The sequence below is a fragment of the Crocuta crocuta genome, unplaced genomic scaffold (assembly GCF_008692635.1).
Source record: "Crocuta crocuta isolate KB4526 unplaced genomic scaffold, BGI_CrCroc_1.0 scaffold24, whole genome shotgun sequence".
Taxonomy (NCBI): Eukaryota; Metazoa; Chordata; class Mammalia; order Carnivora; family Hyaenidae; genus Crocuta; species Crocuta crocuta.
Genome location: NW_027530974.1, coordinates 9987173 through 10059261, shown reverse-complemented (window position 1 = coordinate 10059261; position 72089 = coordinate 9987173). Strand labels below are relative to the sequence as shown.

General features: G+C 41.7%; 1 protein-coding gene across 1 annotated transcript; it reads right to left on the bottom strand.

Annotated features, from left to right (window-relative positions):
- Nucleotides 1–32170: 32170 nt before the first annotated feature.
- Nucleotides 32171–62791, bottom strand: TMEM170B (transmembrane protein 170B). The gene is made up of 4 exons (XM_077769979.1): nucleotides 62671–62791; nucleotides 62462–62581; nucleotides 44237–44407; nucleotides 32171–34193 (listed from the first exon to the last, which is right to left on the bottom strand). The coding sequence occupies exons 1-4, from the start codon at nucleotides 62789–62791 to the stop codon at nucleotides 34063–34065; spliced, it is 543 nt and encodes a 180-aa protein (XP_077626105.1). The 3' UTR covers nucleotides 32171–34062.
- Nucleotides 62792–72089: the final 9298 nt, after the last annotated feature.

Here is a 72089-nt window from a genome sequence, read left to right as displayed (position 1 = left end):
GGTGCTTTCAAGGATCATCTTCCAAATACATCACTTCCACTCAAATCTTTATCTCAGAGTGTCCTTCTGGGGGAATCTAAACAAAGACAACCCCTGAAATGAAATCCTAACTAAATGTGATATGAACACTATGATCAGGGTTGGGTCTAACAACCACATTAGGCGTTTCTGCAGACTTTTATATTTATCGCCAGCTACCTCCTTGGTGGGGTCCAGGGCAAAATGAAAAAAAAAATCAATCTTTATTTATTTATTTTAAGAAAGAGAGAGGGAGAGAGAGAGAGAAAGAGAGAGAGAGAGAGAGAGAGAGTCCCAAACAGGCTCGGAGCCATCAGAGGAGAGCCCAACATGGGGCTCGATCTCACAAACCATGCCTTAACTGACTGAACTACTCAGATGCCCCAAAATGAAAACTGTTTAAAAGCAAGAGGGCAAATGTGGTTAAAGGTACTATAATGCAAAGCTTTTTCCTTTCTTCTGCAATCTCTCAACTTGCCATGGCGTTTTCATTACTTGTTATTTAACATCACTCTAATAAAGAAAACTAAAAACTTTTCATTATTAGCCTGAACTTCACCATTCTTCTTTACGTGCCTGATGCCAGTTTTCAATGCAAATACAAGAGCGTATAACTCATATGCAAAATCACCAGCATGACGTAATTCATATTTTGTAGTTCATTTTATTCTTCCTCAAACAGGGGAAATGCTACAAAAAACAAACTCAACTGTTTCTATTTCTGTTCATGACATATACACATTCTACCAACAGTCCAGACCTCTGGCTTACCGGTGAGTAAGAAAGAACTGGAAAGAAAAACAAGTGTCATCTGCTCTGTCTTTCCATTTCTTTCTGTCTTCATTGTCAGCCCAAGTGTTTGGCTAATAAGGGAAGAAACAGCAATAAGAAAGGATTTGACGTAGTCCCGTGCTCATCTGTATTTCTTAGAAAACCACTGCCTTCTTCCTGCATTGAATAAGCTCTGTACCCACTTGGGACAGTCGGTGCCCCTCCTCCTTTTCTGCTCCCAACTTAGTCATAGGCGCTTACCTTGTATTTGCTTTATGTCCTCCCCGGACTCTGGCACATCTGGAATCCTGTGGAATTCCATGCTCATGGGGCATCTCCAAATAGCACAAATAAATGGCCAGTAAGAACAACAACCAATAGGCATCCATATTGCATGTAACTACTCAGCTAACGTGCGTGCTCTCCTCTCCAATTGGACATCATTTCCAAAACACAAGTTCAAAGACAACATTGTTAAGAATTTCAAGATGGTGGGGCACCTGGGTGGCTTAGTCGGTTGGGCGTCCAACTCTTGATTTCAGCTCAGGTCATGATCCCAGGGGCCCAGGATTGAGCCCTGTGTTGGGATCTGTGCTGAGCGTAGAGCCTGCTTAAGATTCTCTCTCTCTTGGGGCGCCTGGGTGGCTTAGTTGGTTAAGCGTCCGACTTTCGCTTAGGTCATGATCTCTCGGTTCGTGGGTTCGAGCCCCACGTCGGGCTCTGTGCTGACAGCCAGCTCAGAGCCTGGAGCCTGTTTCAGTCTGTGACTCCCTCTCTCTCTGACCCTCCCCTGCTCACACTCTCTCTCTATCTCTCCTATAAATAAAAATAAATAAATAAATAAATAAATAAAATGTCTTAGATCTGCATTAAAAAAAAAAGATTCTCTCTCTCTCTTTCTCTCTCTCTCTTTCTCTCTCTCTCTATCTCTCTCTCTCCTTCTGCCCCTCTCCCCAACTTGCGTGCTATCTCTTTCTCTCTCAAATAAAAAAGAAATTAACAAAAATTAAAGACTGGGGAAAAAGAAGAATTTTAAGATGGTGACAGCAGAGTGTAAAAAAGAAGGTGTGGGTCCCTTCTGAGAGTGGGGCCTGGACCCGGACACAGGTCACCCGCCAGTGACACCAGCCCTCGTCACCAGCCCAGAGAGGGGATGAGGCACATTGAACACCTGACGTGGGCATCATAGTTCTGCATGACAACTAACAGATGACCCAAAACGCAAGGCACAACCCTTTGGTCATCAGAGTCCTAACAGTTTTTTTCATGTTCTAGCAGATCTCATGTAAGACCCGGAGTGAATTTAAAGAACATACCTATGTGTTTCTTTGGGGCTCCCTTCACTCTCACTGGCCTCACTTGGAAAAGTCAAAAAAGCTTGGCAGCTTTAGAACCTATTGGGCAAGAGCAAAATTCTGCCTAGGCGTTAAAATAAATTCCATGGTTACTTTCTCTGAAATGCTTAGACATCGCAGGCTTTCGTCTGAGTCGTTTTCTAGCCTGAGTGTAGCCACCGGTACACACTCGTATGCCCTTGGCTTTGTTTACGCACCCACATCCGCATGGCGGGGTCACTAAGGCAGCTGGGCCTGGGGACACGATGCTCGTTGTGTTCCCTGATTACCAGCTGTGTTCCCTGCACCTGTCTTCACCTCTGTCCTGGATGTTGCTGGAATGTCTCCTGGTTTTCCGTATCAGCCCTGTGGAGGAACATAAACATTTTGCCTTTTCTGAACGAGACTGCGTGTGTGTGTGTGTGTGTGTGTGTGTGTGTGTGTGTAACTTCCTAGAAACCAAAACTGTTTTCTCTTGCCAGGCGCCACAGTGGGCCTTCCTGACAGGAGGTCATTTCAATAAGGACTCGGAGCTTAGTAAGTGGAGAAAAGAAGGTCATTCTCAGACAGGATGTAGGGAAGACGCCCTGAGTGAGCCTTGCTGGGCAAGAGACGCCAACAGTACCAAGAATGTGGGCCAGTCCCCCAGGAAGTTATTCATGAGCCTGCGCTGTATGATAAACAAGCCACCAAGCCTTTCTAAACAACACAAATCACAATGCTCCAAATTCCAGAAAATCCTTGAACAATGACTGGACATTCCTTACCCCTGATTTGCTTATTTGTGCACCAAATGCTTTCAAAGAAACCAGAAACTGGGGTTGTTGCTTGGGTTCAGAGCTGAATGATGTGTGCAAGATGTGCGGACGATCACCCTGCTCCCCTGCCCCATCCTCCTTTACCAGGAGCACTTTACCCGGAGTGTCTGTTGCTGGGCCAGCCTCCCCTCCACCCGCCCCGTTGCCTGGAGTTTCCTCTGCCCCCAAAAGCCATCTTGGGCCGAAGGCCAGAATGAAGTTGCTTCAAGCTCGATCAGCAGAACTGGATCAAAAAAAAGGCAGGGAGTTGTCTCTGCCGTTCGTGTTACCAAGAGATGTGAGCTGATCATGTTAGAAGCTTCTTCCTGAAGAAACAAAAAGACAATTTGGGCAGCTAGAAGTTTCATATATCTGGGAATATATATCTACCTGATTTGAAAGAGGTATCAAAGCTCCTTGATGGCACATTTTTAAATTGACTTACAGCATGTATTATTATGTGTATGCATGTGTGTATACATATATATGTGTCTATAATTATACAATGATAATCTGAATATTGTTTTCTAAATAAATATAAGTATCTGCAGAATATAAAATTTGATTCTGCAGAGAGCAATGCATGCACCACTGCCCAATACTTGTTTATTGGAAAGACTGCTTCTTCATAAGAGGAAACAGAAATGCTCATTTATCATTTTTCTCACTAGTTCAGTCAACTTGCACTTGAAACTTTATTACCATTTTCCTTTCCTGAGCCCAAATGTCCATTAACACATGAATAGATAAAGGAGATGTAGCATATATATGCATATATATATATATACACACACACAATGGAATATTGTTCAGCATTCAAAAAGAATGAAATCTTGCCATTCGCAATAATGTGGATGAAACTAGAGTGTATTACGCTAAGTGAAATAGATCAGCCAGAGACAAATATCATATGATTTCACTCATATGTGTAATTTAAGATACAAAACAGATGACCATAAGGGAAGGGAAGCAAAAATAAGATTAAAGAGAGAGAAAGGGAGAGAAGAGAGAGAGAGAGAGAGAGAGAGAGATGGAGGGAGGGAGGCAAACCATAAGAGACTCTTAAATACAGAGAACAAACTGAGGGTCGCTGGAGGAGTGTTGGGTAAGGGGATGGGCTAAATGGGGGATGGGCGTTAAGGAGGACACTTGTTAGGATGAGCACTGGGTGTTGTATGTAAGTGTTGAATCACTAAATTCTACTCCTGAGATCATTATTACACTACATAATAACTAACTTGGATTTAAATTTTAAAAATTAAAATTAAAATTAAAAATAAATTTTCCTTTCCCCACTCCCTCTGCACACCAGATTCCCCTTTATCGACTCTAGTTTTGCTTTTGTTTTGTTTCTATAACTCCTAATGCACCACCCAATTTCTTTATTGTTTATCGGTTACCACCTGTCTCCCATACTCCCCTCTCTCCCTTATAATGTGAGCTTTCAGGTTTTTTAAATTTTTTAATGTTTACTTATTTTTGAGAGTGAAAGAAAGCATGAGTCGGGGAGCGGCAGAGAGAGAGGGAGACAGATTGCAAAGCAGGTTCCAGGCTCCAAGCTGTCAGCACAGAGCCCAATGCGGGGCTCGAACCCACAGAGCGAGGAGATCATGAACTGAGCCAAAGTCAGATGCACAACAGACTGAGCCACCCAGTCTCCCCATAATAAGAGCTTTCAAGGCAACAGGTTTTTTTGTTTCTCCACATATTTCAAGTGCACAGACCAGGGACCGGCACATACTAGACACTCAAAATTAATTTATGAGTGAAGGAATACATGAGTGAATGAATGAATGCGTGAATGAAGGCAGCTGTCTCACTTCCAAAATTCAACAGCATCAGAGACTTACCCGGCACCTGTGAACACGGCTGGTCAGTGTGGAACCACATGACCACATGGAAGGCTGGGTTGGTACGGGATGTGTGTGTGTGTTTGGGGGCGGGGGAGTTACTTTCTGGAGGAAGGATGGCTCAGCCGCACAGGAACTAGTTGAGATTTGACAATAGAAGTGTCTGCAGAGCAAACAGGGCAGATTTTATTAAGAAGAGCAAGAGGAAGAGCTTAGATGACAGGTGTTTAAAATTGAAGCTATTTTCTCTGAGATGAGCACTGACCCTGGCATTCAGCCCTGGCACACTGGTGAGGAGGTACAGGGCCTGAATCTCTAGCTGAGGGTTTCTGTTTGGAAAAGCTAGGGCAAGCCCAAAGGCCCCTTAAAAGACATAATGGCTCCATTATTATATTAACCAGAAGGCTGAGGTTTTTTAAAAGGGCACCTGCCTTTCCTGGCTTTGTTTCCCCCAACTCCTGACACTCAACTGGGTGCCCGTAGGGCAGTTCTATAGGCTCTCTGTCACCGGAGGGCAAGTGACCCATGGGATCTGAAACCCCTTGTGGCCTCCAGACAAAATGTACTCTAATTAAAGGTAGGTAAAAGGATTGGGGGAGGGGGGGAAGAAAGCTGAACCTAGGTACGGAGTTGGTGGACTCAAAGGTTAACCATCCATTGAAACAGAGGAGAAATTGACCTTTGTTGAGCACGGTTTTCATTAGCTGCTGGAGCTGCAAAGGAATAGAGATTGCACAAAGTCAGGGCGAAAGACAGCCTTGATTTGGTTCACTGGATTCTAGCAGGCTTGCCAGCAACAAAGAAACAAGCAAACAAAACAGAAACTGAAGGGGCTGGGCGAGAGCATCAGCTTTTATAGTCTAAAATGTAAAATCAACCGACCATATAGTGTGTTAGAAACACCCACTCCTTGGTGGATCTGTTGCCGTCCCGGTCTGAAAGGTTAGCATGGCCGGTTTCGGAGACAGGCCCCAGTCCCCACCTGCCCCAGCTCCTCTGAGTTCAACTGAGGCAGCTTCAGGAATAAACCCTGTGCCTGGGTCCAGCGCGCCCTGCTCAGAGAGAAACTTGAAGAACTTGAAGGCAGTGGCTTCTCTCCTCTCCATCGTCTGGCATTACTCCCCATGGATTCTCAAGTGTGGCTGTCACTCAGGCTGACCAGGGATGGATTTCCTGGGACGGCCAGATGTTATTTATTTATTTTTATTTTTTGCAGGTGGTTCCCCAGGAAGGCCTCCAGTGTTTCCCCAGTCCTGATAGATTTTTATTCTATTCCAGCCTCTGCACCCGATAACCCTTTTGTTCTCTCTGGAGCCCCCATGCTGACAGGGCGTCCTTCCTCCTTTATAATCTGTCTGTCTTGCTGTATATTTATCTCTGCAGGAATGTAGCTCCAGAGAAAGACAAGTCAGCTCCAGGTTTATTCCCTGCAGCTTAGCTGGCTGTTTATGCCCCTACAAAGCATTCACCCCAGAAAGGAATGTGTGCAGCTGTAGGCATCGCAGAAAACAAAACAGCCCGATGTCAGGTAACCGAATCAGGTACGCTGGGACTCAAAACAGATCTATTTTTTCCCTTTGTATGAGAACAAATGGAACCAGAGAGTGCCCAAACTCCAGTGGGGAAAAGCGGCTGGGGCGGGTGGGGGTGGGTTGTTTGGAGAATCAAAACAAGTGGTGTTACAATCTGTTTTTTTCCGTTTCCTAAGGCTCCTGCACCCCGCCCTCAGGGCAGCTGGGCCAAGAACAGGGGTTGATCCCTGACGGGAAAGCTCTAAATGAGACCAGACCCTTGCAAGTTCTGCCCTGGGGTGCTGGGGGTGGGGGGTGGGGGGGGTGTAGGGGTGTGTGTGTGTCCAAGTCCTATCTGTGGCTTTGGATGAGTCCTTTGTAGTTCTGTTACCTATTCCAAGTTCCTAAAATAAAGGTGATTAAGAGATTATTCACAAAGGAAGCTTCTGGAAGCTNAGCTCAGAGCCTGGAGCCTGTTTTCGATTCTGTGTCTCCCTCTCTCTCTGACCCTCCCCTGTTCATGCTATCTCTCTCGCCCTCTCAGAAATAAATAAAACACATTGAAAAAAATAGGCATGATAAGATTTTATTTTTTTTAAATACTTAAAAAAATGTTTTACATTAATTTATTTATTTTTATTTTTTTTAATGTGTTTTATTTATTTCTGAGAGAGAGAGAGAGAGAAAGAGAGAGAGAGAGTGTGAGCAGGGGAGGGTCAGAAAGAGAGGGAGACACAGAATCCGAAACAGGCTCCAGGCTCTGAGCTAGCATTCAGCACAGAGCCCGACATGGGGCTCGAACCCACGAACCATGAGATCATGACCTGAGCTGAAGTCGGACACTCAACCGACTGAGCCACCCAGGCGCCCCTACATTAATTTATTTTTGAGAGACAGAGTGCAAGTGAGGGAGGAGCAGAGAGAGAGGGAGACACAGAATCCATAGCAGGCTTCAGATTCTGAGCTGTCAGCACAGAACCTGATGTGAGTCTCCAACCCCTGAACTGTGAGGTCACCATGCCCAGCTGACCGAGCCACCCAGCTGCCCCAGGAATGGCAAGATTTTAAAGGCAAGGTCTAGGGGGTGTAATATGAAAAGAGGCTCTTAGCCGCTCTCCTGCTCTGCATCATATTCTAACCTTGACAAAACTCAAATGAAGTGACGTAGCTCGGATTCTGAGCCACCTGTTTCCTCCCTTCCCATTTCCCCTTTCCCCCTCTTTCTCACTTTCCTGGCTAACCTAAGTCGTCCTGGTGTTACTGCTTTTCTCGGGGCTGAAATTTCTCACTGCGGATGGAAGCTCTCTGGAGGCTACTGTTGGGGGTCAACCTCAGCCTCTCCGTGAAAATGCTGTCAGCTAGGTGCACCCGCAGCCCTCACCGGGACCCACACTGCTGGGGCGGCCCCTGCGGACATGCCCCTGACCTGAGCCAGTGTTGTGGCTGGACTGGCTCTCAGGGTTCCTGTTTTGATGACAAGTTTTGAACAAAGTTTATTATGCACACATCCTGGAGGGTACAGAGCATGCCGAAGACCACAGAGTGAGGTCGTGGCGGGAGAGAGAGAGAGTGAAGGTCCAGAACTGCCCGATCTGGGGTTTTGCTTTATTGGGGTCAAAAGCGGGGTGCCTCGGGTTTCTCAGGTTCACCCTTTATTGGCGAGCTTAAAACAAGAGCAGAAATGAAAGCTCGGGAAGGGAAAAGCGAGGTCACTCAGTCCGTTATCTTTGGCACTCAGGGATTTCTAAAAGGGGAATTCATGGGTGGGGTGGCCTGGTTCCTTATCTAGTGGTGTGGTGGGCAGTGTGTTTCTTCCAGATGACCGCCTTTGAAATGGAGGCCTCAGCACTCAAAACTTAATGTCAGGGACTCACACTAGAGCTACGCTGTGAGAAAGTGCTGATCTCACCTCAACCCCAGTCCCCTATGACTGGGTGACGTCCTGATGTGCCATCAACTATCTAGCGCAGCCAGGCAGCATCCGCATACTTACGTGGACGATCTGCCCCAACCCCGGACGGTGTCCTACACACTCCATGGTCCTGTCCTACCGTGATACAGTACAAGTCATTTGTCTGGCCACTGCCTCCGTTCATGAGGACAAATTCCTGATTATTCTGTTCCTTTTCTTTGTCACTTCATGCTCTGCAATCTTGATTAGCTGATATGTGCTGTGGCCCAGCTCTCCAGAGTGTCCCTTATTTTGTGTCTCTTAGAAAACTCCCTGCCTCAACAGGGTAGCCAAAGTTTAAGAATTTAAGGTCTCGCCACGAACAAGCCACATGGTACTGTGGGAGAGCCATCACGCATTGCCGCCTCCAGCCTGTGGATTCCAACCAGATTCTTGTGCGCCAGCCTGGGAGAAGCCTTCAGAATGGGCCTTGATGAGAATGATCTCAGAAGAGAAACCAGATTCCCCATCGCCATGTTCTTTCTTGACATAACAGCTTCTTGCCTACCCCCATCCCTGGGGGTGCAGAAAGTCTGTCCCAGGAAGTGACTTCGGTGGCAGAGAGACCCCCAAGAAGCAACCCTAGGTGTCATTTCTAAACCACAGGCCAGACCCAGAGTCCCAGTCAGCATCTTTTGGAAGACACACCGTTAGTGGTCTGGCTATTGCTGCTAGCACTCACCCGGGCGAACCCGGAGAATTTCAATACTGCACACATGTCCAGACAAGTGCAGTGATGAAATCACCAGTGCCTTCCATAGCAATAGCCCCGGAGCAGGTGAATTGGGTAACGTTTATCTTATGCCTGTTACATGCAAGATAGTTTGGCCCTCACTGAAGGGAGTGAAAAAGCCAACAGTTCCGATGATGAGGATAGATATATACACGTAACTGTAATAAAGAGCAATATGTTTATTAACAATCATATGTAATTATAGACCCCAATAAAGTGCTGTAGGAGCACAAAAAAGAAGAAGACGTGGCTTCCATTGGGAGTGGGAAGTAGGAAGAGTGTGGGGAGAGTGACTTCATTTTACCTGGGCCTTGGGCAGGGTCCTACAGGGAGTCTTACTGAGTGAGCCAAATGAGAAGTCCTTCAGGGTAGATGCTTCCTCTGGCTCGTGGCTGCTGCCCCAGAACCTCCTCTCTCTTAATTCTATTTTGAGCTTGAGATATCCAGGAGAAAGGACTCCCAGGCAAAGACTGATATTCTAAATATCAAGTAAGCAGCAAAGTGCAGGCAATAACCAGTGGGAATGGACATACTGTGAACAACTGAGCAGGCGTGCCAACATCATTCCCTCATGCAGGGGTGCAGCTGGTGGGGAAGATAAAAGCGAAATGTCAAAGAAGTTTGGGAGTAGAGAAAGGTTTGAAGAAGAGCAGCTATAGTAGTATTATAGTGACTCCAATGCCTTGCAGGGCTTTTGGTTTGGGTTTGGGTTTGGGTTTAGGTTTCGGTTTGGGTTTGGGGTTGTGTTTTTTCTTTTAAGGGAATCTTTGTATTTGTTCTTTTTTTCTAAAGATTATTTATTTGTTTTGGGAGAGAGAGACAAGACAAGCAGGGGAGAGCCAGAGAGAGGTGGGAAGAGAGAGAGGATCCCACGTAGGCTCCGCACTGAGAGCACAGAGCCCAATGTGGGGCTCAAACCCACGAACCATAAGTTCATGACCTAAGCCAAAACCAAAAGTTAGACGCTTGACTGACTGAGCCCCCCAGGTACCCCTCTTTGAATTTGTTCTAATGGGCATGTCTTGTTTTTATCATTAAGTAATAAAGATACAAAAACAGTCTGCTAATTTTAAGAGAATATTTCAAAATAGTTCAAAAGGAGACTGTGGAACCACTTCATACCCATTAGGATGGCTACTATTTAAAAAAAGAAAAAAAGGGGCGCCTGGGTGGCTCAGTTAGTTAAGCGTCCAACTTCAGCTCAGGTCATGATCTCACAGTTCGTGAGTTCAAGCCCCGAGACAGGCTCTGTGCTGACAGCTTAGAGCCTGGAGCCTGCTTCAGATTCTGTGCCTTCCTCTCTCTCTGCCTCTCCCCCACTCGTGCTCAGTCTGTCTGTCTGTCTGTCTCTCTCTCAAAAATAAACATTAAAAATACTAAAAAAAAAAAAAAAAAAAAAAAAAAAAAAAAGGAAAGAAAATAACAAATGTTGACCAGGATGTGGAGACACTGGAATACCAGTGCACTGTTGTTAGGAATGTAAAATGCCATAGTTACTTGAAGAGCAATATGGCAGCTCCTCAAAAAAATTCAAAATAGAATTATCCTATGAGCCGGCAGCTGCACTTCCAGTTATATACCAAAACGAATTGGAAGCAAGGACAAGAACAGATGTTTACGCACCCATGTTCATGGCAGCACTATTCACAATCACCAAAAGGTGGAAACAACCCAAGTGTCTATCAACGAATGAATGGATAAACAAAACACGATCATCCAAATGATGGAATATTATTCAGTCTTAAGAAAAGGAGGAAAATTCTGACACATCTATGACATAGATGAGCTTTGAGGACATTATGCTAAGTGAAATCAACCAGTCACCAAAGGACAAATACTGTATAATTACGCTTACAAGAGGTCTCCAGTGTGGAAAAATTCATGAAGACCGAAAGTAGAAGGTGGCTTCTGGTGGCTGGGGGAGGGAGAATGGGGAGTTAGCGTTCAATGGCTGTGGAGTTCTAGTTGCAGAAGATAAAAGAATTCTGGGGGCAGACAGTGGTGATGGTCGCACAACAGTGTGGATGTACCAAATGCCACTGAACTGTCACTGTTATATGCTTAAAATAGTAAGTTTTAAAATAATGTATATTTGTAATATATGTGTTTTTAAAAAGTTCTTGGAAAAGGAGGGTATCACAGATGGGGGACTGTTTGTGCAGATCCTGGAGGGGTAAAGCAGAGTGCATGCCTAGTCCATGTGGTGTTGCCTGGACCCCACACTGGACGTGAACAGTGAGAGACAGAGCTGAAATGTTCCATGGAGTCAGATGATGAAAGTGCATGACATCAGAGTTGGGGAACTTATTTTACAATGATTTGTTGGTTTTTGAGGAAGAGGGTGATATGATTAACAACGCATTTCAGAGAAATATCTATAAACAGAAGTATGTGGGCTCACTGAGTGAGGAGGAGACTGGAGGCCTCAGTGCAGGAGAAAGGGCTAGAAGAACAGGGGGGACTCTTCCATGGGAATGGCAGATGGGGAAGGACAGGACAGATGTTATAGAATGGGAGCCCATGTGACGGGTGAGCAAACAAGGGGAGTCAGATAGGACTTGCAACCTCTCAAAGAAGGAGGGGACCTAGGTTTTTCCCACTCGAAAAGGCTACAAATATGTGAGACTATTCATAATCATCTGTAAGGAGAGCATCACAAGACAAAAAAAAAAAAAGGCACAGATAATAGAATCAAGTCATTGGGGTTTGTAGGAGGACTCAGTCAAGGTCAGAGACTTTGGCTGGTCAAGGTCAGAAGCACTGGCCTTCAAGAGGCAGAGGAAAAAGTGGTTCCTTAAAGAGGGGAGAAGAAGGAGGAAAGGACAAGTAGAGAAAGCAGGCAGGTGAGGGAGGCTGAGGGGGCCCCCTTGGATGGGCCAAGATCAAGGCTGAGTGAGAGGGTCAGATACAAGGGCTACTAGAGGTGTGGCTGGGTCTTGGCAGGTTTGGAAAACAAAGGTTTGGAAATCCCTACCTACCTCAAGAGGAAAGAATGTTAATAACACAGAAGACCTAGACCCCACAGAGTCCTTGAACTCCCAGCACGCAAGCCCTGGAGGCTCACTCCTTTCCAACAGCTCTGGTGAGTTCAACAAGACTTTCCGAGAAAAGGAAAGGACTTTGTATCCATTCCAAGAATTGTTCCCAGCAGCGAAGGCATGCTAATAAAACACCCGGTACAACCAGATCGCCGTCTCAGGATGGCCTGTCCACGCACCCACCTCTGCTTTGTGACCTGTCTAGCTCTCAGCCCTGCAACCCTTTATCTGGCTGTGCGTCTCTTGAGAGCCATGACCCTGGTGTGGCTGGAGCCAACCTAACTACAAGGAAGAAAGGAATTCCTATATGATTGGTACCACTGGGAGTGTGCTGGAAATGTGTTCCTCCTAGTTCCCTGGAAGAGATGTGCCTTCCTCATCAAAATGAGAAGAGAGGCCCAGGAAAAGAAGGAAGGCGTTCATATGGTCACCTGTGAATTTCCTGTCCCAGGAAATGAGAGCAGGGGTGGGCCGCCTGGAAAAGCCATCCTGGAAAATGAAGAAGATAGGACTGGACAGGCTGCTTCAGTAAAGACATCCAGACAGCAAGACCCCTGGGTAGTGGGGACATTAGGGGGGCAGGGAAGCCATGGGGATGAGAAATCTACAGAAAGAGGAGGTAGAGAGGAACCAAGTCAACACAAGAGCAAAGCCAAGCCCTACACGCATCATAATTTTACTTGGAGTTGTGTTTGTTCTAGGGACAGTGGAGGATTTTGAGAACGAACCTGTTAGAGAATCCTGCCGAACCCAGAGAGGGATGAGGGCGGAGTTTATTCCGTCAAAGCAATCCACTCAGGTACAACAGAGTAAAGCCAGGGTGTGCTGGCATGAAGCCAGAAAAGTATGAGAGGCAAATGAGCCGCGTGGGGCGTCCCCAGCAGCTGGCTTATCACCTACTCATCCCCCCTCGAGCAGATAGTAGGTAGGTTTCTACTGAGCTCCTCTCTCTGTCCTGAGAATTCCCTTGCACCATTCTCTCCTTTAACCATCCCAGCCCTCCTGTGAGGTGGGTGCTACTATCCTTCCCAGCCTGCAGATGAGGAAACAGAAGCCCAGAGAACTTGAGTAACTTGCCCAAGGTCACTCACAGAGTAGGTAGCAGAGCCTAGACTCAAATTCAGGCCATTGTGACTCTCAAGATGGCGCTCGTAACCAGAAGCCCGCCCCATCACCTCCCAGGTGCTGCTCTTTCCTGAACGCAGTAGAGAAAAATGGGTAGAGGTAGGGAGGGAGAGAGGCAGGGAGCTATATGGGAACATTTGAGAAGAGAGTCATGGCTCTGAGACACATTCCAGCAGGGCCGGAGAGGCAGTGATACCAGACGCAGAGCAGAGCCCCTGTTGAGAAAGATGAGGTGCTGTGCTCGCAGGCCCCACACATGCGTCCCACAAACTTGGCTATTTTTTACCTCTGGCTTATGACCCCCGCTCTCACCTCCCTTCCGACTCTTAGTCCCATAACATTCTTCTGATAATTTTTCCTTTTAAAGGAGATACTACTCTCACAAAAAGGTCACTAGCTAAAAATATTTTGCTTGCATTTTCCATGTGCTTTTCGGCACGATTTCTTTGCCCCGGAGAAACTACTAAAACATTTTCCACAGGCAGGGAGTCATTTTCCAAGCACTGGTGCCAGCTTTCTCTTCTCCTTCTTCCTTCCCTGCTTTTCACCCTCCTCAGTCTTCTCCGTAACTTTCAGAAGAACTGAAAGACAGATTTTATTTGTAAAGAAAGAGAGAAACATTTCTTTTACCTTTAAAGCCACAGGGCACCCCCGTTCCTTTTTAGTAAATCCCTTTATAATAGCCAAGGCAGGGCACTGGTGCATGTGGGCCATGGAGGTGGGCATTTCCCTTGGGGCAGGGTCTTGGGCCAGTGCACTTGACCAGCTGACGGTAGACACAGCAGCTGTGCACCCCATGGAGTGATTTGAGGGGGACCCCAAAACAGTACCTGGAATCCCTACCAAATGGAATCGCTTGTTTGAGCCACGACATGGAAGACGCCCATTCCTGGAATATTCTCGCCTCTGTTTCTCTCCCTGGCAAAGTTCTGCCCATTCTTCAGGCAGACTTTCTCAGGGTACATGTTCCCGCCCTCTGGATTCCCACACAGCTGATTCCTACCAGTGTTACAGCTCTTAACGTGTCACTTATTCATCTGCACGACTGTCTTTCTGTGGAAGCCTCCCTCTCCCTGTTAGATCCGTAAGCACTTCCATCTAAGCCGGGAGCTGTCTCAGCATTTCCACAAAAGCAAGACCTGGGACCTAATATGTGCTGTTCAGGAGAAAATTATTCTGACATTTGTTAAAATGGTACGACAGCTTTTTCTTTTTTTTTTTTCAAGACTATTGCAGAAGTGGGGGAGAGACTTAGCTCACCTCTGAATAAGGCAAGGACACATGAGAATTTATACGCAAGGAATGAGGTTGGAGGGGAGGGGTGGTTGGCTATTACGCAGAGGACACGTGAAGATTAGGGCACTCTTCTAGATGACCTGGCAGGATTCTTTGCTAAGTCTGGGCTGGGAAGGCCGAACCCAAGAAGGGGGCCAACTTTGAGGCCCCATCGTAAAGAGGGCTCAGGGGCACTTGGGTGGTTCAGACCATTGAGCGTCCGACTTCAGCTCAGGTCATGAACTCACGGTTGATGGGTTCGAGCCCCACATCGGGCTCTGTGTTGACAGCTAGCTCAGAGCCTGGTGCCTGCTTCGGATTCTGTGTCTCCCTCACTCTCTGCCCCTCCCCTGCTCACGCTGTCTCTCTCTCTCTCTCTCTCTCTCTCAGAAATAAATTTTTAAAAAAAGTTTAAAAAAAAAGAATTCGGTTTAAAAAAAAAAAAGAGGGCTCAGAGGAGCCTAACTACAGTGGTCAAGGTCAGCCTTGGTAGCGAAGGGTGTGTAGAATAAAAGGATCTAATTGCAGAAAGTAAGTCTTTCTTGTTATTCGGCTCAATTCACATTATTTCTTTCTGCAAACCACTGCTGGCCATCTGACATAAATTCTCTTGGACCAAACTCAAGTCCAGGCTCTCCTGAACTCTCTTCTCGCCTAGGCCTTGACGTTTGGGCTTCTGTTTGTCTCTGTGTTGCCCAAGATCAGCAAGAATCCTGCAAAGTCCATTTAGCCAGGCACCCCCATCCTCATATATTTTCCCTGAAACTATTTGAGAGTAGATTGCATGCATTACGTCCCTTTACCCCCGAGGACATGACTGTTTGCCCAAGAACGAAGCTACTCTCTTACAGAACCACGGTGTGGTTGTCAAATTCAAGAAACTTTCCTTTGATAGGATACTGTTATCTAATCCACAGCTCATAAAATATATCTCTAATGTATCCCCAAAGTCCTAGTGCGGCTTTAAGCTGCTTAATGTTTGTAATAAAACAGAGAAAAATGTTCAGTGTGCTACTGCAGAGACCACTACTGAGCAACTCCCCACCAATTCATATAAAAACAAGTGATTTGCTCTGTAAACTATTTATTGATCAAGCTCTAGTGTAGTCTGCTTATTGCCTAGCGTTGGAAGGCCTCTAAATACCTATTTATAAATCCAGGAAGATATTCTGACAATCCTGCTGGTATTGCATTCATTTGAAAGACCTGATATTTCATTATAAATGCAATTAATCAGTAGGGAAGTTGATGAGGCAGAATACAGCCTTTAAATTTTGAGCAGGATTCGGGCTTCTGGGACACACAAGAATGAGAATGTCGACTTGAAATGTTCTGTATAAAAATCACCCCCAGGGGGCTCCTGGGTGGCTCAGTCAGTTAAGCGTCCGACTTTGGCTCAGGTCATGATCTCAGTTTGTGGGTTCGAGCCCCGTGTCAGGCTCTGTGCTGACAGTCAGCTCAGAGCCTGAAGCCTGTTTCGGATTCTTTGTCTCCCTCTCTGACCCTCCCACGCTCGTGCGCTCTCTCTCTCTCAGAAATAAATTAAAAAACATTAAAATTAAAAAAAAAAATCACCCCCGGCCCCCAGAAGACCAGAAAAAGCACAGTCAACAGGCACATGAGGAGGCACCAGCGAGATCACTGAACTAAGCTCAGACTCAATCCGTGCTCCAGGCTCTTCTCCACTGGGAGGGTGTGTCCGGTGGTTTCCTAATAATGTGATACAGATATTGTATCTATAGTACCTCCTCTCCTGCAGACACACACAGTCTTCTATCCCCTTCTTCCACGTCTTTGCAAGAGACGCCCTATCAGGTCAATGCTTTCGCCTCACCGTACCCCACCGTGTGTGACCTTCAGAAGGCTATTTCCTCTCCTTCCTACCCCCCTCTGAGACTGCCCCAACAGTGTCTCTCTCTCCCTCCCTCCTTTTCTCTCTCTCTCTCTCTCTCATTCTTTCTCTCTCTCTCTCCCTCCTTTTCCTTCCCTTCTTTCCTCTCTCTCTCTCCTTCTCTCTCCCTCCCTCTCCCTCCTTCTCTCTCCCTCTCTTCCTCTCTCCCTTCCTCTCTTTCCTTCTCTTCATCTCCTTTCTCTCTCCCTCTCCATTTCTCTCTCTCCCTCCCTTCCTCTCCCTCTTTCCTTCTCTCTCCCTCTTTCTCTCTCTCTCTCTCCCTCCCTCTCCCTCCTTCTCTACCCCTCTCTTTCTCTCTCCCTCCCTCTCCCCTCTCTCCATTTCTCTCTCTTTCCCTCCTGCTCTCTCTCCATTTCTCTCTCCCCCTTCCTCTCACTCCCCTCCCTCCACCCCCTCTCAGTCTCTGTCTCTCTCACCTGTCCCTCCTCCTCCATGGGCTTTTCCCCTGCAGCTCAGAGCCCACTCAAGTTCTTCCCTAGAAACCAAGTCCGGGCCCAGTCCCCCACCCCCACCCCATAGGCTACGGTGTTGGGTGGCGTGCTAGGAGGGTGTCAGACATGCAGGGCCCGGGACAAGAGGCCGAATGGACACTTGATGAAGAAGCCCCACGCGAGGAGAGAGTAAGATGAGGCCTTCAGTTCCAGAAAGTGAGAGTCTGGGCTGAGGGGTTAAAATCAATTTCATAAGATCCCAACAGCTAGAGACAAAACCGGAAGGAACGTAAAATGATGGCCGCTAGTAACTACTTACTAAGTGTCTTTCGTTTACAATAAACCCTCCCAGAGGAGACCTTCTTTTAGTTACTGGCAACACCTTGGGCCCCGAGTCGTGTCCAGGTGAGAGGCGTTACAGACCACTCCCATCGGGCATTCCCTCCCCCTGTGAACGAACTTCAGAAAGAAGGAAGGGGGAAGCCACGAGGGGATCTCAGTTTTCCAGTTCTTGGCAAAAACTGCCAGGTCAGGGTCAATTGGTTTCACCTCCCTCTGACTGTGTCCTGTGCACGGGAGGTAATTGGGCAGATTGGGTTTCAAGAAGTCATGCCCCAGAGCCAGGCCAGCTGGCCGCTTTCCTCGTAAGGAGGGCTCAGGCTAAGGCTCACGGTCATGAAGAAAGCAGAGGGTGGAGGGGTCACGGCGACCGCACTGACACAGCAACTGGGGAAGAAAAACTACACGAGCAGCAGGATTCTCTCTGCTGTGGGCTCCTAGGGCTGTGCGGGCTCAGGGATCGTGCGGGGCAAACAGGACCATCGAGGTTTCTGGAAACTGGAGCCGTGGAAGCTGTAGATGGTGGCCAAGCGCACAGCTTCCTTAGCCACACCTTTAGCCGTGTTTTATTCCCACAGCACAGTCTCTTTTTGAGGACTGAACTTGTCTCTGGACAAGAACTAGTCTCCGAAGAGGCAGCTTTTGAAATCATTTCATACATGTGGAAACTGAGGTTTAGAGACATTAAGCCTTTCCCAAGATCATAAGCTAAGCGGCAAAACTAGGTGGGACTGGTTGGAGGGTTCGGACTGAAAGCCCTGCTCTTGCCTTCCAGTGGCTGGAAGCAGACTCCAGAAGGATGGGAAGGTACCAGAATCCCAGCCCTGTCCTTCCCTCTCATTGCAGACGGGACAGTGCTTTTCTCAGAAAGTTTCAGTGGTCCCCTCTGCCTAGAAGATAAATTTCAAGTTCATGAGCCCAGTTCAGGGCTCTTACACGTGGTGTCCGGTCGCCTCCCAGCCCTACCTTCTGCATCCTTTTCCTCCTTGTGAAGTCGCCCCTGACCTTCCCACCCCTGGAAACGCTGTGACACTTAGCCTGCACCTCTCACTTGACATTTGCCAGACACAACCTTGAATTTTACATGAAGATCCCATTGAATACAAGTAGCGCACGGAGAGCAGATGCCAGCCAAGGAGCTGGGGACCAGGAAGGACATACAAGTTAGGAAGTGCCTGACACACATCAGTCAAACATGACGTCGTAAGGCCCAGAAGGTACCCACGGCCAGAGACCAGGCAGAGGATAAGGAATCAGAAGGTCGGCATATATTGGAAGCCAGCAATGAGCAACACTGGGCGGTGCGGATTAAGAGTTTAGGTTAAAACTTAGATATTAACACGCTACTTCAGGGGCGCCTGGGCTTCAGTTAGGCGTCGGACCTTGGCTCAGGTCATGGTCTCTAGGTCTGGGAGTTCGAGCCCCACGTCAGGTGCTGACAGCTCAGAGCCTGGAGCCTGCTTCAGATTCTCTCTCTCTCTCTCTCTCTCTCTCTCTCTCTCTGCCCCTCCCCTGCACGCTCTCTCTCTCAAAATAATAAATAAATATTAAATTTTCTTAAACTCTACTTCATATTTAGTGGGATTGAGGCAGAGATCTTTGGGATAAACACACCAGGTAGAATTTTTTAATTTAAGTTTTATTTTTATTTTTGAGAGAGGAGTGTGAGTGAGCGAGGGGCAGAGAGAGGGGGAGACTCCTATGCAGGTTCTGCACTGTCAGCATGGAGCCCCGAACCAGGGCTTGAGCTCATAAACTTCGAGATCATGACCTGAGCCAAAGTAGGATGCTTAACTTACAGGGCCAACCCGGCCCCCCCCCCCACCAGGTAAAAATTTAAATATATGTTTGGAAATGCTTTCCAGAAGACCACAAAATCAGCTAGTGAGATTCCTCTTACTGCTCTAGACACTGTCAGAAAATTCACGGCGATGAAGCAAAGCCAAATAGGGTTCTTAAAGCTTTTCCAAGTCCTTACTATGCTTGTGTGAGTTGTGACTCTCCACATCAGGAATATGGAAGGCAAGTTTGTATCACTTACTTGTCCAGAGAATTGTTTCTCAAGAGCCCCTCCCAGTTAGTGATCTTTGGAATACACTTAATAAATGCTATTTATGTTTACATGAAACCCATGTTTCTTTGTGGCTCAAAAAAAACTGTAAGACTGGGAAATTTTAGAGAGATTGGCCCTTATTTTACCAAAGTTTTACTCTATGAAAAGCCCAAGTTAATGGTAGCTTTGGACAAAACAAGTCCAGACTGGATTAATAAGAGCCAAGATAACTATAGAAACTCTCTGAGGTGCCTATCAAAGAACTGGAACCTTACAAAATGATTTGATATACTTCTGAAGTTGACATCGGATATCTTCTAATAATAAAGACACTAAATGGATATTTTTTGAAAAAAACAATTCTTAGTTATTTTTAGCTTTATTGTTCTCATTTCAGCATATGAGAAAAGCCCTGCTCTTGTGACAGAACCTGTTTCTTTCTCTTCTTTAAAGTTTATTTTATTTATTTTGAGAGAGAGAGAGAGAGAGGGCAAGAATGCGTGTGCATGAGAGCAGGGGAGGAGCAGAGAGAGGAGAGAATCCCAAGCAGGTACCACACGTCAGCACAGAGCCCGACACAGGGCTCCTTGAACTCATGAACCTCGGACTCATGAACTCATCTGAAATCAAGAGTTAGATGCTTGACGGACCAAGCCATCCAGGTGCCCCAGTGACAGAACCTATTTCAAGGGCTTATTTTGTACACTTTTGGGACTATTCTTTTGACAAAAATTCTTATCTTCTTGAGCCATCTTAATTCCATATTCTGCGTGTAAAGAAATCCTTTGACACTTGACCACCCCTGCCCCCTTCCAGAGACAATGAGTGAAGACAAAGTTTATATACATTGAGGAAGAAACACTTTAAGATATAAAATGATAGGGGTACCTGGGTGGCTCAATCAGTTCAGCATCCGACTTTGGCTCGGGTTGTGATCTCACAGTTCGTGGGTTCAAGCCCCACGTCGGGCTCTGTGCTGACAGCTCAGAGCCTGGAGCCTGCTTCAGATTCTGTGTCTCCCTTTCTTTCTGCCCCTCCCTTGTTCGTACTTGGTCTCCTCTCTCTCTCAAAAATAAACATTAAAAAAATTTTTTAAAAGATATAAAATGATATTTGTAAAGTGGTGCAAATTTCAACATCAGGCAAAAATTCTTTGGGGGTTATTCACCGATTTATTTTTACCTCTGCCTCTTCTTTCTTCCAATGTGAAGGAGTTGACCTAATGTTGAGTCTATCTTTATATATGGGCACTGCTGTCATATAAACTTTGGTTCAAGCTTTTAATATTTTCCCAGTACAGTTTCAAATATCACGAATGGATTCCTGATGTCATGGGTGGAGAGGTTTTCACTTAATCCGGATCCATGCTGTCCACTCTTCCTATCACAGCCAACGAGTCCTCTGCTGACGCACCGCAGGCCCAAATCTACAGATGTACCTGGCACACTGCTCCCCATCTCGAGGATACCAAAATTACACCTTTTTCTTTGGTCTCTTCTGAACGCAAAATGTCTAGGAAGAATTAATGTTTTGCTTTGACTTGGCAACTTTTCCAGTCCAGGTAATCTGTGGTGTGCATTGAACCAGTTAGGGGAAGCAAGATTCTCTGATAATCATGCTGCTTTATTTAGGAAAGTAATAGTCTTAGTTAAGCTAACTCTTGGGGAAACCTTAGTTAAACATGGTGGCACTTCTACTGACATGAGCATTCGATCAACACTGGTGAGTGAGTAAGCTTTATGACTAAAAACGTTCATCACAAGGAAAATAATTCTGATGGAAGAAAACAGGTTAACTCCCTAATAAGATCTCCAGTGAACACATATGGGCCTTCTGCATCCTTTCATAAAATGTCTTAAGCCAAAGCATTGTGGAAGAAGAATGAGCTAGTCGTGGATTATCCAAGAACCAATCAGTTTTCAAGGGGATCTCTTTGGGCCTCTGAGGATTAGCTGAGTTCAGGTAGTCAGGATGCTGTGGCCATTTCCAGTCTGCTCTTATTAGCATTTGTCCAAACAGCTGCCCATAAAATACTTATGTTTATCCAGGTAAATGACTTTAATTAAAAAATAATGATAATGAAGCATTTTTAAAAAATTAAAGCATTTTATCTTTTTCCTCAAATAAGAGCAAATTATGAGAACAAAATGAGATTATAGATCCGAAAAATGGTTTGAGAGTAAAAGTTGAATATCAACATTATTATAAAGATTACCCTAGGGGCACCGGGGTGGCTCGGTCCGTTGAGCACCCGACTTCGACTCAGGTCGTGATCTCAAGGTTCATGAGTTCGGGCCCCACATCGGGCTCTGTGCTAAAAGCTCAAAGCCTGGAGCCTGCTTCAGATTCTGTATCTCCCCATCCCTGTCCCTACCCTGCTTGTGCTCTTTCTCTCTCTCAAAATTAAATAAATAAACATCAAAAAAATTTTTTAAAGGATTATCCTATCAATAACAAGGCTTTACATATTTCCTCCAAATACTTGTAAAAAAAAAAAGTTATACTTTAGATTTGAAAAAAAAAATTAATGTTTATTTATTTTGAGAGAGAGTGCACATGCTTGAGCAGGGGAGGGGCAGAGAGAGAGAGAGAATCCCAAGCAGGCTCCCCACTGTCAACACAAAGGCCAATGCAGGGTTTGATCCCATGAACTGGGAGATCATGAACTGAGCTAAAATCAAGAGCCAGATGCCTAACTGACTGAACCACCCAGACACCCCTAGATTTGAAAATTTCAGCCCTTCTCATTCACCTTGCAAAAAGTCTCCAAGTTAAACAAGCATCAATTAAGAAAGCTAAAGACAGACTAAAACTTGGAACTATAACAGATATGGCACATGTCAAATTCATGATTCCAAAGTCGTCTGGGTCTGAGAAAGTCCATGAATGATGGATCTATACTGATGTTGTCCCACTGAAAGTTTCAACCTGCATTTAAGAGAAGACAAAAGGAGATCTGTTTTGGGGCGCCTGGGTGGCTTAGTCGGTTAAGCGTCCGACTTTCGCTTAGGTCATGATCTCGCGGTTCGTGGGTTCGAGCCCCGCGTCGGGCTCTGTGCTGACTGCCAGCTCAGAGCCCGGGGCCTGCTTCAGTCTGTGACTCCCTCTCTCTCTGACTCTCCCCTGCTCACGCTGTCTCTCTCTCTCTCCTAGAAATAAATAAAAAAACATTAAAAAAAAATTTAAAAAAAAAAAAAAAGGAGATCTGTTTTCAGAAGAAATTGGCACAGAGAGAAGAGGCCTCGTGTGCACAAGGGGTCAGAACCAGGGACAAGACCCAGATCGGATTCCTTCCCAATCAGTCAACATGCGCAGAACTTTCCAAAGTCCTAAGTCCCTCAAGAATGTCCTTCCCTCAGCCCTTCGTCTCCCACCATCTCTGTCCCTCCTCCCGTTTTCCTCATCAACGATGACACAAGTGCCTTGTATCACAAGTTGGGCTCGCCCACCAACACCAGTTTCCACATACAAATTAGCAAAGTGAATGGCAGGTGTCGTTTTATGACAGCCTGGTTGGTACCTTCCCTGGTCGCGTAAGTTCGGTCTTGATTTCTCGAAGACCTTGAGCACAGGAGCCTGTTTGTCTCGGTGGCTGCTGTGTAAGGAGGCCTGTGCCTTTTAATTTTTTTAAATATAATTTATTGTCAAATTGGCTAACATACAGTGCAGTGTGCTCTTGGTTTTGGGGGTAGATTTGTGTGATTCATCGCTTCCATACAACACCCCATGCTCATCCCAACAAGCGCCCTCCTCAGTGCCCATCACCCATGTTCCCCTCTCCGCCAGGTTCCCATCCACCCTCAGTTTGTCCTTTGTATTTAAGAGTCTCTTATGGTCTGCCTCCCTCCCTCTGTGCTTTTAAGGTCAGAAACTCCAGAGCTGAAAAGACTGACACTTCCTTGAGTTTGAACTGCAGGCTGTGTCTGCAGATTGATAAACAAAGCCAAGAAGTCCACTCACAACAGGATCTGAGGACCATGCACAGCGGACAGGCGAGTCACAGTCATCGTCAGGGGATTTAATTTATGTTGGCGGCTTTGGCTTCCTCGTCTTATACGTATTTGGTTTGCAGAATGCAAGGAATTTGCTTGCTGGGCAAGTTTAGCCGTTCTTTTTTTTTCCTAACCAGGCTCTTTTCTACTGAGGTATGTTTCTGAAAAACTCCCTCAGCAGATTGCTGCCAAAAGCACACGGTTCAGTGGGACAGTTTAAACCTGAAACACACCCTCTCGGGAAATGCACTGCATGTTGTAAGGAAACCGAATCTGAACTTACTAGCAAAACTCAGCGCAAAGTCTAGGTCATCGTTCCTTGTGCACACAGTACACAAGGCCAATGGGATTGAGTATCGAGTATCTTTAGAGCACCACCCCGTGCAACAGGAGAAAACTGAAGGTCACAGAAGTGAAATAACTTGGCCAAGTTCAAATACGAAATGGCAGAGCAGGAATTTTAAACCAAGTCTCGTGATATAACAAGGCCCGTCTTATTACGTTGGTGTATTCACTTTTTTCCAGCAAGTTGACCAACTCTATAATTGTTACTAAAGTATTGGCTCTTAGATTTTAAAAAACATTTTGTATTAAGAGTTAGAATAACAAATTTGAGAAAACTACATAATTCAAGGTCCAGAATGATGACTTACCAAAATCATACACTTAATGTGGTTTTCTGATTTGCAAATAACCCCTGAACACTATCTTAACATTCTTTGGAAAGTTAAATGTGTTAGTGGTAACACGTAGCTCTTGATTTTTCTCATATTTAATTTCCTCACGTGTATTTTTTTCAGGAACAATGAACATCAGATGTATCCTATGGAAAGGAGTCCCAAAGCACCCCTGGAGTTTGCAGGTAATGAAGACAAAAGCGGGGGGAAATAGACTAGAACCACTGCGCCATCTAGTGGTGAAACTCATGCTTTACAAGAAAACCACCTGATGCAATTCCGTTTTGCAAAATCCATCCCCAGAATTCTCTGAGCCTGAAGAATATTCATAAAACTGGCCAAAAGAAAGATGTCTGATAATAGCAAATAATGGAAAATGAATGACAGATCAGCAAGAACATTGGAATAGGAAAGATTCTTCTGTTAAGATTCCCTTAGAAGCTGGAGGTGAACCCAAATTCTACGCCTCAAAGATCTGTCAACAGGTCCTTTATACCTTTCTCCCTGTAACCGATTAACAAGGGTTCGACTTTAAAACATAGGAGGCATAAGTACCTATTCAGTAAGTCTGGGCTAGTCTTCCTCTGCAAGTCCGACCAGGACCCATTTCCTATCATGGAGCTGGGTATAATTCCCTTTCCTCTTGCTCTGCATTGATGGCACTAAATCTGAAACTGACATTTTCTCTTCAATGCTCAGTAAATATCAAGATACTCAAAGGCAGCTTTGCCCATTTATAAAAATACTTCAAGAGCCAAAGATAATAGAATCAAAATTAGTAGGTCTTTTATTTTTATAGAAAGAGCACAGGTGGGGGAGAGTGGATAAGGATTGGGGAAGAGATAGAAAGGGAGAGAGAGAATTCCAAGCAGGCTCCATGCTCAGCTCAGAGCCCAACACGGGGCTCGATCCCAGGACACCTGAGCCGAAATCAAGAGTCAGCTGCCCAAGCGCCCTGAAAAGGTCTTTTTAATCTCAAGATTTATATTTTGCTCAAGAACTTTTGAAGACGTAAGGAAATAGTAATTTTATAATTCTTACGGTTGAATGAAAAAGTTATCTAGAAAAAATAAATTACATCTCAATTCAGTAATTACATGAATATGTCCGTGTATGTGAAAAAAAAAAGTTCACTTCCATTTTGCTGGCACAGATTTTAAAGTTAGCTCGCTGTTACTGTCGCGGGCTTTGTAACAATTACAGTGCCTGGCTCTGTGGGTCCCAATCTTTTCTCAGGGAGGGGAATAGATGAGCCTAATAGGGTACCCAGCACTAGTCCCTAGAAATCCCTAACAAAAATTCAAAATATTCATAATTGTGACAATACAAATCCTGAGCTGATAAGTCTTCAAATCCCCATGATGCCATCTAGTCTCGGTCAAGAATGCGATTTTATCTTACTACACGCAGGAGCTCCCAGAATGCTCTGTAGAGACCAATACAGCACAGTGCAGAAACAACAGGTAATAGAGGCGCCTGGGTGGCTTAGTCGGTTAAGCGTCGGACTTTCACTTAGGTCATGATCTCGCAGTTCGTGGGTTCAAGCCCCGTGTCGGGCTCTGTGCTGACAGCCAGCTCAGAGCCTGGAGCCTGTTTCGGAGTCTGTATCTCCCTCTCTCTCCAACCCTCCCCTGCTCACGCTGTCTCTCTCTCTCTCTCCTAGAAATAAGTAAAAATATTTTTTTAAAAATATTAAAAAAAAAAAAACAGGTAATAGATTAAGAAAACCCCGGCATGGCATGATTAGCTGTGCCACCTTCAGAAGCTTCTCAAATGCTTTATCTGTAAAGGATGACCTTGGCAAGCCTTAGTAATCCACTGAACTTAAAGGATCACCAAAAGTGTTAAAGAGTGAATGTGAAGTATCTAAACAGATAATAAGCACTCGATAAGCGGTAGTCACTTATTAATAAAAGCGATAGTGTGCCTTTAAAGACAATCATTCTTAGAAGAAGCTGTTTATGCGGCCTATGACTGGTCCTAGGCAAAACTCTAAACTCAGCCAGGTTTGCCTTTTGGAGCTCTCTCTTACTTTTCACTACACGCAGAGCTGGTGTAACAGATAAACTAACAGAAGGGCAAGAGAAAACATTCTGTTCTACAGGGAATGAGCTGAAAAGCTATGTCATCAAGAGTCAAACGCCCCATAAACTTTTAAAGACAGGTTTATTTATATATAAGTGCATGAAATTGAATACAGAAATTTTATTAAAATACTGTATATTACAAATTTTTAATCCAATAAATTCCGTGTAATGACACTGAAGTGCTGGATCGCTTTTGACAGTTGTGTTATGTGTGTCGGGAGAGGGTTCGCCCTGTCTATTACAAAGAGGAGAGACACACGGGCCTCAGAAACGGTCCTGTGATTAGACAGTGGATGATACCAATTGTGCATCTTTTCTCGAAAAGCAATGGGTTGGAACCTAGGTAGGTCTTGTCTTTGCAGACCAACTTTCTAAAGTCAAAAATGACTTACATGTGTTTATTGCTGCCCTTTGAAGAAAATGAGTGGTGAAAAACAATTTAAAATCAAGACCAACATCTCTAAGGCTAGCCTGATGCTTACCACAATTGAAATAATTAAAGTCCGATGCAAAATTTGTGTCGTCCAGGAAATTATGCTATGTACACAATGAGATCTATACATGAATTGGGAAATAAAAAAATTGCTTATATAAAATTAAAAATCAATAGTATACAATATTTACAGCTCGTTAGGTATTATACATAAACATAGTCTTTAAAATAACCCTTGAAAATTAAACTGTATTATGTAAACATGCAGTACACATACTCATACAGTGTAGTTTACAGCCTTAACAGAAGGGGGAGACCATGTTCACATAATGTAGGGTACTTCCTCACAGATGCCTTTGTTTTTGTGCGTTACCCCATCAACAGGTATTCTTCCTGTCTTTGAACTTCACAGTACGTTAAGTATTTCTATAGTAAAAATAAATCCCTGATGGTAAACGTAATCCTAAAGGTTACATAAAGTGTCTGCCCTCAAACTACAGTATAAACCGGACACGGCTCATGCTAGAATTTCGAGTTTCCAACAAAACTGAATTTTAAAAGCCCACATTTACTTGTCTTGACTACATTTTTCTCCGTCTCAAACTTTCTTGTAAAAAAAAAACAAAAAAAAACTACAGACCAATGCCACATCATGGTAACGTAATAAGGGGAACTGCCATCTGTCAGAGTCAACGGCAAAATGGCTGAGCTTTATGAACCATGAGGAGTCGTTTCAATTACGCCGTCCCTCAGCTCTAAGCCTCCAGCCACAATGTGCCAGGCTTGATTCCTGCCAAATTCCCTTTGCAAATGTATCTTAACTGCCAAGGCACTAATGCATCAGTGAGCTTTTAAAAACTGGGCTGTGTTTTGCTAAATGATTCATCGGTGGTCTGAAACTTAACTCAATTTGAAAGTGAGTTTTTAATACCTATCGGGTAAACTATGTTTTTGCTATTTAAATCAAGACAGTTTTGTTGGCTAACATGAAGTTGATCCCCTCGTCCTAGAATGACTGGGGTAAGGGGTTAATACTTCATGGTAGAATCCTATGAACTTTACCAAGTTATAGGACTAAAATGAAAAATACTGTGGACTTTTGTTTGTTCATCTAAATATGCAGAGCTCGTGTGTGTGCGTGCATGTGTGTGTTGAGGGCCAAACTTGTAAAAAATCTCTCCATCATAGATGCATCTGATATCACAAATACCAAGAAAGTGTATACCATCAACTCATCCAGTATTGAAAGTAAATCATTTTTAATGACTTTTCAAATAAGTGCCTCTATTTTGCTCTCCATGGAGAAAACTTCAAAATGTTCCTTCCCCCACGATACTTAGTGATGATGTGCAAATATTTTCATTAAAAACAAGAGTCACTTATCATCAGTACTACTACCAAATTAACAGTCATTCGTACAGGGCTCTAAAATAAGAGATGATCTTTAGAAATTATTAATATGTATTTAGGGGAAAGTGCATTACAGTTATGGTAATTGTGAATTATAGTTCCTTTTTCCATACGTTTGTGTGACGGTGTTTTCTAGTTTCAGTTATGTACCTAAATACATTCCCCAAGAGAGGACAGCTATGTCGCCATTGAAGAGACATCTATATGGGGGCAGTGTATAATCTCAAACAACACGTAAGAGGTTCATGCTCCTTGACTTGCCTGTAGCATTTATTTTTCAGTAAGATTATAGCTGCATAACTACACACATAAGGTGTTAAGAACATTTTCTTCTAACCCAGCTCTTCTGAGTTTATGAACAAATTGTACATAGGTTTAAACTATAAAATAGGACATCTGTATGGAATGGAGAGGGAGATTTTTAAGAAACTGCACAATTAGTTTTCAAAATCCAGAAAGGGTTAATATGTAAGTTCAACCTATGTGCAATGGCCGTAAAGAATGTAGAAATGAGTCCTCTAAACTCGGGAGAGGCGACAAGTACAGCTCAGAGCTCAGTTCACTCAGAAATTTGGGTGTTTCCATCCATCAACAAAATATCAACTGGTTCATCTCCACATTTCCTGAAAATACTTTACATATGAAGCACTACTTCCCCAAGCAAATTCAGATACGTTTTTAGGTAACGACTTCAGCAGCCTCCTCAGAAACACTGTATTGCCTACACTGAACAGAGATCCTTCCGTGAGAAAGGCAAACCTACACACAAGTATGCGCAAGCGCGCCACACACACACACACACACAATAGGATTTCAAATGCTCTGTGGCCAGTGAAGCTTTAAACATGCAGGACACAGACTCACACAGTGTACTTTACGACCCTGGCACACACGGCGGGGCTGTGTTTACATCACTGCAGGTTACCCAGGCTTCCCTGTGTTACTTCCCAGGGGTTCTTCCCATCTTTACACACCCCGCTGCTACAAAATGCTAACACGTGTTTGAAACACTTTCTCATCTTTAACCAAATAATTTTCTTTTGCACCTGAAGGGTCTCCCTCCAAGATGTTATAAAAAGGACTGGAGGGGCACCTGGGTGGCTTAGTCGGTTAAACGTCCGACTTTCGCTCAGGTCATGATCTCACGGTTCGTGGGTTCGAGCCCCGCGTCGGGCTCTGTGCTGACTGCCAGCTCAGAGCCTGGAGGCTGTTTCAGTCTGTGACTCCCTCTCTCTCTCTGACCCTCCCCTGCTCACACTGTCTCTCTCTCTCCTAGAAATAAATAAAAAAAAAAAAAAATTAGAAAAAAAATTAAAAAAAAAAAAAAGGACTGGGAGTTCAGGAAAATTATGAGCCAACTGATCTGACCGCTGACTAGCCCATTCCCAGCACCGAGATTCTCACCTCTGATTCTTAAAAGGAACAAGTGACGCAACTGCCCAGCAAGTTCATTGCCAGCTCCTCTGCAATTCAGGTCTCCCAGAATTTCTTCCTAACCTTCCATGTCCTTCACATCTTACAGGCAAGTAAGGACTCTCTGAAGAGATTCTGATTAAGACTTTGCGAGAGAAAAATATTTTAATCGCAAGAGTGAAGTCGTTTGAGAATATTTCAGAAGAATATTCTTAGCATCTTGTGACTTCTTGAATTATGAGGTGGACATAAATTAAAAATAGCAGTATTTCCTTGACGTTGGAAGCAAACAGGTTGGGCGTGAGCACCTTTGGTCCAGGGGAGGAAGGACTTGGTGGGCACTGAAGCCCAGTTCTACTTCCTACACAGGAAGCCCAAGGTCCCGGGCGGCAGTGGAGGGATGGACTCCTAAAGGACACACTTTCCCATCCCTACAACAAGGACAGTAAGCTGCATGCGGCAGAGATTCAATGACTGTTGCCTGAATGATCAAGGGAAGAGAGCAGGACGAGACAAGGGAGCCAATGCTGGTGACCCGCACCCTTTCCCTACTTTAACTAGTGGTGAACACAACTGCCAATTTAACCCTGCGTGTCCTGGCCATTCCCGCCACCACCAACTCCCAGAAGGGGTCTTAGAAGAGTGTCTGCTGATTTTCAAAATCAAGAATGGGGGAGGGGGTCCGTGGGGGGCTCAGTCCGTTAAGTGTCCAACTCTTGGTTTCAGCTCAGGTCATGAACTCGCGATTTGTGAGTTTGAGCCCTGCACTGGGCTCGGTGCTGACAGTGCGGAGCCCGCTTGGAATTCTCTCTCTCTCTCTGCCCCTCCCCTGCTCACTCCCTCTGTCTCTCTGTCTGTCTGTCTCAAAATAAATAAACTTAAAAAATTAAAAAACAGAGAGAGAGATGGAGAGGAGGGAAAGGAAGCAAGATTATGAGACATTTTTTAGTTTCCTTAAAATATATGCAGGGAAAATGTTGGAAACTGAAGAAAATAGATGAATTTTACAAAACAACATATTCAGTGGGAATTAAAAATGTAATTAAAAAATCCCAATGACTCTCTATTGATCATGTATTACCAGATATGTACTGCTTTGCATTCACAAACAAAACGTCAACAAGTGATGGGCCCTGGATTCAAATCATGTTGCTGGCTTAGTGTCTAGTATTCTCTCCACTCTGTCTCAGTAATGATACCTCAGTTGCAGATACTCCATTTGGTGGATAAACTGAGAAAAACAGAATTTGAAGGGAGGGAGCAGGACTTAAACTCTTAAACAGAATCAGGAAGCAAAGTGTCCCAACCTTTTTAGGATTTACCTACAATCCTAAAAAGGATTTACACCCCTCTTGCTAAGGATTTACACTTGAGTCTTGGTGGACTCAGGGGCAGGGACCCATCTCGGTCACGCCCGTGCTTACTGTAGGAAATACTCAGCACAGTGCTTTGAAGAGAGCAGATCCGCCAAAAATATTTACAAATTTGAGTCGGCTGCTGTGTGAGTGTCGGCTTGGGCACACTCGCGTGGTGGCTCCACTCACATCTTCATTTGATGTATTCTAACAAAGACCTCTTCGATGACACTCTGATCTTCACTTACCCCTGGTCCTTATATCACAGATGCAGGGTATACGGGGCGGCTCATCTCCTTAGCTCTCACTTCGAGTACACACAAAACCCTTGCTTTGGGCAGTGAAAACCTAAGTCGCAAATACTAAGAAAGTATACTGGGTTCTAAACCGCAACACTGGCTGGTACCCACTGAGATCCAGAGTCAGAGAGATTTAAGCCGCGAGCAAGGAACAGAGCCGCCTTCTAGAAATCTCCTCCTAGCAGCCTGCAGAGTCACCCCTGGGGCAGAATCCCTGTACCTCCTGCATTTAAATGGGTGACCCAGTATTTGTAGCTTAGATAGCCCGGCCCCATGAACTAATTCTGCTCTATGGACAATTCTAACCAGTCTGTTTAGTAAGAGTTAGTTTGGGCACTTAGTCATAGGTCTCTATTTTGGGGAACCGATTTCACTGTCAGCGGTATTTTAGTAAACATTTTTCAAAATAAGTAGTATAAACTCTAAAGGAGCCCCCTTCCTTCCTGCACTTATCACATAAAAGTTTACTGCTAGATCACATATAAATTTTAAGAAGGAGTAACCCAAATATATCAGGAAGGGCTTCTGTCATATCACAAACAAGGGTCTCCACCATGACTAAATCAAGAAAAATTTCCCCAAATTCAAAAATCTCACACATGCTTACCTATTTAAAAGATCATTTAACTAAACAAACACACAAAATTCTCCACTAGAACATGAGAAGTGTTCCCTGAACAAAAGCTTCCTCAATTAGACTATATTCATATATAGCAGCTTTAGATATATGTATGTAATGATATATATGTGTGTGTAGATATATATCATCAAGTGTCTATTGTCTTGTAAGAAAACCATTGATTAAAAAAAATCTCGCCATAGAAATAGCTATTAAGACAATATCATCAATTCACACTATTCAACTGTATTTCAAAACATCAAGAGAGGGACAGTTGCACAAAATCCTGATGAAAAGAACTAAAAACAGCAAAGAAACCAAAACCTCCCCCAATGGTTAAGCGTACACATACACATACACACACACGCACACACACATTCATCACATAAAACAACCTGATGGGGCAGCTGCAAGCTAATTATTCTCCATCCAATTACACTTCCATTCCAGAGTAAAAAAGAGGAGTTAAAATTTCTTTGGTCCACACCTTGATGGATTTAATGTGTCCAAGTTATTTTCCGGCTAATTTTGGATTCCAGACCATGGGCACCTATTCCCTTACCATGATAACTTTCTTAAATCCTGAAATAACTGTATGTTGAAATAAATATTCATTTTGTAGATCTGAAACAATGTAAACACATTATGAGTAATTCCTCTCAAAGAACATGAACACTTGAAATTGTCGACAGAATAGCAAAAGTAAAGAACGCAATTCAAGTCTAAAAGAAAAGGAGAAATCCAACCGACTTGGAAAATGTATGCCTACATTTAATTTGGGAAAACATGAGGAATATGCAGAACACATGAACATAATTTTAGGCTTGTACATAATAAAAAGAATTGATTTGAAGATTTACTTCAACGATCTCTAGGGATGCATAGTTGCTTATTGGTTTTTTAAAAAACCAGATTTCTAAGCCACAGCATTAGCAAACCCCCCAAATTGGCTTCCATACTGGTATGAGCATCCCCTACCCCAACTCCTTATTGTTAAGTCATCCATATGTATTTTGCTTTTGGGTGGACAAAAGAGGTGTGGGCAGTGAAGGTCTTATATTTGAATGGGACCTAATAGAAATCTACTTTTTACCAAGTCAGGTTATAAAACCATGAGGCTAGAGTATGCAGATTATTTTTTGGATTGCCCTTAACTTCGTGTTTTCTGCAGTGGCTTTTTGAGTTAGTACATTTATAACAATACCTGGTATTTTAAAAAATCTCAGTAGGAGGCAAAGTCAACCAGGTTCTGTGTTTCTTTTACTCCTCTTACTCTTAAAAACAGGTACACTTTGCCAAAATCTCTTAAAGTGTTTTATACTCAGGACTTTCCCATTCTACTAAATTTAAATAACAGCATAGATCAAGAACTGAACAACAGAATCACTCTACTACATGCTCAGGACTGTACTGATATGCTGAGATTAACTGCCAAATTTTAAAATTATTTACTCTATTCCCCAATTTTTACTTAGCAAAATCACGTTACCACATGCCCAAAGAAAGACAGTTTATTACTCTTCGTGTATAACTTACTTGTTACTTATGTACAAATGAGGCTTTTTGTTTTCACAGCCTAATTTAGGCCACTCTTTAAATATAGTTAATACTCCAGAACAAAAGGTTAAAGATTGTGTGTGTTCTGTCAAAAATCAAGATATGTGCAACAAGTAATACAATCCCACCGAGATGCTAGGTATAAAGGTGTTTTCTCCAGGATGCATGTGGCAAAAACGTTCTTTAGAAGGGTCAAAGAATGCAACATGCATTTCGGACTTCTTTTCTTACAAAGGTTATAAGAAAATTTTCAAATTATATTTGCACGACACACAAACTACAATCAACGTGGGTGACCCAAAAAGTTTCTGAAGTCGTATCAACAGAACACTTAGGTAGGAGGGAAGCTATTAAAAGAGTGTTATTTAAGTGAGTGGGAAGGATGCACCCTACAGGTCTACTTTGAGTCCTTAAAAGAGTTTAGCTAGTTTTCCATTGAGTATTATTTTCCACATAAATTAATGTAAATAACAATAATGCCTAAACATATTAAAGCCCTAAATCCCAGAAACGTTCAACGTTAAAAAAAATCAAGTAATTTCCCTATCATATTAAATGATCCGGTATTCAGCACTCATACGGGATTTAGCGTTACAAGACAAAAATCTCACTAGTTACCTGAATTCATGTCGGATGTGGTTCACAGCACTCGTCTACATCTACACTTGCAAATTGTCACATGATCAATGTTAAAAAAAAAAATAAGAGGAAGAAGGAGAAGAAGAGGAGTTTGGCACATATATCAATTCCTCAAAACGTCCCTGTAATTAACACAACACTGTTAAGAATGATGATTCAACACCAATGTGAACCTGACTGGCACCTAAACAAGGTGCTTCCTCTTGTAGCTTCCGGTAGTGTATGCGCCTGGCCCGGGACGGAGGCACGTAAGGTGCAGTGCGGTAGTGCAATCACTTGGACACCAGAGGGCGATCTTTGCACACAGCTCAAGGCCTTCCTTCGGTTGTGACCGGCTCCTTCCACGTTCTTGGGCAATTTCACTCCCACTCCTTCACAACGCCATTTTCGGAGAATCTGTACATCTGTTTCCTTAGGTGAAGTGAGACGTTCCCACAGAAACCTCAAAGTGTGGCGAGGATCCTTGAGAAGGAGATGATTAATGTCAATACAGTCTGTCCCACGCCCCACACCAGCGCTTCCAGTGGGGCCATGTTTTTCCCTGCTACTCTGTAAATGCCGGCCACGGCTGCACCTGGACGAGAGAGGGGCAGAGAAACAAAATCACACATTCATTCCCTTCGTGACACCCCGCTCTGAGGCGACGTCAGTGCTCTTTCCATTCCAGCGATCGATCATTCTCATTTTATGAACTGTCCACAGAAGTTCCCACGTGATTGGTAAAAGTCACACTCTAGCACATTACTTAACTGAAAGACAGGCTTTTTAGTTTTCTATTCAACTGCAAAAGATGAATTTATAGTACGTGCTTTCACTTGAAACCAAATATGTTCTAGAAAATGAGTAATTTGTTATTGGAATCTCTCACCTGGTCGTCGAATTGGCCAGACATCACCACGATTTTTATAAACATACAATGCGATATATGAATAATTATTAATGAAAATGCAGAAAACTAGAGAATTTAATGAATATTCTAAATTAATCAAGAAATTTTTAAAAAATTCTTAAATGTCATATGAACTACTAGAATAGTGGACTACTCCATTTCAGAATCTACCATATAAAGTAGTTTATTGTAGTTCTTAATAAAGCATACAACTGTAAAGTTATTTAGAAACTAAGTATCTTGACACCTAATAAAAATGGAAGATGAACTCAACATCTGTCCTGGGAGAACTGTTTAGGTAATGCACACTTCCGAGAATGAGAGAATCCCAGAGATTCTCCGTGAGAATTCTCGAGAGAATTCCCAGGAGTTACAGAGCCCATGTGACTGAATATTTCACCTTATTAATATAGTGTATATAATGAAACATTTAAGTTACAGGATGCCTTCCTACATATTGAGTTGGCCTTAAAACTTTCCTCTAGAAAAAACCATCTCTCTAGATCCTAGAATGACCAAACAAAAACCAAGACCATTATATGATTCAGAGACACTGAAATGAGTTATTTGAGATAGAAATCTGTTCATAAAAATTAGCTAAGAACTCTGTACTTCTTAAAAACTCCGAAATAAAAGTAACCATATTCCTCTAAAGAGATATAAAAGGGAAAGGCAAATTATTAATCTAAGCCAAGGACTTTATTTACACATTTTTTTTATGTTTGTTTGTTGGTTTTGAGAGAGAGAAAGTTGGGGAGGGGCAGAGAGAGAGGGGGAGAGAAATCCCAACACAGGCTCTGCACTGTCAGCACAGAGTCCGACGCAGGGCCGGAAGTCACGAACTGTGAGATTATGACCTGAGCTGAAACCAAGAGTCGGATACTTAACTGACTGAGCCTCCCCAGTGCCCCATAAACATTTTTAAAGAAGGAAATTAAAATGTATAGCATATTTCCTACATACAATGTTTCTTGATAGTACCTTTACAAATATTATCTGGTTTAAATATCACACCACTTCAGAGTATTATTACCTAAAGATAGAAAACAGGTTTAGAGAGGCTCAATTACCAGCCCATGGAAATACAGCAAAGACAATAGCTGGAATTTCAATCGAGGTTAGTCTGGCTGTAAATCCCCAAAGCATTCTATCATTTCACATTTATACTAAGTGAAAAAGAGAACAAGGAATTCAGAAAATCATAAGGAGAATGACTATCATCTCAATATTAAATAAAACTTTCAGGGCACCAACACTTCCTTAATCAAGTAATAAACTTCACTAGCGTAATTGGTGACATCCTCAAATTTTAGAATTGGAGAGCATTCTTTAAAATTTGTAAAGATCTTATGCTTTCTCTGTTATCAGAAACTGTATTAAAATAAACCTGAGAAATAGTCTGTTTTTATGAGGATTTACCCCAGATTTCCAGGACTATCTTCAATTTTAAAAACACCCTTTCACCTCCATCTCTCCAGCGCGAAGTTTTCCAAGCTGATCCACGAAAAGGAAAAACTGAGCACTTACTAGCTCGGGCTGCCTTGGGAACGGCAAGCAAATCTGTCAAGTCAAACTTCGCACACTTACACTTACGTGAGGTGAAGAGCCTGGGCTCTGGAGCTACACCTGCCGGTTAAGACCCGAAAGCCACCACTTAGCAGAAGTGCTACCCCAGGCAATCACTTCCCCTCTGTGTGCCCTGTTTCCTCAGCTGTAAAATGGGTGGGTGTAAAGATGAACAGGGGATACTTGGCAAGTCTTGGGAGAGTGATTGGTGCGGGGATGCGCTCTAAATTGTGGCTGGTGGGTGTCACAGTCGTGGATGAGACAGGTATATCCCATCGATGATTCAGCACTCAGTAAATGGGGCTGCAATGCAGGGCAGCCATTGGAAGCCATAAATCCAGGACACGGCTTCAGACCACTCCCCATAATAATTTCAGATAGGCTAAAGAACAAAATGTTAAAAAACAAACTATAAATGTGAACTTTAAAATATAAGTGAATATGGGGTGCCTGGGTGGCTCATTCAGTTAAGCATCTGACTTTGGCTCAGATCATGATCTCACAGCTGGTAGGTTTGAGCCCCGCGTCGGGCACTGTGCTGACAGCTCAGAGCCTGGAGCTTGCTTTGGATTCTGTGTCCCCCTCTCTCTGCCCCTCCCCTGCTCATGTTCTGTCTTTCTCTGTCTCTCAAAAATAAATTAAAATGCTAAAAAAATTTTAGTATAAGAGAATATATCTGTGATCTGAGGAAAAGAGGACTGCTTAAAGACTACACAAAAATAAACAGAACCCATCAAGGGACAGACTAGAACACTTGATTAATATATTTGATTCATGTCCAGAATACACACATACACACACAAGCACACACAGCATAACCAAGGCAGTACTTGTAAAAGCAAACAAAACAAAACAAACAAAAAAACAAAAAACCCCTAAACCCACAAAATCAAAAGCAAGAATCCAATGTCCAACAGCCTGGAGTGGTTAAACTATACCAAGTCCACACCATCAAACCCATACAATTTCAAGGGAAAAATAAAAACGTTATGAACCGACACAGAAAGAACCTAAGACATATCATTTATGCAACAAAGAAAATGAAACATAAAACTATATATATTCTCTAACGGTGCATACACCCCCATGTAAGCACACATATATGTAAACAGGTATACAGGAAAATACAAATAAATATAATAAATAAATAAATTAAAATCTGGGGAGATACATACCAAACTGGAAGTATGGATTACAACTGAGCAGAGCACTGATTTGGGAGTGGAGTCCAAAGAGTGTCATACAGAGAATAAAACAAATGAGCATTTTCCTTCCTGTGGATAATCAGTCAGGGACCAGTTTGGTCCCAGGGACAGTTGTAACCACAACTTGTCTCCAAAAGAAACAGATTTGCAGAAGTCCCCACTGCACTGTCTGATTTCACACCCAGAAGCACAGGTCAGAAAAGTCTGGGTCAGTGGAATTCTCAATCTACAATATCTGCAAGCAAACAATCCCGTGTGCCTATTCAACGTATTTGGGAAACTGCTATTGAATAGCGAGCAGATAAGAAAGAGTATTTATAAAGATAACATGTAGGTTATAAAATAACAACCAATTCCCAAGTACTGTTATCCAGCTGGAGAAGAGAACGTCACTACTTCCTTCGAAATTCCCGCGGACTCTGCTCAGTCATGTCCCATTCCCTCCCTGAATTTTTTTTTTTTTTTATCATTCCTTTGCTTTTCTTTGGCTATACCACCTTCCTGTATCCTAAAAATATATATTATGTAGCTTTTTGAATTAATTTTATGAAGATTGATCCTGTACGTATTACAGGTCTGAAAGGTAGCGTGGTGTGTGTAGGTATAATTCATGCATTTTCACTACTGCATAGAATTCTAAGCATGAATATACCACAATTTATCCATTCCACTGCCAGTTACCTTTGTTTCCAATACTTAACAATGACAAACATGGCTTCTGTGAACATCCTTGTGCCCTGCCCTTGACCCACAGAGCAGTCAAAAATTTCTCTTCAACACATGGGTAAAAGTAGAATTGCTCGGTCTCATGTTACAGGCATTTTCAACTTTACTAAGGTAATGCCAAACTGTCTTCCAAGGAAGTTGTACCAATTTATATTCTAGTTATTCCATATCTTCAGAAGCAGTTGGTATCTTTTTTTTTAATCTCTGTCAATCTGATGGGTTACAGATGATATCTCTGTGATTAATATGCATTTCCCTGGTAATAATTAATGTGACTGAGCTTTTCTTCACATATTAATGGCCAGTAGAGTTTTCTAATTTCACAAAATGTTTGCCAAATCTTTTGTTCTTTTTTTTTCTATTGAGTTGTCTTTTCTTACTTGATTTGTAGGGCTTTTAGAATATAGTTTGGGTATTAATCTATGTTTATACAGGTTAACAAAGGTCTTCCCCCCCAATTTGGGCTTTAGTTTTCATTCTCTTTAAGGTGTATTTTGCTGAACGCTAGCCAGGTGAAAGAATACAAATATTATGATCTTTATTCTCTTGAGGAAATACAAGGCTCTGTTATGTAAGAATGAAGAAGACACAGGCAGAACAGGATGCTTGAAATAAACGGCACGTGTTCGGAACTGTCCCTCCCATCCACGGCGGACTGAATCAATTAGAAATAAGGGAAGACCTCACTAGGACCAAGGGACCGGGGAAGGGGATGTGAAGGTCAGTGAAAGATATAAACCTACAAGGACAGGAGAGGCTAGATGAAGAGCAACCAGTGGGCAGAAGATGTCAGTATCTAGCAACATAAAGGGGCCACCGATGAATGCCAGGGCCCCACAGTTGAAAGTGAGTCGGGTTGCCCTCTGTAGTTCCTGAGAGAGAGCAGACGTGAAGGCTAAGGCAGATTTGGTTTAAACAGTGCTGGTTGCATCAGCTCGTGTGGTCAGATGAGGGGCCGGCAGGCTGTGGTCCGTAGGTCCAGCATCACATGGGCACGGCACATGAGCTAGGAATGGTTTTTACATTTTTTAAATGGTTTTTAAAAACTCAAAAGAAGGATATTGCATGATGCATGGAAATTATACAAAATTTCAATTTCAGTTCCCACAAATCGCGTTCTACTGGCATACAGCCATAGTCATTTCTGATCCCGAATTTTCTTTGCATTCCTGGGATAACACTCGCAAGGGAAATGAGCCCATACCCTTCCGTGCCTGTGCAGTCTTTATGCCGCTTACCAAGATTACTCTGGCCTCAGCAAATATGCTATGCACAGCTTATGCTCTTTCCGTTTCCTCAATAATTTGGATAAAACAGGAACTAAACTATTCCTTCAAAATTTGGTAGAACTCCTCCATAAGCCCCAGGTGAGCCCGTAGTTCCTTTGGGAGGAGAGTTTTCAACATTTCAACTGTTTAAATATACTGATTGTCCCATTCATATTTTGTTTCTTCTTATGCCAATTTTGACATTTTATATTTAGGACTATATCGCTGTTCAAAAAACTGTTATTTTTATATCTCTTTTTTCTATATTACTGAGTCTATAGTTATTTATCCTATTTTGTTCTATATTTTACTTTTCTGCCTTAAACTTTTTAAAATTAGTTTGCCAGAAATCTACTCATCTTAGTATTGTTCTAAAGAACCAGTTTTTTGCTTTGTTAATCTTTCAGTCAATTCAGAAAACTGAACACTGTTGGGGCGCCTGGGTGGCTCAGTCAGTTAAACATCTGACTTAGGCACAGGTCACAATCTCAGTGGTCTTTGAGTTTGAGCCCCACATTGGGCTCTGTGCTGACAGCTCAGAGCCTGGAGCCTGCTTCGGATTCTGGGTCTCCCTCTCTCTCTCTCTGCCCCTCCCTGCTCACACTCTGTCTCTCTCTCTCAATTTAGATTAAAAATTTTTTTTAAAAAAAGGAAAACTGAATGTATTTCTCTATACCAATAAAACAAAGCAAAGTCCTCAAAAGATACCATGCACAACTACCATAACATAAGAGTTGGAGAAGTAACTTAACCAAAAGTATTCAACCCTCTTACCGAGAAAAACATTTTTAAACTCTAACAAAAGACTAGAAGATGACCCAAATAAATGGAAATCTCTTACATGCTGTTGGGTGGAACAGTTTAATATGCCAGTTCCTCCCAAATGAACCTCTCCATTCAATTAAATCCCAATAAAAATCAGTTATGCTTTTCGAGAAACTGAGTAGACATATTCTAAAATTTATATGAAAGAATAAAAGCCCATAAATAGCTACGCCAACTTTGAGAAGGAAAAGAAGTGAGAGGGATCTACCCCTACCAGGTACTAAGAAATACCACAAAGCCATAGGAATGAAGAAAATGTGACCTTGCTGCATGAACACACAAAAAGACTCAAATATCAGAACAGGGTTCAGAGACAGACCCTTGTACCTTGAACATAATATGCAAATAAGGTGAATCAAAGAGGAAATGATGCATTTTTTTTAAGTGGATGGTGTGGTAAAAACAGACTTACTATGTAGGGGGAGATACCTGGAATGCTATCTAATATCAAATACAAAATGAGACTCATCAGGGCCCAAATCAGGAATTTATGAAATTGTGAAATTATGTCTGAATGCCAGACACCTGTTTTTGTCAATGAAGTTTTATTGGAAAAAGCCATGCCTATTCCTTTACACACATCTATACCTGTTCTCACACTGCAATGGCAGAGTTGAAGAGCTGTGACAGACACTACCTGGCTTGCAAAGTTTAATATTTCTTATCCAGGGGCTCCTGGGTGGCTCAGTCAGTTAAGCATCTGACTTTTGATTTCAGCTCAGGTCATGATCTCACAGTTCGTGAGTTCAACCCCCGCATCGGCTGACAGGTAGAATCTTCTTGGGATTCTCTCTCTCCTCCTCTCTCTCTGCCCCACCCCTGCTCTCAGGTGCTCCAAATGAATAAATTAATTAACAAGCAAACATTAAAAATATATTTCTTATCCAGCACTTTAAGAAAATGTTTAATGACTCCTAGATGAAGTAAAGATCTTTATATGAAAGGCAAAACTATAAAATTAACATTAGAAAACATACCAGCATGCCTCTTGACCTTGATGTGGGAGAGAACTTTGTAACTTAAATTATAAACCATAAGGCAAAACACTTCTTTGAGCTGATCACATGGAAATTAAGGATTTCTAGAGGAAGGTCACTGGTAAAGGACTGACAAGTTCCTTGCAAAGTCCAAAACCAACAAGGGACCAGTATCTCAAGTGTCTAAGAAACCCCTGTAGTTTAATAAGAGGGAAATAAGAACCCCAGAAGAAAAGTAAACACATAATTTAAGGAAGCTATCTGCAGGAAAAGAAATTGAAATATATAATAAGCATGAGAATAGAAGTTCAAGCTCATCAGTGATCAGAGAAATGCAAATTAAACCAACGAAGAGATGTCACTTTATACCTTCAGATTTGCTAAAATTAGTCAGCTCTCCACTGCCTGCTGATGGCATTATATGGAAACCCAGTCTCTCCCAATGCTGGTACTACTGACCCCAACTAAAATGAGGGACACCTGGATGGCTCAGTCGGTTAGGCGTCCCACTTCAGCTCAAATCATGATCTCACAGTTCGTGGGTTCGAGCCCCACAGGGCTCTGTGCTGACGGCTTGGAGCCTGGAGCCTGCGTCGGATTCTGTGTCTCCCTCTCTCTCTGCCCCTCCCCTGTTTGCATTCTGCTGCTCTCCCTCTCTCTCTCAAAAATAAATAAACATTAAAAAAAGACCAACTAAAATGGAAGATCACTGTATTCGGAATAAAATCTAAGCAGCAGCAAAATTTAGTAGATGTGTACCTATATTCAGCCAACTTTCTTATTCAGAATAGATACTAAGCAGTCACCTGCAGACCTGAATATACAGTGAATGAGTGCACAGACACAAACTGCATGGGGAACATAAATATATTTAAAATATTGATGTTTGGGCTAGTTTTCTTACTTCAAGTATCTCCAGGTCAAGAGACTGGCCAGAAGAAATTTAAATGTTTTATTGCTTACTTGGAATCTTTACTTGAAATTATGTCAGACTATTTATATTTTTAAGGATATAAAATATAAGGCCCCAGTCTCTAAAACCATTGGCTAATTCTTGGTAAAATATATACAGAGGCATCATTAGATGGAAATGGAAGTAGAGTGACACTTCTCTTGCTCTCTGAACTTTTACAGTAATTTGTGCCAATAAACACACATGTATGCACATACTACATACAACTTCTGAACAAGCTATTCCTTCTTCCCTCCTCTGTTCGTGGGCCCACAGTTATCACAGTGACGCACATCAGAAAACACTGGCAGTCCCTCCCAAGCCTCTCTGTGTGCCACCACAACTAACTCGGATTTCTTCCCTTTGCTGTTGTCCATACGTCATCTCCAACCGCAACTACTGCTCTAGTTAGATCCCGGGCTCAAGTTCAGATCATAGTCAATGAGATAGCCTCTCCATCCCTCTTCCTTCCCCTTGTTTCTCCCTTCCTCCCTCTGCGGTTCCTCCCCTATGCCCCCAACCAGTATTTTCTGAGTATCGATTATGATTCAGATACCCTTTCCTTGTGATGTGCTGAAGGTGCTTTCAGAGTATTCTCTCGGTCCTTTACACTTATCTGTATTCACCCATTAAAACAAAATTGTCCACAGGACTGCTTTGTCCCTTGCCAGCCCCATTCAAGACTCTCTTACTCGTTTTCCATGGCCTGCAGGAAAAAAGGCCCAAATTTTCTGGCTTGTCTTCCAAGACCCTCTAGGATTTGGCTCTACTCAGTCTCTCTAGCTGACTCTCTACTCCTTTACTATGCATATCCGGAGCTTCAGCTAAACCGACTACTTGATTTCATTACTTTTTAAAATGTTGGGGCGCCTGGGTGGCTTGGTCGGTTGGGCATCCGACTTTCACTTAGGTCATGATCTCGCGGTTCGTGGGTTCGAGCCCCGCGTCGGGCTCTGTGCTGACTGCCAGCTCAGAGCCTGGAGCCTGTTTCAGTCTGTGACTCCCTCTCTCTCTGACCCTCCCCTGCTCACGCTGTCTCTCTCTCTCTCTCTCCTAGAAATAAATTAAAAAAAAAAAAAACATTTAAAAAAATAAAATAAAATGTTTATTTATTTTTGAGAGAAACAGAGAGACAAAGCATGAGTGGGGGAGGAGCAGAGAGAGAGGGAGACACAGAATCCCAACCAGGTTCCAGGCTCTGAGCTGTCAGCACAGAACCCGACGCGGGGCCTGAACTCATGAACTGTGAGATTATGACCTTAGCTGAAGTGGGACATTTAACCAACTGAGTCACCCTGGCGCCCCCTGGAGTACTTGTTTTAAAGCTTCTCTGTGGCAGGGGTGCCCGAGTGGCTCAGCCGGTTAAGCGTCCAGCTGCGCTCAAACAGATCATGAGTTTGAGCCCCACGTCAGGCTCTGTGGTCACTGTGCAGAGTCTGCTTTGGATCCTCTGTCTCCTTCTTTCCTGCCCTCTCCCACACATGCTCTCCCTCTCTCTCTCTCAAAAATAAGTAAACATTAAAAAAATCTTTTAATAAAAATAAGGCCTCTCTGTGGCAAAACAGATGAGACGCCGTATGATAAAGTTCCAGGCCACGGCGGCAACAACGAAAACCTACTACAGAACAACACAGACAAGCCAGACAGTAAATGAAGAACAGGCGAGAAAACAACGATGTCGTCACTGCCCTATTAGTGCCACAGGACAGATGCCCAGACATGGGAACAGAGCCCTCCACCCAGGGCGAGGTGTGCAGTCACTGTGGGAACAGGTGACGGTGCAACACAAAAGGAGGCGTCTGAACTACAGAAGGACTTACTCTTATCGCGGGGGCTAAGAACCAACCAGAAAGGTAGATGCTTCTCTCGTGGCAGCAGGGAGCCAGACGTTCCTTTAAAGCAAAAACTATATCCGCTGGACAAGAAATTTTCCCATGACCTTCTTTTCCCCTTGCCAATGTTTACAAGTTTTTCTGGATCCCAGCAAACCTTGCATAACGGTCTTCACCCGGAAGCACAAACAACTGTCTGTTCGATGAATCAATGAACCAATGAACTGATGGTTACCTTCCAGGAGAAGCGCGATCCGTGCTGAAAATGGTCCACACGGAAGATTTACGCTAATGTCACATGCATCGTAAGAACAGAGTTACTGGAACCGTTAGGTGCACACACAATTAGGTCCGTGAACAAAACAAAATCAACTTACTAGTGATCATTGCTCCAGTTACAGACGCCAGAAACCCGAGGCTGACGGCAATGACCGAGATGACTCTCCCCTGCCTATGTCTCTGCAGCATCACAAACATCAACACTCCCGCGGCACCGTGGACAAACAGAGAGGAGAAGAGAGCCCAGAGAAAGATCCAGTACCACATCTCTGAAAGGAAAAGCAGAGTGTTAATAATGGTGTCGAAAACATCTGGGAAAATTCGGTTTTACCAACAGTGAGCCCCCGCGGTTTGGAGGAAGGTTAAGTGAGGCAGCACGTATAAAACTGCCCAGTACATACGTGGTAGTACTAAATACTAATATAACTACTCTGTAGCACTTATCATCACTGATGCTCGCTGGGGAAATAGTTCCAGGACTTCAGAAGGTTAAAGCTACATTCTAGTTTCCTCTAAACGTCTCCGTCGCAGAGCTATAATCCATCAATGTGTCTGACGAACCCCTAATATATTTGCAGATCTCTTGGAATAAAGTTAACGAATTGCTGTTTGACATGTCATTTTCGATGTTCTACACTAAATAACAGTGTTAAGACATTTCTGAAATCTACTCCTTAATTCAAATCATTCCAGATATCAGTCAATGATCTTTTATGATTTTAAGAATTTCAGGCAATTCCCCTCTTGGCTCTCAACTAAAGAAATCACTTGGATTGTTTTTTTTTTTTAATTCTTTGCCTCAGATCATTTTAATGGTCCTTACCCAGACCTTTCCAAGCCCCACTGCTCTTTCTTCAATGTGTCCTCAGCTGCTGTCCGTTTTAGGTTACAGTTGATAAGCACACCTTTCATTCTGTCTCTCTGCCCATTCCCTTTCTTTCTGGCTACCTGCCGCCTCCCAGTCAATTCATACAGCTCCTGAAGGTTTTGCCGAATCCTTGCATTGACCCCATCTCCCCAGTCAAGCCTCTCATGAGGTATATCAGGGCAGACAACTGGTCCAAGCTGGGCCAATCACTCCTTTCCCCCTGGGAATTCTGGGTTGGGACCAGGGGAGCACCTCCGTCCTTGGGTGGCCAAAGGTTTGGTGAAGAGCCACTTCCTCAGCACATGAGGAAAGCTGCCATACAGGACGAAAGAAAAACAGATCCCTCAAAGACAAGAGACAACCAAGTCCCTCGTTCCAGTGATTTCGAAGGCCTGCCATTTCACCACCCTTAGATTCAACATAGCACCCCAGTTTCCTTGTAATCAAATCCCTTTTCATTTAAGGTAGCTCAGGCAGGGTTTCTGTTACTTGTACTGGAAAGAGCAGACCTCAAAATGTTTGGATGTCACCTTGAGGAGCATCCGCGGTATGCAAACATTCTATAATGCAAAGCATCTGCTACTTGTGCCAGTATTCACTCTCTATCCAGTGTGAAAGAAAGGCCGATAAAATAGTCATGAAATAGAGGACAAAAATGGAAGAATTAAACCACGTTTATCCCAGCATCATTAAAGTACAGACAAGCAGGGTGTTGACGGGAATGTAAAATGGCGCAGCTGCTATGGAAAAGTTCGGAAGTTCCCGCCAAAATTTAAAAAAGAACTACCATATGGCCCAGTAATTCCACTTCTGGGTGTGTATCCAAAAGAATCAAAAGCAGGGTCACACCCATGTTCAGAGCAGCGCCATGCACAACAGCCAGGAAGTGGCAGCAGCTGGAACATCCACCAACGAATGAATGAATGAATGAATGACTAACCACAGGCTGCACAGGCAATGGAGTGTTATTCGGCCTTAAAAAGGAAAGTAATCTGGGCCCACCCACAACAGGGATGGACCTGGAGGCCTTCATGCGGAGTAAAACAAGCCAGTCACAAAAAGATAAATACTGTATGGTTGATTCCATTTACACGAGGCTCTAAAGGAGTCAAATTCATGGAGATGGAAAACAGAAGATGGGTATTGCCAGTGGCTAGGGTTAGAGGGAAATGGGGAGTTGCTATTTAAGGGGTACAGAGTTGCAGTTTTGTGAGGTGAAAAAGATATGAAGATCTGTTATATGTCGAGGTGAATGTAGGGAACAGGACTCGGGTGTACACTTAAAGTAGCGGAGATGATTAAATTTTATGTGTTTTTCACCACACTAAAAACCTAAATAAAATTTTTAAGTGTGGCTATAAATTTAAAAGATAATTATTTTAAGTCATGACCACAAATGACCAGGCATTTAGAAATCAGCAAAAAGGTTGTTAAGGAAGGAAGTTGTGGATGTAAGAAGCTAATACTAGGGACCTTTGTGGCAACGGAACTCTTCTATATTTTGACTGTAGTGATGGATACATACCCAAGTGATAAAGCTGTACAAAAACAAGTAACACACATGCATAAATAAGTACACGTATACAGGTAATCCTGGTGAAATGTGAGTAAGGTTGATGGATCAATGTCAATATCATGGTTTTGAAATTACACAGTGGTTTGCCAAGATGTCACCATTGCGTAAACTGGGTAAAGGGCACGTGGGTTCTCTCCATATTATTTCTTACAAATGCATGTGAATCTATCATTTTCTCAAAGTAAAAAGTTTAATTTTTTTTTAAAAAAGGAGGATACAAAGAAAACAGATTTTAAAAACACAATCGTTTCCACCTTCCCAAATGCTTAAGAATCAACACCCAGAATGGACTCAGAGAATGTGAAACCGTTTGGAGGAAGAGACAGCAGATGTATTTTCCAGTGTGTGGTGAAGTGCTGGGCAACCTTCTTTCTCAACGGCACGGGAGACAGATGCTGGTCACTTAGGAAAACTAGACAAAGCCTGCCTTTTAAGCGTTCTCTCCGCCAGCTTTCAGGGAAACTGTGTTTCCATGCTGTCACTATCAAGCAACTGATAATAAACGCATTAAGGACACAAAGGCTTCACCTGCTCAGAAGATACTTCCATTTTAAAAGATGAAATTTTCCAAAGTGAACCTAATAAAGTGGGAATAGGAGGGAATGATCATACGGAGTGGGGCATTTTCATCAGGGGCGCTCAGAGACAGGGAAAGTTCAATGGCAACAGGCACACGATCTCCAACAGGAGTCAACAATCAGCCTCGGACCCCAAGCCCGCTTCAGAGAGGGTACCAGATCCGTGTGGTCCTTGACATACAAACAGAATGAAAAATGTCCTGACTATATTTAACAGCACGAGTGAGGGATTATTTGACATTACAAGTCATGTTGTTTGCCTAGTGACTATACAGTTCTTGGCCTCAACGATAAATTTACCTAATCACTGGGAAATGTAAATTTTAACGTTCTATAAAGCCCCAAGATACCAAAGATACTGTACAACTAAAAGACATGCTCAGATGGTCCCCTAGTGACCCGCCCAGGGCTATCGCTACAGCAGACTGAGCACAAACTATATGAACTCCAATTTAGTTTCAAGTTTCTCACTCTTTATTAAAAATCCTATTATCCACTGTGGAAAAAACTGAACGCCACTGAAAATATCTACAGCTAAGCTAGGTTTCACGTTACGACTCTTCTTGTAAATTCCCTGCTGGATGCACACGACCTGGTAGGTGGACAGGCCTATCTGAAGATCTTGATCCACTCTGCATAAAGCAATCTGTCTAAGGCCCCTGCTCACTACTGGCAAACCGAGGAAACCTACTGGGCTAGTTCAGGTGAAGAGAACTGCAGGACCCTCAGAGCAGAGCAAGAACAGATGTCCATGAGGCCTAGAGGAAGGACACGTACTAAGAGGTTAGGCGTGGAATATCACCACCTTTTCTTAAACTGCCTCGGTCATACAGCTAATGCAGACATCCACGGGCCTGCAGTTCCCTGTTGGCCGTATCCCACTGCATCCAACCTTCTAGCAAGCGAGCAAGACGGAAAAGAGGATGCCAGAGGGAGCCTTGGCTAGTGCTAAGCAAGATGCTAAACAAAATTTTAAAACTACAATGCACAAAACAGAAAACTCTGAAGCATGTCATCCATACAATCACCTTAATTCACTGGAAGGATATATTCCTTCTTCCTGGGCATACCTCCTGAAGTCCTCTCGTTCTGTTTCCTAGTCAGGGCTGTCCACGAGCTTCAGCCTAGACGAGTTGTGCCTAGATTGTCGCACTGTGTTTGTTGCAGGAGAGCTGTGATGTGTCCCGGCCTCCAAACAATACTAGAAATAGCCCTGCTCCCAATCTGTATCTCTCATCAGCCCCGGTTGCCAAGTTGCTCAAAATTATCTTCTGTGCTTTTGTTTTGAATCCTTGGGCAAAATTATTTATGCGAAATGGTTTTCTCTCGATGTTTAAGATATATTGGCTGAGCGAAAACAAGTCAAAGGATTGTACATACCGTGGGATCCTATTTGCCGAGAAAATGTTTGTATACACACAGAAAAACACACAAACACAAAACAATGGCTCTCTTTTAAAGATAAGAGATGGGTCATATTATTTTATACATTTTTAAAAAATTTTTTAGCACCTGCCTGAAATATATATATTTAATTTTGCTGCAAACATACTGTCTTAAAAAATAGTTTTCATTCTAAAATTCAGCAAAGAAGATGCTCCACTAGGCCTAAGGTTCTCAGCGCAGGCTGCTCAGGAAACTTAACCTATAGAGCAAGGAAAGCAATCTCTCCAGGTAGGGCCTCAACAGCAACATGTCATCAGTTCCACCAAATAACCACAACATAAGACAGAGGCAGAAATCACTACTCTGGGCTAAACTCATGGAAGAGATACTTATTAACATATGTAAGTCATAAAACAAAACCATCTCATTAGACAAATATTCCCTCTAGAGGACATCTGACCCTTCTAATAAAATCAGTAACCAATAGACACTGAGCCCTGTGTACCCAGTATACTCTAAGCCCCAAGCTGAAAATGCCGCACCAGTTAGCACATATCTTGAAGCTGCTCATGATTTCTACCTTCTTTTTTCTTCTTCTTTTTTTTAATGTTTTATTTATTTCTGAGAGAGAGAGACAGCGTGAGCAGGGGAGGGTCAGAGAGAGAGGGAGACACAGAATCTGAAGCAGGCTCTAGGCTCTGAGCTAGCTGTCAGCACAGAGCCTGATGCGGGGCTCGAACCCACGAACCGTGAGATCATGACCTGAGCCGAAGTCAAACGCTTAACCGACTGAGCCACCCAGGCGCCCCAATTTCTACCTTCTTTATAGAAATGGTGCACATTATATGTTTAAATAGTCTGTGTTCACATTAGCTTATCTCAAGCTCTGTTCTCAGTCCAGAAAACCTAAGATGGAGAACCCACACCCTTTAGTTTCTAACCATCAATGACTTCTCAGTTTGGGCATATGTCCCATATAGGTGGCTTATTAGACTCTCTGGGAGACGATGTATTTAAAATTTGAACAAGTCCCCTCAATCAGAGGTTGGCAAAGTATGATCCACAAGCCACAGTTGGCCCACCACCTGCTTCTGTATAGCCTGTGGGCTAAGAATACATTTTGAAGTGGCTGAAAAAAAACCAAAAGAACAGTATTTCATGACACATCAATATTACACCAAATGTGAATTTCAGTGTCCATAAAGTTTTACTGAAATACAGTCATACTCATCCATACCATCTATGGCTACTTTGATGATATATAAGCGAGCTGAGGAGTTATGACAGAGGTCATATGGCCTGCAAAGCTGAAAATATTTACTGCAGTGCTTTAATTATTTTTATACAGTACTTTCATATATTCACAAGAGCTGACACTTTGAGTCTTTAGTTAATGGTACTCAATGGCACATATTCTAATACCTTGGGCTCTTCAGAGCACAGTAAGTAGTCGATCTTACGGGGAACAGAGGCCTGAAAGAGAACCATGCTGAAAAAAGGTCCCAGGAGAATTCACCACCACACCTGAACTTTACAAAATAAATTTAATTTAACCAAATGATAAACATACCAGAGCTGGATAAAGGGTAAAGAAAACAGGAAAAAACAATCCACTGTCAAGAAATAAAGCAATCAACAGAAGCAGACTCAGCAATGACCCAGATTTTACAACAACCAGACAGAGATACTGAAATTACTATAATTTACATGTTAAAGCCTCTCATGGAAAAGGTGGGAAGCTCACTTGAGCAGATGGGGAATTTTTGCAGAGAAATAGAAATTCCAAGTGAAAGTCAAATGGAAATGTTAGAAATTTAAAAAAAAAAATCAACAACCACCACCACCATGATATTCGAGATGAAAAATTCCTTTACTGGTCTCATCAACAGACTTGACACAGTTAAGCAAAGAATCAGTGAACTTAAACATGGACCAATAGAAATTATTCAAACTGTGATATGAAAGAAAAAAGATTAGGACAAAAGGAGGAAGACATGGAGGAGTGAAAAGAGGAACCAATTGGTTTACCATAATGTGTAACTGGAGAAAGAGAATGGAGAAGAGAAATATTTGAAGGGATAGTGGCTGAAAATTTTCTAAAAAAAATGAAAGCTATCAAACCGCAAATCTCAGACTCTCAGAGAATCTCAAAGATAAAGACTTCCCAAAATAACCAAAACACAATAAAATAAAAATAAGGTCCCCCTACACACAACTAGATACATCACAGTGAAATGAATAAAAAGCAAAGATAAAGGGAAAATACTGAAAGTAGTGAGAGGGGAAAAACGCATTGTATACAGAGGAATAAAGATAAAAAGTATAGCAAACTTCCCATTAGAAACTATGAAACAAAAAACAATAGAGTGACATTTTTTAAAAGGCTTGGAAGAGGAAAAAACAAAAAACAAAAAACCTGTAATGCCAGAAATCTATATTCAGGAAAAATAATAGCTTTCAGAAATGAAGACTTTTTTTCAGAAAGAAAAGAACCTGGGAGAATGAGCCACCAAAGCATCTACATGACACATTAAAAGAAGTTCTTCAGACAGAAGGAATATGATACTAGATGGAAGCTTAACTCTACACAAGGAAATGAACAAAAAAAGGTTGCAATGAAGGTAAACATAAGACATTTTTAATCATTGTTTTGTAATTGGGCAGTGATTTTTTTATATTGTTTTTTTAAAATATAATTTATTGTCAAGTTAGCTAACATACAGTGTGTACAGTGTGCTCTTGGCTTCAGTAGTAGATTCCCATGATTCATTGCTTGCCTACAACACCCAGTGCTCAACCCAGCAAGTGCCCTCCTCAGTGGCCATCATCACTCCCACCCCATCCACCCTGCCTCCCCATCAACACTCAGTTTGTTCTCTGTATTTAAGAGTCTCTTATGGTTTGCCTCCCTCTCTGCTTGAAACTAATTTTTCCCCGTTCCTTCCCCCATGGTCTTTTGTTAAGTTTCTCCAATTCCACATATGAGTGAAAACATGTATCTGTCTTTCTCTGACTATTTCACCTAGCGTAACACCACCCAGTTCCACCCACCTTGTTGGAAATGGCGATTGCATTTAATTCTTTCTCATTGCCAAGTAGTATTCCATTGTATATATAAACATTATCTTCTTTATCCATTTATCAGCTGATGGACATTTGGGCTTTTTCTATAATTTGGCTACTGCTGAGAGTGCTGCTATGAGCATTGGGGTACATGTGCCCCTATGCATCAGCACTCCTGTATCCCTTGGGTAAATTTCTAGCAGTGCTATTGCTGGGTCATAGGGGAGTTCTACTGTTAATTTTTTGAGGAACCTCCACGCTGTTTTCCAGAGTGGCCACACCAGTTTACTTTCCCACCACCAGTGCAAGAAGGTTCCCCTTTCTCCACATCCTCGCCAACATCTGTTGTTTCCTGAGTTGTTGGCTTTAGCCACTGTGACGTGATATCTCAATGTGGCTTTGATTTGCATTTCCCTGATGGTGAACAATGTTGAGCATCGTTTCATGTGTCTGGTTGGCCATCTATTTTTAATTATTCTTAATATATTAACCAGACTTAAAAATAAGCTGCTGCATTTGTCCACTTGAAACCTCACTTAACACAGATGTTAAAGCTACTGTATATATTTAATAGCTGTCTGCTTCCGCTTCTTAAAGAAAGCAAAAACACTAGTTTTTAAATTTAATTGTGACACCTTCAAAAGCTGCTTTAATATATCGCCCTTCTCAAAGCTTATGGCAACACTTGTGTATTACCCACTTCTACTAAATTACCCTTTTGCCAGCTAATTATACAATTTCAAACTGTAATTACAGTATTTATCATTGAATACTAAAAGAAATTTCTTAGAAAACCAAGTTCTTAATTTAAAACAATCAGAATATCATTGCTTTAAAGAAATCAGGTTACAGCTATTTAAAATAGTTCAAAAATTGCTCTATTTTCAAGCCATGGCACTGTCTTCCTAAAAGATGTCATTCAATTTGTTCTTCTTCATAACTGATTAGCTACTCAGTTACAAAAGTGTAAGAATTAAGTGTCAAAATCTGAACCTATTATGAAATTATAGCACAGCATTTTACAATGGTTTCAATTGTTAATTCTTGTATGTCCTCAAGTATCTTCAATTATACATGCCACGCCAAAAAGGGGGGGGGCAGTCAGTAACAACATGTTTGTTTGAATCAGTTATTGATGTAAAACATCTCAGCAATCGACAAAATGTTTTACAATCTCATGATACAATTTTTCTAAGGGATATTAACACTAAACACTGAAAAATGAACTTTTTCCAACAGTGAGCCTAACTTACAATGAAATTCTCAACATAACAAATTCCTAAACGTAACTCTAAATACAGGCACAAATGAGTGACAGATCAGAAAATTAAAACACAACCAGGAAAAATCAGCAAGCAAGTAATGCACGTGCCTGGTCAGGATGTCACACCTTGGCGATCACGGACGGTGATGCTGAGGAAGCAATTACACTGCACAGGGGTAAACAAAACAAAACAAAGACATAATTTCAGAACCAGAAGGGATCTTCTGATACTGAATCCAGAGTTTCCTAAACCAAATTTAAAGAAGACCTAATTTGGGGCTCTTGGGTGGCTCAGTGGGTTAAGCATCCGACTTGAGCTCGAGTCATGATCTTGGCAGTTTGTGGGTTCGAGCCCCAAGCGGGGCTCTGTGCTGAGCCTGGAGGCTGCGTCAGTGTCTGTGTCTCCCTGTCTCTGCTCCTCCCCTGTTGGCGTGCTCTCTCTCTCTCTCAAAAATAAATGAACTTTGAAAAAAAAATTTTAAAGGCCTAATTCTATCACTTACATATAACACCCAGTGCTCACCCTGACAAGTGCCCTCCATAAATTCTACTCCTGAAACCTTTACTACATTATATGTTAACTAGCTTGAATTTAAATAAAATAAATAAATAAATTAATTAATTAAAATACTCCAGACTCTCCCCTCCCCCATGGAAGTGAAAAAGTGAATCAAGTTTAGCCACATTTTAATAACTGCTGAAAGGAGGCTGATGCCTATGTAGGTCTTAGGATTCTCATAACAAAGTTTTTTATAAAATAGTTGAAAAAAAAGATAAAATTATCCACTAAAATGAGACAGTAAATATTTCAGAATAAATTTTTTTAAAAAGTCTAATTCTAAGAGCTCTTAAATGGTGTTCAGAGAAAAAAGATTTTCTAGGTCCTAAATCTCAGCCTATTGAAAGTCTGAAGAAGTTTCACTTAAAAAGAAAGTGCCTGGGCTCAGTTGGTTAAGTGTCCAATTTTAGCTCAAGTCGTGATCTCACAGTTTGTGCGTTTGAGCCCCATGTCGGGCTCTGTGCTGACAGCTTAGAGCCTAGAACCTGCTTCAGACTCTGTGTCTCCCCTTTTCTCTGCCCCTCCCCTGCTCATGCTCTGTCTCTCTGTTTCTCAATAATAAATAAATTAAAACAAACAAACAGATAAATAAAAGACACAAGTGTATACAAGTGTATACGCAAGTGGTGTTTTTCTTAACTCACAGTTACTAAACTTTTCTCTCAGAACTTTCTAATTTCTAAGTCAGCCTTCCCTTACCATCAACATGAAAACCCGTGGCATCAGACCGTATTACCAATGAAGAAACCAAAGCCTGGGAAATAACGTGGCTTGTCTAAATTAACAGCATTCAAGGATAAAACTCAGTTTCTTGACCCATACATTTCAAGATCCTATTGCTTCTCTAGACTCCTTATTTGCATACAAAATCTAACAGAACCCCAATTATTCTGGAGGGGAAGTTCCAATGACATTATCTAAGTGTTTACATAAATATTGTTAATGTTTAATTCTCCTGTATACTTCAGATGTAACAAACCTAAACCACCATGAATTTTTAAAATCCTATCATTTAATAGGAATTATTCTTTATAGCTAATAGTCCATATAAAGAAAACATTACTAAAATGGTAAAATATTAATAATATTAATAATTAATATTAAAAGATAGTCACTTTTTAAAAGCTCGGTTTTAGCATCCTCTTGCAAATAAATGAGTCATTTATTTTGAAAATTTAATAAGTCTTCAGTTATACTAAATACCTCATATTAATTTGCATTATATATCACAACATAGCTACAAACTGATCACAACAAAACTAAATTTTTAAAAATCAGGTGTTCCCAATCCTTGAGCTCTCAATAACAAAATCACCAGAAGGACTAGCTAAAAATATAGCTTCATATTTAAGAATGTAGCCTTGTTCCCAAAAATCCTAATTCCATAAATATGGACCAGGACCCTGGATCTGTACCTTCAACCAGACCCACATAGCAAGTTTCAGAAACTATGCTGTATTATAGTAATTCACCGTAGGGAATGGGAGAGGGGAGGAATTTTATCATGAAAATCCAGTTTCACAGCCCTGACACAAACATCTTAGCTAGACGCTGATATTCAAGAGTCATATACAGGTATCCCTTGCTTTTCAAAAGCTTCTATTATACCACTTCACTTTTACAAAAGACTTCCTAGATTATGTTCCAAGATTTATAAGACCACATGCAACTGGACCCAGGTAAAAGTTTGGTTCTTCCTACTTGTACAAAGTTTGGTGAAAAACCTCCTTTTCTTTTCAAGTTTAATCTGTTTAGCTAAAGTTACTGGAACTTGAGAGTCTAATGAGATCTTTTTCAAATGTTTCCACTGCCCCTGTTTATTCTATGACCAACTTTTATTGCTAAAATACTCAGTCACTAAAAACACGTAATTAGCCTACCCCACCTGATCTAATCACATACATTTAATAAAGCAATAAGTTACATGGCCACTTCAATTATAGGAAAAAGGATGCATGCAAAATGCTTTGCACAGTATGGGGCATATAGTGAATATTCAATGAACATAACCATTTAAGACTTTTGGAATTTATTAGGATTTTTCATTTGATACTATGGTAAATTAAACATGCTACACCCTGGGGGGGGTTCTCTTCTGAATGTCTTTTTTTTAACCGAAGTGTAATCTACACTAAGTGTAATCGACACACTATAGTGTTACATTAGTTTCAGGTGCACAACACAGTGATTGGACAAGTCTAAACATTATGCTGTGCTCACTCCAAGTGTAACTACCATCTCCCCCATACAATGCTGTTAGAATACCACTGGTGGGGTGCCTGGGTTGGTTAGGCTCAACTGGTTAAGCTCCGGACGTCAGCTCAGGTCATGATCTCATCATTCGTGGGTTCAAGCCCCACATCCAGCTCTGTGCTGACAGCTCAGAGACTGGAGACTGCTTCCAATTCTGTGTGTCTCTCTCTCTGCCCCTCCTTCACTCACAGTCTATCAAAAATAAACATGAAAAAAAATTTTTAAAGAATACCATTGGCTATATTCCCTACCCTATACCTTTTATCTGGGTGACTTATTCATTCCATAACCCGAGGCCTGTATTTCCCACTCCCCTTTACCCATTTGCCCATCCCTCCATCTCTCTCCCAGGCAACCATCAGATTGTTCTCTATATTTATGGGTCTGTTTCTGCTTTTTGTTCATGTACTGGTTTCTTTTGGTTTTAGATTCCACATATACGTGAAATCATATGGTATTTTTCTTTCTCAGTCTGACTTATTTCACTCAGCGTAATAGTCTCGAGGTCCATCCACGTTGTTGCAAATGGCAAGGCCTCTTCACCTATTTTTGTGGGTAATAATCCCCTGTATACATACACATCTTCCATATCCACTCATGAGTCAGTTGATGGGACACATGCATTGCTTCCACACATTGGCTATTTTAAATAAATGTTGTAAATGATGCTACAGTAACAATAGGGATGCCTGTATCTTTTTGAATTAGTGTTTTCATTTTCTTCAGGGAAATACCCAGTAGAAAAATTACTAGATCATCTGGTATTTCTATTCTTAATTTTTTGAAGAACCTCCACACTGTTTTCAACAGTGGCTGCACTAATTTACATTCCCACCAACAATGCATGAGGGTTCCTTTTTATTCACACTCTCACCAACACTTATTTCTTGTCTTTCTGATTTTACCACTCTGACAGACGTAAGGTGGTGTCATCATAGTTTTGATTTGCATTTCCCTGATGATGAGGGATGTTGAGCATCTTTTCATGTGTCTGTTGGCCATCTGCAGGTCTTCCTTTGGAAAAAAAATGTCTATTTAGGTCCTCTGCCCATTTTTTTAACTGGATTATTCATCTGTCTTGGTGTTATTATGTTCTTTACATATTTTGGATACGAATCCCTTAACAGATAGATTATTTGCAAATATCTTCTCCCATTCAATAGGCTGCCTTTTTGTTTTGTTGATGGTTTCGTTCACTGTGCGGATGCTTTTTATTTTGATGTAGTCCCAACAGCTTAATTCTGCTTTTGTGTCCTTTGTCCAAGGAGACATAGCTAACATGCTGCTACAGCCAATGTGAGAAAGATTACTGCCTCTGTTTTCTCCAGGAGTTTTATAGTTTACATCTAACTATTCTTAATCCCAATTTCCTTTCCTGGTTCCGGTGCCTCCTCCCCATCCTGACCCATCCTTCCTCTTCTGTCTAGGCTTCCTTTCTACAAGAAAAAGAGCTCGAGTCATTCTGACTCCTCTTTGTGAATTATCTTACTCTTCCGGTCCTTCCTTTCACTTACTAAACAAAGCAAAGATAAGATTATATTCTGGTAGTTAGCTAGTAAAGAGTCAAAATTACAGTTTATACAATCCTAAGACTTCGCCCAAAATTGCTTTAGGTTTAAGAAATGTCAGCTGGACCTCAGACTCGGTGTTGCCAGAGGATACAAATGCATGATTCAAAGATAATGAGATGGAAATTAAGAAAGTAAGAACCTGAATTTGACCACTCCAGTTTTTGAAAAATCACAGTAGCTTCTTTCTCAACAAGATAAGATTTCCAAAAAGCAAACTCCTATAAAGCACCAATCATATCACCACTAATTAACTGGCTTTGTACCACAAAAGGGTAAGGAAATTGTCACCTCTATTTCAGAAAAGCCTCCTGGAGTAGAGGATTTAGGAAGAACTTAACCCAAGGAGAAGCTGGGGTACAGGGCACCACTGGAAGATGCAGACCTCCTGAGGAGGCCGCCTATACCGCGTGGGTGTGAACCATTCCAACCACATACAGTGGATACAAACTACCCCGCTTTTTACTTTTTTGCTGACAATCAGTATTAACACTATGGTAGCTTAGCAACTATAAAGTCTAAAAGGGAACTGTAAGAGTGTATATGTATCACAGAAAAACAAGCACATATATATTTTATACACACACAAAGACATTCGACCTTCTTTCCAGTTTGAATCCCCAGTTTCCCAATGTTTGTACCAACAGAAAGAGGGGGGCACCCACCCACATCTGCAGCTGACAGAGAGAAAGCGATGAGCCTGAGGCCTGCCTGTGCCTCTTCTTCCCAGGGACCGGTCATCCCTCTTCCAATACCAGCCTGGCTCTGTGCTTACCCATGGGTTTAGGGAATCCTGCCTTGTTCGAAGCGAAAAATTCTTCTCTAAACTCTTAGCAACCAAATTTGGGTCAGAACACAAAGTAGATGAAGAAAATAAAAGTAAAGCAAATGGATATATTTCATTGTAGTTTTATTTTTTTTTTTAAGTCAAATTACCCATAAAAGAGAAAGAGTACATGCATACTGACTGTAATTTGAGATTGGGGCAAGGGAGGTTAGATCATATGGAGAGAAAGAAAAACTATTTTATAAAGACAAGAAGGCATTTATCTCTACTTTAGTTGGCTGAAGAAGCGTCTAACCTCCACACAGTTAACAACTTTGGAATCCTGTGAATTACACGGTTTGGGAAGTGATGGACGCAGAAAAGAACTTTGGCAATGGTAATTAACTGACGAGGTGGGGTCTCCAGGTAGTCGTCTATTCTACAGGGAATCTCTATACCAGTGTCTTCAGGAGAGAGAAAAAAAATAATAAATAGCAGACTAAATTTGGTAGGATTTCTAAAACTGGATATGCAATAAATATGGATCACTAACTTTTATACTGGCAATCGCAACTTCAAATTTGGGGAAAGCATTATTATTCGATTATATCTTCAATTTTCCAGTATCTTTTATTTGCTGGCCAAAACTTAGTTGCATTCACACTCTTCAGCTCACCAGGGTGAATACTGCCAGGCGATTCTTAAGTATATTAAGATTTATCATCAGACGTGCCTGAGTTAAGAATCTATGTGGAATCAAGTGAAATGGACAGTGAACATCATCTCGAGGCCTGCCTCTGTCACTAACTGCCCCAGATATGTCACTTCCATGATGATGTGTCACTACTTCTAAAATGAAGCAGTCAAACTATATAAATTCTAGTTCTAAAGCTAGTTCTAATTTCTGGTTATTATCACTTTTTAAAAATTTATTTTTACACAAAGTAATACATATACAAGACTATTTACTAAAGGTCAGTCTCTAAGAAAAATACAAGTCAGTATAAAAACTTCCCTACTTCGCCTGTGGGATAAAATACAAAGAAAAGAATAAATAACACCTATCAGTTTGTGTAAAGAAAAAAAATAGAGATGAGAATACATTCTCCTTTTGTTTTTTTTTTTAATTAACCAGAGCTCCTACTAACCAGATTTCTGTTAAGTCTTTCACATAGTGACTTCTTAAATCCAAATCAGTCTGGTTCTATGCTATGCTTCTTTCTGGATTAGCCGTCTCACTTCCAAGTTTATCATGATGACAAACATACCTTCTGAGTTAATGTGTTATCATAATCTGAAAAAAGGTAATAACTTTTCATGTATTAGCTATCAAGAGTTAAGCAAGCTACTCTTGCCTTCAATGTCTGAGTCCATAAAATAAGGATAAACAATAATCTGACTCCAGATTACTGAAAAGACTAAATGAAATACAAGAATGCATGGTAACTAGCACAGGAAAGTGCATTTAATGGGCATATGTGTAGTTTAAAGATATGGCCATCTACCTAAAAGTTGCTTCAACAACTCACTCCCTGGTTAACAGCATAGTCACTCCACAGATGTGTCTGGAAAATAATGCAACTAGGATGTCTAAAGCATGCAACTGTTAAGTATTATTTTAGAAATGCAATTCAATAAATATGCATTGAGTATCTGTACGTGCCAGGTAGAATAATGTCAAAATGCCAGAATTCCATTGATTATGACCCACCCCCCAAAGCTCACAGTCTAGAAGACACAAAAATTATAACTGAACAATAACAAAAGCATGTTTGTGGAGCGGAAGTAGCAGGGAAAGCAAGTAACTCATTCTGCCTGAAGAAAGTGAAGAGCAAGAGCAAAGGCCACGTGAAAAAGGAGAGTCATTTTGTGGACAAGGACTGGGGTTGAAAGCCTCGTTCAGCCACTTACTAGCAATAGGATTTGGGGCAACTTAACGTGCCTCTCTGGGCTTCTCTGCTATTCTACTACGGAAAGTTATTCTTAAGATTAGAAATCATATACGTTAAGTGACTTATATAGCAGGCATTCCCTAAGTGGTGGCTGTCTTGTTTTAGGAGGTATATTTGTTTTTAATAGACCAAATCCTACATGGCACTGTAGGGAGCATCTCCTGACTAATGACCAAGCTACATAAGGGATCACTAAGGTCACCAGCAAGAAAAGGCCACAGTGAAGCACATCACAAGATTTCCACTTCCGGAATCCACTTTTTTCAAAGTGAAGTGGCTCCTAATATGTGGTATGCTCACCTGCTGGCAACGCAGACTTCTAATCTTATCTTCCTCCATTTTTATCCCAACAAACAGAATTTTGCATATTCAGATGCATTATTTCCTAGACCTAGAAGACGTCCCCATGTTCCTCAGTCCAACCTGAGGAACCAGTTTGGATGTTCAGCATATGCTTTACAAAATGGCAAAGTCTGGGGGCGCCTGGGTGGCTCAGTTGGTTGAGCATCTGGCTTTGGCTCAGGCTCGCAGTTCGTGAGTTTGAGCCCCACATCGGGCTCTGTGCTGACAGCTCAGAGCCTGGAGCCTGTTTCAGATTCTGTATCTCCCTCTGTCTCTGACCCTCCGCTGCTCCGGTTGTCTGTCTCTCTCAAAAATGAATAAAACATTTAAAAAAAATTTTTTAAATAAAATGGCAAAATATGATGATTATTAAGATTATATTAGGAGATAATGAGAGCTAGTCGTGGGTTGAAACTGCTATTATCAACCTAATGGGTGACTTGTAGAACTTGAAGCCACTAAAATGATTGGACTCTTATTAAACACTTTAAAAATATTGTTAAATGTGGCCAAGTGGTAAGTTACATTTACACTACTCTATGGCTCCCCAAACTAATTTCCTCTAAATAAATGATGAGCTAAGCCAGTCCTTAACCACATACAAATAGATATTCTTAAGCTCTTACTTTTCACTTCACTCCTACAAACACTATCAATGCAACGTTTGAAATATGAACGGTGGATAAATACAAGCAAAACCAGAAGTGAAGTTAACGTGAGCTATCTCTAAATTCAACTGAATCATGAAATGGTCTTCATGTCAATGTACTTTATTTTTTTTTTTTTTTAGAAATAAAAACGTATTCCTGACCCTCTACCATCATGTAAGGTCAGTTTGCTCCAAGGTAAATGACCATGAATTAAAAGTGAGGACATCATGAATCAATCCAGAATCGATGTTAATTTTATAGTTGCCATATTCAAGAAAATCGGTGTCAAGAAAACAGGTGTTCAAGAAAATCTGTGGTATAAAAATTCCATAAAATTTTTCTCTACAAATAACTGAAAAATATACATATACGATATAATAAATATGTTGACACGTGTGTACATATCCTGTCAGGACAGGTTATATTTGTAAAATACTCTTCACACTCTTAACCAGTTTGACGTAATGCATTTTAAAATACTAATGTTCTACCAAAATTAGCCTTACACGTTTTCAAGAATTAAATCCTGAGTATGTTAAGTTTTTTCTCTGAAAGCAGGAAACTGAGGAGTCACCAACTTGCAACCGAATCTCCTTCTTGTAAACACTCATCTTTAAAGGGTATTTTTAAAATCCAGAACTCAGGGCATAAAGAATCTCCACATTAACAAGCCTGGAAGTTTCTTCACAAAGCAAACCTACAGATGCGTTAAAAACATATGAGCTTTACTGCTCACTTTTGCAACTACAACCTCGGTTAATTATTATAATGTAGTTAAGTCCAATTCCCTCCTGACAGCCCTGACGAATGAAGGGAAATACAAAATAATCAATCAATCAATCAATAAATTATCAAATATCACAGAAGCGGCAGCTTGAGGCCAGAGGGAGACAGACAGACAGAGAAAAGGAAATAGGAAACAGGAGGGAGGAGATAATATGGTCAAAGCTAAAATGCTTAGAATGCACTAGACCTTAGCCCGGTCCCTGGCCCACTATACCCTACTTCATTAGTCATCTGCAGCAGCAAAAATTTAACAGGTGAAGCAAACTGATCGCTGTGAAACAGAATTTAAGTCCTGCATCCGATCTGAGATTTGTCAAAAACAAACCGATCTAAGCAAGAATCGGGGTGTGCGTGTCTGTGTGTGTGCGCGCGTGGAGGGGGCTGGTAAATCCACGCGAACTCTGCCCGAGTCTCGGCACCAACGCTATTCGGCGCGTACTACACTCGGCAGCGCCTTCGGGAGCCCTCCCCGAGCCGGGCAGCAGGCGGGGGTCGGGGGTTCTCCGCCCGCGATCGGGACCCTCGCTGCGCCCCGGGGGCCGGCGCGAAGTGCACCCAGTTAACACCTTCCCGGCTGGGACCTGGGGCCGCGAGCCGGAGAGCGGGGCGCGCACGGGGGTGGGGCGGCTGGAGCGCGGCCCCTCCTCGCGAGGGAGAAGGGAGGCAGGGGGCGGCACCGCATCCCCGTCCCCACCCCGGGCGCATCAATTACCCGTGAGGTTCCTCAGCACCGTCCCGTGGGCCCAGAGGCTCAGGACCTGCTGCACCGACAGGTTGNCAGTGGGGCGGAGGGAAGTGCGGCCTACGTCACTAGCGCCACCGGCCGGCCCCGCTGCTGATTGGGTGCTCCAAGGGAACCGCCCCCACTCCTTCCCCGCCCCCAGGTCCCGGGCGCGCGCCTGGTGAGAGCTCAAGGCTTACCCCGGGCGGAGCTCGGCACCGGGTTGCTGGGGGACGCTGGAGGCCGAGGTTGAGGGGCGGCCCGACCCACCTTGTAGGGGAGTGAGGGGTGCTCAAGCCCGTGTGATGGCTTCTGTGACATTTCAGATCTTTGGCATCAATAAAATGCTTTTGATAAAGATGTTTGCATACAGGTTTTTGTTTTTTTTAAAGAGCGTGAATATCTCAACATTTTAGATTCATTAATTTGCGGGTTTTTGTGTTTTTTTTTTTGGTGAGTCAGGTGGTCTGGATAGGTCACTACCTGCGGAATATATTTCTAAGCCACGAAAACCGAAATAGACCCGTTTTATCTTCATCCAGTCCTTCCCGCTGCATGAACTTGGGCCCTCTAGCATCTGAAATCACCTATTGATACGAGTCTTGGCAGGTGTCTTACTCCTCAACGCCATCCCCCGGTCTGGTTCTTTTTTCGTTGCAATATTCTTTTTATCTAAATTGTGAAAGTCTCCCGTTATTTGTTTCCCCAACCATTGAAACTTAGACTTTCTTCCCATGGTTTGCTGCCTTTCTCCGTATTCAACGTTAGCCTGAGGAGCTAAATTACAACTACAGCGAACTAAACTCCTTGAAGTTTGAAACCTTTTAACTTGCAAACTAAAAGCTCAGTTTTGGCGATAGCATAAATATGCACAAGGCAGCTCCCTGCACCCCTCGAACCTTTTCCAACCCCTCCGTTGTGTGTATTATCTGTTTGATATCACAGCACAGGAAAGGGAAATTTCTGCATCATTAATAGGAATTGAGCCAAAACCCATCATGTGGAGTATGTCTTCCTTTACAATTTAAAAATATCAGATCTTAATTAATTTCATATTATAGAATATCAGACTTAAAAGAGGCTTTAACATTTTTCTAATTCATTTCATTTTACAGTTAGGGAACTAATCCTGCAGAATTAAGTGATTTGACAGAGGTGACACCACTTCAGAGCCTAGTTTCTGAATTCCTAGTCTATGTATTCTTTCTTGCAATGACATTATCTTTCTCAACTCACTAATTAACATCATAATTTAAGGTTTTGAGTGGGGAAGTGAAGGTTACCTGATGGCAACATTAAGAGATTTGGTATTATTTGATTAGTGATATTAGAGAATGTAATCACATTCCGGGAAGGGTTTATAGCAACAGCTCATTAAACTCTCAGGTCAGGAACTTTTAGTCAGTTTACATGGAATCAATTGGGGTTCTTATGGTTACACACTATTATTTACACATAGCAGCATACATTTAAAATATTCAGAACTTGGGGCAGTGCCTAGCACATGCTGTTCAATAAATGTTTGCTGAATGAATAATTGAATGAACTTCATTGAAAAGTCGGCATTTTTTTTGTTCCATATAATTTTTAAAACTAAATCTAAGTGACTTCAGGAATCAAGAAAGCAAGACACAGCAATGAAGCCTCAAGTTGCTATGTGCATTGGTAACCCAAGAATTTTCCCACTGCTTTTCAGTTCAATTTAATAAGCATTTATTTGGCGCTTACCATCCGTAATACTCTATGCTAAGCAGAATCTATAGTATTTGAAGGAGAATAAGGTCACTATTCTAGGCTAATGCATTGCATTTTACTTGTCTTTGCCTTGATAAAGGTATTGATACCTACTGTATTGGAAGCCTATGTTCTTGAGAGAATTGAACATTTTCCCAATTGCCAGAGTTATGAAACTCAAAACTGAGTTAATGCAAGTAGAGGTTGTATAATGTATTTCCTTGCAGATTTTTGGTATTGAATTAATGTAACAATCAAGAAATAGCTCAGTCACATTGCTGCCAGAAGTCAGGGACACACGTAATGAATCCTAGAATGAATCTTTCAATCTTGTGCCCTTGAGTGTGAAATAAATAGTTCTTGGTTTATTTTTTACTTGCAGGTAAGGGAACATCCATAAGTCTTAGCCATCCTATTAATTATACAAAGAAGACCCAGAAGAAAGCTTTCAAAGTCAATTGGAATTTAAAATGATATTGATCCTTTGAGAAAAACATTGTTGAGGAATTTTTTTCCTTTGCTTTATTATCGTCCTTTCTTGCTATCCAGGACTACAGCATAGAGTCACATTACGTACGCAACCTAACTTCATCTTCTTACACATTTCACTGGTTCTAAACCCTGAGTGGTGGGGTAGGTTCAAAAGATCGATTACCTGGAAAATACGGTCTGAACAATGGCTCTAACACTTACTAGCTTTAAAATGGGAATAATGATAGTATCTCTGTCTTCAAATTTTTGGTGTCCTTTAAGTAGTAGTAATAACACAGAGTTCCTTCTTCATGCTAGGCCCTGTGTCAAATACTACAGTTTTCATTTTCACAAGGGTGAGTTGAAATTTCTCAACACTATTAGACTATTTTCTTTTCAAAACCCACATACAAGGCTGTGCAAATCTTCCGTGTGTACGCACACACACACGCGCACACACACTCAGAAATGAGAGCACTGTTGGTTATTTTTTGAAGAAAATAAAATTCAGTTGGAAGAAATGACAGAAATAAAAAGAAGATGGAGTCATACTTATTATCCTAAAATAGCTATAGCATTGAAATTTACATGTTGCAATGTTTTTCCGCACACCCATTGCAGTCAAGAGACATTTCCATCACAGTAAGTCAGGGAAACAACATAAAGGGTATTTCCTTCCTAAAAGCTCTAATTCTGAAAACAATGTCACAAAATGACATCATGGAAATTCACGTTCTAAATGCAGTTAGTCTACCTACCAAAATTGTATCATCCCAACTTGCTCACCTAGGGAATTTAAAAAGCTGAAACTTCTGGGACCGGGAAATACAAAGATGTATCCTGTTTTATCTCCCAGTAAGATATGACACACTTAGGATGCCAAGCTACTTTACAGGGCTGCCCAGGAAAGGAAAAGCTGATCTGTATTGGCAATGGATATGACTTCTGTACACAGTCATGAAGGGTCAGGAGCAGGTTTGGGATGGAAGGACAGACAGATAACTGCCAGTGCCTCTATCTCCATTTTCCATCTCATTTTTGTGCCCTCCCTCTACCTGTGCATTCAAACCACCTTGTTTATTATCCCAAGTCTTAGAAAAAGAATACATACTGATATGTATGCTTTGGACTCCAAGAATTCATACTTTGAAGCCTAATATGAGCATAAGAAGAAAATCACTGCTAAAATCACACACAACAAGGGAGCCTGGGTGGCTCAGTTGGTTAAGCGGCCGACTTCAGCTCAGGTCATGACCTCACCATTCGTGAGTTGGAGCCTCGTGTCGGGCTCTGTGCTGACAGCTCAGAGCCTGGAGCCTGTTTCAGATTCTGTGTCTCCTTCACTCTCTGCCCTTCCCCTGCTCACGCTCTGTCTCTCAAAACTAAATAAACATTTAAAAAATAAATAAATAAAATAAAATCACACACACACGCAATTCTGCATTTGCAACATATGGACTCAGTTTTCACCCTAAAAATCAGTGTCTACCAATTACCCTGCATCTACCCTGGTCATATTATAGATGGAAGGCCAAATATTTTTTAAGAAAACATAGTGTGTTAACTAAACGGCATTTGTAGATTTGTGATACATAATCTACACTACATTCCAGTCCTTAAATTATTTCCCTATTGAGCATCAGAAAACATTGTATGCCAAGAACAAAATGGTGAAAATGGTATTTCATTGTATTTCAATTAACATTTTTCTGATTTTCAGTAAGGTTACACATTTTTGCACGTGTACAGGAACGTTTGTATTGCCTTTTCTAGGGACTTTCACCCATTTTCCTTTGGGGTAATTTATCTTTTAAAATTATATGTAAGAACATTTACATATTTAACAAATAAATCTTTGTGATATGCATTGCATTTATCTTTCCCAAAATGTTTGTCAATTGCCTTTTAATTTTAATACATTTTTTCGGTCATACAGAAATTTCTGATATTTACTTTGTCAGGCTTTCCTTTTATGGTATCTTCACTCATGCTTTAAAATGTCTTCCTTTTGGGGCGCCTGGGTGGCTCAGTCTTCCAACTTCTGCTCAGGTCATGAGGTCTGGGTTCCTGGATTTGAGCCCCGCCTTGGGCTCTGTGCTGACAGTTGGGAGCACGGAGCCTGGTTTGGATTCTGTGTCTCCCTCTCTCTGCCCCTCTCCCATTCACTCTCTCTCTGTCTCTGTCTCTCTCTCTCAAAAATAAATAAACATTAAAAGAAAAAGTCTTTCTCAAATTTTATTTTTAAATCCTCTTATATGTTTTCTAGATATTTTATGAGTGTTTTTGTTTACAGCTTTGGTCCACTTGGAATTTTTTTAATGTCAGGAGTTTGGTAAAAATCCAATTTTTTCCCAGATGGGAAAAAATCCATTTCCCATTGTCCCAAAATCCATCATTTTGCCACTTAAATATCTAAAATATCTAACTACCTAAAATACCAGCTATATCGTGTATAAAATTCTTTATATACTTGGATTTATTTTCAGGCTTTCGTTTCTATTTCACCTATCTGGCTGTTCATGTGACAGTGCTACACTGTTTTTATTTTCTTTAACAGTAGAATTTGCTTCAAAACCTAAATTAGTTCCTTCTTGTTTGTTATTCATTTTTGATTTTTTCTGATTAATGTTTAATGTGTATTATCCCAGGGGAATTTTAAAATCAGCTTCCTAAAAGGTAAAATAAAATAAAATAAAATAAGCTTCCTAATTCTAAAAATATTACTGGTTATATTTTTTACTGGAATCATGTTAAATTTACAAATGAGTTTATTCTAAGTTGAGAAATCTTGATCTCTTATTTTAAGAATTTTGATTTTGAAAAGTTGTTGAATATGTCTATTTAACGTCTATAGATATGGCCATGTGATTCTTCCTTGGTTGTATATACACGTTGAATGATATTGATGTATTTCCTACTACATTCTCTTTGTGTTCTTGGAATAAATGCCACTTGATCATGACCTCTCATGCTTTTTTTTTTTTTAAGTTTATTTATTTATTTTGAGAGAGAGAGAGAGAGCTCAAGCAGGGGAGGGGCAGAGAGTGAGGGGAGACAGAAGATCTGAAGCAGTTTCCCTGCTGAGGACAGAGGGACAATGCGGGGCTCAAACTCAGGAATGGTGAGATCATGACCTGAGCCAAAACCAAGAGTCAGATGCTTAACTGACTGAGCCACCCAGGCGCCCCCTCTCATTCTTTAATGTGCTACTCAATTCTGCATCTTAATCATTTATTAGAACTGCGCCACTGATAATATAAATGAGAATGATGTACAGTTCTCCTTTTAGAGACATGTTTAATTTAGGGTTCTTTTGTTTTCTAGTAATTTTTGTATTGGCTTTATACAAAATACTTAGAAACTTACATGGGCTTCTCTTTTTCTTAAATGTTTGGAGAAATTCAACCATAAAACTGCTATCTATGCTTTGGGGAAGAAGTTCTTTGTCAACTTTTTATTTACTTTTATTTTTCCTAGCACAATCAATCTATTTAGATATTTCTTTCTCTTCTTGATCCTTTTTCATAAACTTTTTTTGGGACCTACTTTTAGCTCTCTGACACCATTATTAAAAATAATTTTCGGTGTTAACCATCACTTTCTGCAATTCTTTTAATTTCTCCAATATACTGCTCATTTTGTGAGCATTTTATCTTAATTATATTTGCTGATTATTTTATAATTTTCACAGTTAATTAGGTCTTAGAGATATTTGTCAGTTCTTCATGTATCTATCTATCTTAATTCACATTTTTTTGAATTTTATCATTATCAGTTTCTACTGCTTTCCTTTGTATTGTTTTGTTGTTTTCTATAAATTGTATGTTAGCTGTTTGATTCATTTATCTTTATTCTTACTGGTTGCTTAGGAAGTACATGTATTTTACGTTTGTTCACTGAGTGCTACTTCAGTTTTATCCTATAGCCTTTGAGATATAATGTTGTATTAACATTTTCTATTGTTACCTTCCAGAATTCTGCCACTTTAGTTTTGATGTCTACTTTAAAATTACATCAAAGAGGAACATCTGAGTAGCTCAATAGGTTAAGCATCTGACTTCAGCTCAGGTCATGATCTCAGTTTGTGAGTGTGAGCCCCGCGTCAGGATCTGTGCTGACAACTCAGAGCCTGGAGCCTGCTTTGGATTCTGTGTCTCCCTCCCTCTCTGACCCTCCCCGGCTCATGCTCTGTCTCTTTCTCAAAAACAAATAAAACGTTAAAAAATAAAATTACTTCAAAGAGAGATTCTCTTTTCATTTTTGGCATTTAGGCGAGGAGGTTTTATATTTATTAGCAGTTCATAATGCTTTTACATTATGTGTGGTCAAAGAACATTACATATACTATTTTCTACTTTGGGGAATTTATTCACATTTCTTGATGGCCCAGTGTATGCTTCTTTGGTAAGTGAGTATGCACACAAAAAGGTGTATTCTATTTTTAGGGAAGAGTGTGGTATATATGAGTAAGATCTTCCATATTTAGTGTGTTACTTACAGTCTTCTCAACCTTTTATGTGCTAAAAATCTTCTCAATCTTACTTTTACGTGCTAACTCTGCATAGGCTGTACCTTAGGGTTTCACTAGCCCATGCTGCGTAACAAAGAAACTCAAATTTTCATTGGCTTAAACAATACATCTCGTTCTTCCCTGTGCCTGAGAACTTCAGATCAGTTGCCATTCCCAGGTACCTGGGTGTTTCGGCTCAGTCCGGCTCCCGGTCTTTTCATTTCAGATTCAGATGAGTATCTGGAGGAGTAGCCACCCTTTGGGTGCATGCTGTCCTCATGGTCTAGAGCAGAAACGAGGGTCACAACTAGGCCTCTTGCCTTGCATACAAATTTTAAGAGGCCTCCGAAAACTCAGTGATCAAGATAAATGCCATTCTCGCGCAGTATTTTTAAAATCGATATCAATACAAAAACCCATGTTGAACAACATGTCAAAATGTTTAAACAACACAGAATCTGACCTTGAACTTTCGTGATCCTACCTCACCCACCTGATCCCAGTGCTGGCAGGGACGAGTTTGGCCATGTCAAACTGAGCAGGTGCATTTAAAGTTTATGAACAGATATGGTCCATGCCGCGTATACTCGCGTTCCTTTGGCCAAAGCAGGTTGCATGATCAAGACCAAAGTGAATAGGATAAAGAAACATATTCCACCTACAAGGTAAAGAGGGGGAAGAATGAGTATGGAGAGGCAACAAATAATTTAAATAAATAATATAGTCTAATACAGGCTAAGTGAGGTCAATCTACAAATACTCTATTTCTGCATATTTCTCCTATCTTAACAGTTTGGGCTTTATTTTTGCCCAGCTTAATTTAAAAATTTTTTAATGTTTATTTATTTTTGAGAGAGAGAGAGAGGCAGAGCGCAAGCAGGGGAAGGGCAGAGAGAGGGAGAAGCAGGCTCCAGGCTCTGAGCTGTCAGCATAGAGCCCGACACGGGGCTTGAACCCACGAACTGCGAGATCATGACCTGAGCCAAAGTTGGATGCTCAACCAACTGAGCCACCCAGGCGCTCTTACCAAGCATACTTTTGTCCATTGTTTTTCAACTTTCTGAATTACTTTCTAAATAACTTTTGGGGATTCTTTTGTTGAGTTTGACTTTATGATGAATACACCATGTGGCTTCTTTTAAATTTTTACAATATTCGTAATATTTTATTTTATTTTATTTATTTTTAAAATATAATTTATTGTCAAGTTAGCTAACATGCAGTGTGTACAGTGTGCTCTTGGCATCTGGAGTAGATTCCCATGATTCATTGCTTACTTACAACACCCAGTGCTTATCCCAACAAATGCCCTCCTCAGTGCCCATCACCCATTTTCCCCTCTCCTGCACCCACCTATCAACTCTCAGTTTGTTCTCTGTCTTCAAGAGTCTCTTATGGTTTGCCTCCCTCTCTGTTTGAAATTATTTTTCCTCCTTGACTTCCCCCATCATCTTCTGTTAAGTTTCTCAAATTCCACATATGAGTGAAAACATAGGATATCTGTCTTTCTCTGCCTGACTTATTTCACTTAGCATAACACCTTCCAGTTCCATCCACGTTGCTGCAAATGGCAGGATTTCATTCTTTTCATTGCCAAGTAGTATTCTCTTGTATATATAAACCACATCTTCTTTATCCACTCATCAGTTGATGGACATTTGGACTCTTTCCATGATTTGGCTATTGCTGAAAGCACTGCTGTAAACATTGGGGTACATGTGCCTCTACAAATCAGCACTCCTGTATCCCTCGGGTAAATTCCTAGCAGTGCCATTGCTGGGTTGTAGGGGAGTTCTAGTGTTACTTTTTGAAGAACCTCCAAACTGTTTTCCCACACGACTACACCAGTTTGCATTCCCACCAACAGTGCAAGAGGGTTCCCGTTTCTCCACATCCTCACCAGCATCTGTTGTTTCCTGAGTTGTTAATTTTAGCCACTCTGATCAGTGTGAGGTGGAATCTCAATGTGCTTTTGATTTGTATTTCCCTGATGATGAGTTATGTCAAGCATCTTTTCATGTGTCTGTTGGCCATCTGGATGTCTTCTTTGGAAAAGTGTCTATTCACGTCTTCTTCCCATTTCTTCACTGGATTATTTGTATTTTGGATGTTGAGTTTGGTAAGTTCTTTATAGATTTTGGATACTAATCCTTTATCTGATATGTCATTTGCAAATATCTTCTCCCATCCCGTGTGTTGCCTTTTAGTTTTGTTGATTGTTTCCTTTGCCGTGCAGAAGCTTTCTATCTTGATGAGGTCCCAAAAGTTCATTTTTACTTCTATTTTCCTTGCATGAGGCTATTTTAATAGAGGAATTTAAACCATTTCTATTTGTGTTATAACAGATGTGTGGTATTAGTTGTATCATAGTTATGCTATTTTTGTTGCTTTTTTAAAAAACGTATTTAATTAAGATAGTTTATATTTCTTTTGCTTTGTCTGTGCTTTCCTTATAATTTAAAAGAGTAAATTCTGTTTTTATTTTTTATGGCAACTCTCTATCACCGTCACTGATATATATACACATCATCCTCTGTTAGGAATGTATCTATTGACTCACTCTACACAATCCTAAAACTACTTACCTCCACTTCCTTACAGCTGTTTTTCCTCCTCTTTCCCATCAGGTTATAGTAGATTATACATTTTCTCCACTCTTTATTTCTACTGCTAAACTGCTTGGGTCTATTCCTAGTTTCACTGCTTTTCCAGATGTGAACATTTAATGTTAGGCAAATTAATCTCTCTAGTCTCCAATTTCCTCATACAATGGGAAATACATGCATATATTTTTATACTTTTCATTTATATATTATATATTTTATTTTAATATTTCTTTGGGCTAATGTGAGGGTCAGATAAGTACTTACAAAGGAGTCTAGGAGCTATAAATACTCAATTAAT